The 72,089-nt window shown below is 35.9% G+C and overlaps 4 protein-coding genes and 2 non-coding genes across 15 annotated transcripts; 2 read left to right on the forward strand and 4 right to left on the reverse strand.

The window, feature by feature from the left end:
• Positions 1-1,669: 1,669 nt before the first annotated feature.
• Positions 1,670-1,773, forward strand: LOC112768412 (small nucleolar RNA R71). Its single transcript, XR_003185845.1, has one exon. It is a non-coding gene; the product is annotated as a small nucleolar RNA R71 (small nucleolar RNA).
• Positions 1,774-6,397: 4,624 nt separating this feature from the next.
• LOC112763849 (probable indole-3-pyruvate monooxygenase YUCCA11) lies at positions 6,398-8,105 on the reverse strand (the record flags this gene model as incomplete). The annotated part of the gene is made up of 4 exons (XM_072222027.1): positions 6,398-6,589; positions 6,872-6,997; positions 7,257-7,490; positions 7,830-8,105. Coding segments are annotated over 4 exons (828 nt in total), but the record flags the coding sequence as incomplete, so codon positions are not given.
• An 11,568-nt stretch (positions 8,106-19,673) lies between these two features.
• LOC112768712 (small nucleolar RNA R71) lies at positions 19,674-19,781 on the reverse strand. Its single transcript, XR_003186110.1, has one exon. It is a non-coding gene; the product is annotated as a small nucleolar RNA R71 (small nucleolar RNA).
• Positions 19,782-32,178: 12,397 nt separating this feature from the next.
• LOC112766034 (ABC transporter G family member 36-like) lies at positions 32,179-39,400 on the reverse strand. 10 transcript variants are annotated; one of them, XM_072223543.1, is made up of 15 exons: positions 38,598-39,304; positions 38,261-38,508; positions 37,511-37,558; positions 37,051-37,386; positions 36,431-36,522; positions 35,901-35,976; positions 35,681-35,708; positions 35,340-35,448; positions 34,295-34,434; positions 34,122-34,181; positions 33,936-33,992; positions 33,243-33,302; positions 33,078-33,140; positions 32,699-32,789; positions 32,179-32,604 (listed from the first exon to the last, which is right to left on the reverse strand). In XM_072223543.1, exons 11-15 carry the CDS (start codon positions 33,936-33,938, stop codon positions 32,486-32,488), a joined length of 336 nt encoding a protein of 111 aa, XP_072079644.1. In that variant the 5' UTR covers positions 33,939-33,992; positions 34,122-34,181; positions 34,295-34,434; positions 35,340-35,448; positions 35,681-35,708; positions 35,901-35,976; positions 36,431-36,522; positions 37,051-37,386; positions 37,511-37,558; positions 38,261-38,508; positions 38,598-39,304; the 3' UTR covers positions 32,179-32,485. The 10 variants fall into 10 exon arrangements, with proteins under 10 accessions (XP_072079644.1, XP_072079647.1, XP_072079646.1 ...); XM_072223546.1 differs by having other exon boundaries at positions 34,295-34,538; XM_072223545.1 differs by having other exon boundaries at positions 38,261-38,379; positions 38,598-39,289.
• A 9,578-nt stretch (positions 39,401-48,978) lies between these two features.
• LOC112763850 (probable indole-3-pyruvate monooxygenase YUCCA11) lies at positions 48,979-51,090 on the reverse strand. Its single transcript, XM_025809407.1, has 4 exons — positions 50,473-51,090; positions 49,839-50,072; positions 49,453-49,578; positions 48,979-49,170 (listed from the first exon to the last, which is right to left on the reverse strand). Exons 1-4 carry the CDS (start codon positions 51,088-51,090, stop codon positions 48,979-48,981), a joined length of 1,170 nt encoding a protein of 389 aa, XP_025665192.1.
• Positions 51,091-63,054: 11,964 nt separating this feature from the next.
• On the forward strand, positions 63,055-64,973 carry LOC140180862 (uncharacterized). The gene is made up of 2 exons (XM_072222285.1): positions 63,055-63,374; positions 64,221-64,973. Exon 2 carries the CDS (start codon positions 64,221-64,223, stop codon positions 64,758-64,760), a length of 540 nt encoding a protein of 179 aa, XP_072078386.1. The 5' UTR covers positions 63,055-63,374; the 3' UTR covers positions 64,761-64,973.
• The last annotated feature ends 7,116 nt before the right edge of the window (positions 64,974-72,089 follow it).

Consider the following 72,089-nt stretch of genomic DNA (forward strand, 5'->3'; position numbering starts at 1 on the left):
TTTGTCAGAGGGAGAGTTAGGGCTAGGCATCTTGAATAAGATGTGGTCCTCCCATAGCTGTAGAATCAGCTCTCCCTTTGCTACATCAATGATGGCATTGGCAGTGGCTAGGAAGGATCTTCCAAGAATGATTAAGTCATCCTCTTCCTCCTCAGTATCCAGGATTATAAAATCTGCAGGGATGTAAAGGTTCTCAACCTTACCTAAGACATCCTCTACACGGCCATAAGCCTTTTTCATTGACTTGTCTGCCATCTCTAGTGAGATTCTTGCAGCTTGTACCTCAAAGATTCCCAACCTTTCCATTACAGAGAGTGGCATAAGGTTTATGCTTGACCCTTGGTCACACAGATCCTTCTCAAAGGTAACGGTGCCCATTGTGCAAGGAATTAGGAAGTGTCTAGGATCCGACAGCTTCTGAGGAAGTTTCTACTGAACCAAGGCATTGAGTTCCTTGGTGAGCACTGGAGGTTCTTCCTCCAATGTCTCTGTGCCAAATAGCTTAGCATTCAGTTTCATCAGAATTTCTAGGTACCGAGCAACTTGCTCTTTCCTAGTTTCCTCTTCCTCATCAGAGGAGGAGTACTCTTCAGATTCTAAAATTTTCAACCAAGCATTCAAGGGAACTTCAATGGGTTCCTCATGAACCTTTGGTTCCATCAATTCTTCAATAGAAGAGTTCTCAGTGGGCTTGGGGTACCCAACTACTCCTATTGTGGCATTTAATGCTAGGACTTGTGTTTCTTTGGGCGTTGAATGCCCAGCTTGTATCCCTTTACTGGCGTTCAATGCTAGTGAGGGTACTGTATTGGGCATTGCATGCCCAATAAGGACCTCCTTACTGGCGTTCAACGCCAGAGAATCCCCCTCAGATTTGGCCTCAGTGTTCACTGTGATGGCCTTGCACTCTTCTCTTGGATTTACTTCAGTGTTACTAGGAAGAGTGTTAGGAGGGGTCTCAGAAATTCTCTTGCTCAGTTGACCAACTTGTACCTCCAGATTTCTGATAGAGGACCTAGTTTCTGTTATGAAACTGTGAGTGGTCTTAGAGAGTTCAGAGACTGTGGTTGCTAAGTTAGAAATGCTCTGCTTTTAGAAGTTTCCATCTGTTGCTGAGAAGATGGGAATGGTGGTCTGTTGATAAACCTATTTTGGGTTCTTCCACCTTGATTATTGTTGAAGCCTTGCTGAGGCTTCTGTTAATCCTTCCATGAAAGGTTAGGATGATTCTTCCAAGAGGAGTTGTAAGTGTTTTGCATAGGGTTCTACCATGTAATTCACCGCTTCCAGCATGGGTTGATCTGGATCATAGGCATCTCCATCATAGGAGGTGTCTTGAGTGCTGCTAGCTGCAGCTTGCATTCCAGTCAAGTGCTGAGAGATCATATTGACCTGTTGGGTCAAGATCTTGTTCTGAGCCAATATGACATTCAGAGTGTCAACTTTCAGGACTCTTTTCTTCTGAGCTACCCCATTGTTCACAGGGTTTCTCTCAGAAGTGTACATGAATTGGTTATTTGCAACCATTTCAATGAGTTCTTGTGCCTCTTTAGGTGTTTTCTTCAAGTGGAGTGATCCACCTGCAGAATGGTCCAATGACATCTTTGACATCTTGGACATCTCAGATAGACCATCATAGAAGATACCTAGGATAGTCCATTATGAGAGCATGTCAGGAGGACATCTCCTGATCAGTTACTTGTATCTTTCCTAAGCTTCATAGAGGGATTCACTCTCTTTTTGTCTGAAAGTTTGAACTTCCACCCTGAGCTTGGTCATCTTTTGAGGTGGAAAAAACTTGGCCAAGAAAGCATTGACCAACTTTTCCCAAGAGTCTAGGCTTTCTTTAGGTTGAGAATCCAACCACAGCCTAGCTCTGTCTCTGACAGCAAAGGGGAAAAGCATCAGTCTGTAGACCTCAGGATCCACTCCATTGGTCTTAATAGTGTCACAGATTTGCAAGAATTCAGATAAGAACTGATGTGGATCTTCCAGTGGAAGTCCATGGAATTTATAATTCTGTTGCATTAGAGAGACTAACTGAGGCTTTAGCTCAAAGTTATTTGCTCTAATTGCAGGTATGGAGATACTTCTTCCATAGAAGTTAGAAGTGGGTGTAGTAAAGTCACCAAGAACCTTCCTTGCATCTCCTCCATTGTTCTGTTTGGCTGCCATGCTTGTATTTTCAGTTTCTTGTTCGAAAAGTTCTATGAGGTCTCTTCCAGAATGTTGTGCTTTAACTTGTTGTAAACGCTTCCTTAAGGTCCTTTTAGGTTCAGGATCAGGATCAAAGAGAGGTTCTTTTTCTCTGTTCCTACTCATAAACAAGAAAAAGAAGACAAGAAAGAAAAAAAATGGGGGCTCTATGTCAAAGAATAGAGAACTCCCTATGAGATGTGAAGAAGAAAGAAGAATGAGGATAGAAGAATGAGATGAAGAGTTCGAATAAAAGGAGGTAAAGAATTCAAAAATTTAGAAGTGAAAAGAGAAACTAGAATTAAAATATTTTTTGTTTTTATTTTATTTATTAATTGAATAGGAAATTAAAAGCTAATTAACTAAAAATATTTGAAAAGTTAGAAGGTAGTTTTCGAAAAAGAAGAGAGAGAGCAGTGAGAAGTTTTTGAAAATAGAAGAGAGAGGAATTAGGAAGTTTTGAAAAAGAAGAAAGAGAAAACAAGTAACTAATTAAGAAAGATTTGAAATTAAGATAAGATAGAAGATTAGAAAAAGAATTGAAATTAAAATTTAAAATTAGAAAAGATAAGATAAGAATTTGAAAAGATTTGATTTTGAATTTTGAAATTGAAGCAAGATAAGATAAAGATTTGAAAATAAGTTTGAAAAGATAAGATATGGTGAAGATTTGAAAAAGATTTGAAAAAAGATAAGATTTGAAATTTGATTTTTGAAAAAGATTTAAATTTGAAATTTGAATTTTGAATTTGAGTTTTAAAATTTGAATTTGAAATAAGATAAGATAAGATTTTTTGAAATTTAAAGAAAGATAAAAAGATAACGTGAAGATTTGAAAAAGATATAAAAAGATAAGAATTAAAATTTAAAATTTGACTTTAAGATAGGATAAGATAAGATAGTGATTTGAAATTAAAATTTGAAAATCTTTTTGGAATTTTCGAAAATTTGATTAAAGATAGAAAAGATATTTTTTTGATTTTTTGAATTAATGAAGAGAGAGAAAAACAACCAAAAGACACCAAACTTAAAATTTTTAGATCAAGAGACACTAATTTTCGAAAATTGAAAGAACAAACACCGAAAGACACCAAACTTAAAACTTTTAACATCAAAACAAGAAAAGAAACAAGAACAACTTGAATACCAAGAAAGAACACTGAGACTAATTCAAAAATTTTGAGAAAACAAAGAACACACAAAGGACACCAAACTTAAGAATTAACATTAGACTCAAACAAAAGAAACTATTTTTTGAAAATTTTTGGAAAAAGAAACAAGAAAGTTCGAAACTTTAACAAGAACAAGAACAAAAGACTCAAACAAAAGATAAAGATTAATAAAGAAAAGAAAAGGTTTTGAAAAATTTTTGAAAAGAAAACAAAAGACTCAAATAAAATAGTAAAAATGACCTAATCTAAGCAACAAGATAAACCGATTGTTTGTCAAATTCGAACAATCCCCGACAACGGCGCCAAAAACTTGGTGCACAAAACTGGCTCCGCAGGTTTCGTACAGATAGACTGGCAAGTATACCGGGTCGTCCAAGTAATTACTCAGGTGAGTGAGGGTCGATCCCACGGAGATTTTTGGTTTTAGCAAGCAGTGGTTACCTTGCATATCTTAGTTAGGCGGATTGAAATTATAGTTTGTCACGAAAAACGCATAAAATAGAATAAATAAATAAAACGATACTAGATAGGTGTGAAATCAATGGTATAAGAACGGTTGAGGCTTCGACGATGCTTTGTCTTTCCGGATTAACTTTTCTTACTGTCTACTTCAATAACTTTCTGATTCATTCAATGGCAGCCGTAAGTGATTAACTCATGTCCTCTCATCAAGTTAACCTCCTCCACTGTAGCAATCTACTATGTTGAAGTGACTCATGTCCTCTCATCAAGCCACCTCTAGGTCTCTCACTATAGTAGAAGATGAAGCTCTAAGCAATCCACTCCCCTTCACGATCCTACTCAAGGTGCCACAGACAAGGAAGATCTTCCGGATCAGAAAGTCCTGCTTCTCTGACTCTAGCCTTAACGCCACAAAGACCTTACTTACCCACGATCAACGGAATTTCATGTCACATATCCAAAGTTGCCCATGTACTCTATTGGAATCCGCAATGCAATATCTAGCTTTGGTTCAATGCTATCCGGGTCAGGACTCGCACGGAACCCATGTAGAACAAGGGTGATTGTCATTGGTCACCCTCAATTCATGAGATGAAGAACGAGAATGCATAAGAGAATAGAATCAGACATATTGAACTAAAACAGTAATATTATTGATCCATGAAACTCAGAAGAGCTCCTAACCTTAACCTTAGGAAGTTAGTGACTCATACTGTACAAAAGTAGTGAAGTATTTGAATGGGGGGGAGTTAGGGTGATCTCCTCCTATATATACTAATATGCTAACTAAGAATTACAGAAATAAGATAAACAAAGTTGATCGTGTGAAAATCCACTTCTGGGGCCCACTTGGTGAGTGTTCGGGCTGAGCTTTAGTGAAATCCATGAGCTAGTACCCCTTAGGGGCGTTGAACGCTGGCTTGGGACTCCCTTTTGGGCATCGGACGCCAGCTGCTCCCTTGTGGGCGTTGAACACCAAGAATAGGGTAGTGGCTGGCGTTGAACGCTAGTTTTGGGCCTTCATTTCCAAAGTAAAGTATGGATTATTATATATTTCTAGAAATCCCTGGATGTTAGCTTTCCATAGCCATTGAGAGTGCGCTGTTTGGACTTCCGTAGCTCCAGAAAAGCTCCTCGAGTGCACGGAGGTCAGATCCTGACAGCATCTGCAGTCCTTTCTCTGTCTCTGAATCAGACTTTTGCTCAAGCTCCTCAATTTCAGCCAGAAAATACCTGAAATCACCATAAAACACACAAACTCAAAGTAGAATCCAAAAATATGAATTTTGCACTAAAACCTATAAAAATATAATAAAACTTAAACAAAACATAATGAAAACTATATAAAAATAACGCCAAAAAGTGTATAAAATATCCGCTCATCAATTATCCCTGCCCCTCCGAACGCTTGGTTGGAGGCTCCGTCAACATGAAGCTTCCACCATGTACTCGTATTCTCGGGTGCATCACCAACTACCTTGACTAGAAAGTCTGCACCCGGACCTGACTCGCTAGTGGGCCGGGCCGGAATAAAACTCTTAGAAGGATGACGATTTATCAAATAGGCAGCTGTTAAAAAAGCATCTTCCTAAAAGATTTTAGGAAGTTTGGCTATGGAAAAATGAGTAAAATCCATTTTAACAATAATGTGCCTGTATTTTCTCTCAATCACACTTTGTTGTTGGTATGTATGAAAGCAGAAATTAAAAGTCTATAATTAATACTATTTTACTGTAAAAATATACTTAAAAATGTGTGACAAGAATTTTATTGCTTTGTCAGTTTGTATTGAGAGATATAGCTATAAGGATAAAGGCTAAGTTGTATTAGTAGGGTAGCTTGCTTTGGCTGCATTAGAATCGAATTGGGGAAGTATTTTATTTTCTTGTATATGATCTTCAAGGTTCTGACCTTTGATAGCATATAAAGCATGTTGTTGCTAAGTTACAAAGTTTTTGTCATCGAGTTTATTTAAGATTGGAGCCAAATAATTTTTGAAACTGATAAAAGGAAGTGTGATAGCCATGGATGATTAAAAGGCTTTGATACCATGTGAACTTAATCGAAAAAGTAATGAAGAATCATGAACTGAGCTTAGTAATGCCCAGTTTCTTGTGTGCTAAGAAAGACAAAGAAAGAATGATACAAAGAGAAAAGAGAGTGAATTGTATTTGATATTAATATAGAAAATGTGATTATACATTGCTATTAATAAAAGGACGATGTGAGGTATTTATACACCACAATGAATGAGAGTAAACAAGCTACACTAATACAACTTTAACCTTTATCGTTATATAAACCTCTCCATATGACTCATGTTGGGTCAGCCATACAATTATTTTAAGGTGAAAATTCAAGTGCAGTCAACTTTACGTAAAATTGATAATTGAGAGCTGTTAGATAAAAATTTAGTTAAATCAATTAAGTTAACTAAAATTTAGTTAAATCAATTAAGTCATTTAATTGTTCTCAGCTATTAACTTTACGTAAAATCGACTGCAAAAGTTTTCATCTTATTTCAATAAATCGATCAGCTTAATTGCATGTATCACAGTAAAATAGCACTAAGATGTAATTTGATTGACCCTTGAAGTCAAAGTGAAGTTGATATCATTTGCTATTTTCTTCGCATCAAATGAGATGCCTTCTAATCCTCTTTTCGAAAATCCAGCACTGTAAATTCCATGTTCTCCTTTCCAATGATTTGGGTAACTTGGTTTTGGCATTCCATTCTCATTGAATAGATTCTTGTAATCCTGAACGGCCAAAAATGTAACACAATTAATTACACAAACATATTTATTAAGTACATTAATCTAAACGGTAACACTACAAAGACCAAAAAAAAGTCAAAATTTATTATTAATCTATATTAAATAAGACAAGTTCTAGTTGGTTTTGTTTATTCTTTTTTGTTATAAAATATTTTTATAATTTAAAATTGAATTTGAGACTACTATACCCACTATCCATTGAATAGATTTGTTTCTTTAGGAAATACGATATTATTTCCAAAATAAAAATATAAATATACGCACCTTAAGCCACTTCAGCACATTGGTTTTGTATCCAGTAGCAAAGATGATTGCATCGAAATGAGCATGTTGTCCATCAACAAATTTAACTACCTTTCCTTCCTTGATACTTGAAATACCAGGATAAACCTAAATTTAATTTAAGACAAGGATAACTAATTGATCGGATAGAACCCATTGTTAATTAAGAAATCAATTTACAAATTATAATTAATTAACTAAAAAAGTATAAAAAATTAACTTTTACTTAAACAACATTAACCGACTTTAATGTTTAGATTTATAATTTAAAATCTAAAATTTTAGATAAATAAAATAATTTTAAAAAATCGACTGATCTTAAAAAATTGATTATCTAGCATTAAACAAGTATATATGTATTTATTACCTTCACTTTTCCCTTCTTAATCTTTTCTATACAACCAACATCAATGGTAGGAGTAGTACCACCTTTTATTTTGAGTGCAAAAGGTCCCTCCTTTGGCCTCGTCAAACCATACTTAAACATATTCCCATACTTCAATTTGCTCATAAGAACCATCATCTTGTCCACTTTATCCACCATGAAGTGTTTCAGCATCAACATACCCGCATACACCATTTCCTTAGTAAAATAATGCACCTGAATGAACAGCATACACCCACTATTAAATTTTGTTGGTTATTTTGAACTCTATAGGGTTCATATATTAGAACAGATGCAATGCATGCAATTTGATTGCAAGCACAAGAATTTACATAAGAGAAATGTTAGGGCCAGCCAATTTTGTGATTTGTAGCAATTAATTAGTTATCATTATTGTTTTTAATAGTGTGAGATTATATCTAATTATATAAAATTATTCACTTTTTTTTACTAATTAAGTGCTGGCTAGATAAACTTTCTATTCACATAATTAAATAGCTCATATATATTTTAAGTTGATTTATTAACACTCTAATTTCAAATGTTGAAATGCGCGATGTAAGAGTCAATGTAGCGCAAGAAATCAACCCTAGGGACAAAATTGGGAAAGTCAGAAGGAAAAGGATAATGTGGAAGGCTACAAAAGTCTTTTCCTAAGTGTAGTTTCAAACGATCATAGGCTCTTTTCCTCCAAAGAGAAACAGGGCAATCATCTCTTTCAAGAACAATGTTAGAGATTCTGAGTTTGTTGAGGCACCCTGCGGTTGCTATTCCAGCTGGTCCTGCACCTACAATCACAACAGGTACTTCAATAATCTGCATGCTTGATTGTTATAGTTAATAATCAATTTTTTTTTCGGTGACTAGTGAATAATCAATTTAGTCTTGGTGTTTTTATAGTTTTATAAAGTTCTGTTATTATTGAAAACGTGCATGAATTGTGATGATCTTTTTATAGTTTTTTGTTTGTTTTGTTGTAATTATGGGGCAATGCATATGTTTTGAAGATAGTCTAATTGGTTAGTCAAGTAATTTTCAAGCCAAATTTATTCTTACCGTCTAAAATTAAAAATCAGTTATCAAATTAAAACTAAAATATAAAATATATATTTAAAATATATGAAACATTATATTTAAAAAATATATATATATATATAATATTTTTTAATTTTTATACATAACATATTATACAATAGGAGTAATATATCATTTAAGAAGATGATTTAATTAACATGTGTTTTAAGGTTATACATGTTATAGTTATTATTAATAAAAAATTAGTTTTTTTACTTTACCATGCAACATTTCTATCTAGGGATGTTAATGGGGCGGGGTGGGGGCGGGGGCGGGGATACCTCCCTGCTCCCTGTTTTTGCCCCCCCAAAATTGATCCCCATTTCCCGCGTTTTCTGTGTTATTCGCGGGTCCACATTCCCCATCTCTTTATGTTGAACATTTATATGAAAATTATAGTAAAAAATAAAAAAAAAACTACAAAACATTATTACAAACATATCTTATCCAAGATTATAAGTCAAGAAATACAACATAACAAATCATAGCCCATAAGGGGATAAGCACTGAACAAGAAGAGTGGCCGGTAGCGACTGGCGAAAGGGTATGCTGCTATGGCTGTGACTGTCGACACAACTATGGGGGATTGGGAGTTTTGAACTTTTCTGGAGAGTTGGGGCTTCGAAACGGCGCTAAGTGGAGTAGTAGGAGAGAATGGAAGACATTAAATAAGGTAGGGTTAGGGTTTTCAATAGGTGAAATCCCTAAAAATTCTTTATATTGGGAATAAATTCAGGGTATTTAAATAAACTCAAGAATTTGGGGAATTATCGGGGGCGAGGTGGGGATCCCCGCTCGGGTCCCCGTGCGTGTCTCGGGGGGATTTTAGTCCCCATCCCCATCTCCACGAAAAAAATCTCCACCTTCAGGTTCCCATTCAGAGCAGTCCCCAAAGGGATCCCTGCGTTTCGGAGAATTTTGACACCCCTATTTCTATCTGAAACACTTAGCTATTTGTTTATTCCCTCTCAAACACCTTTTTTCCCCTCCTTCATACTTGCTAAAGGATGGAAAAGCGTTGATTGTTCCTTGGACTGACTAAAGAGGAGTGATAATTAATATAAAATTTGAGAATGTCAATATCATTTTTTAATGTATGTATTTTAATTTACTCTATTTAATATTTATAAAAATATTTAAATTTATTTAAAAATAAATAAATAATAATTTCTTATTACAAAAGATTTAAACGCTAACAAAATTAACCATAAAAGAATAAAATTAAAGTTATACCCATAAAAAATGAATTATGTTCGACAAAAATAATTAATTATTAATTTTTTATTATTTCTATTAAAAATTTAATTACAATGCCCAAATTATCCCATTCTCTTCCATTATCTTCAACTTTTTAAATTTTTCAACTCAAGTCTCTGTTACCAACAAAATCACTACATTTTTTCTCAAATTTTGAATACCACCATCACCACCACCATCACTGTCAACATCACAGTCAATACAACTCATCAATAAACCGAGACAGAATGAGACAAAAGGAGATAAACTACTGAAGGAAGATAAACAAAGCCAGGAGTAATAACGGAGAGCAAAAATTATCAACGTTGTTGTCTTCAGCAATCGTTAAGCTCGGGAGAAGGAGCAGAAGCGTTGCTTCCGTCATTGAGGCGGTTCTGCCGGAGGCGGCGTTGGAAGAAAGATGCTCTAACCCTAACTCCAGTATATTCCCGGCGTATTCTTGTTGCAGCAGTGGATCCGTTGTCAGAGAAATTAAAAGGTTATTATAGTTGTTAGAGAAATTGAATAAGAGCTATCACTCATTTCATTTTCTATATAAATTCTCTAAATTGAACAAAAAAAATGTTATTATTTGAGTTTATAGATTTTTATTGAACTTTTGTTTTGTTTACCCCTTATTTGATTGTTTCTTCTTGCTTTATTTTCCGTGATTCCCATGTTTGTGTGCGAAGCAGTCTTTTGGTGGCAAACTATTGAAGAAGATTGCAAGAAAAAAATCAATAGTTGTTAGCATAGTTGTATTTAGTTTATCTCTTTTGTCTCACTCTCTTTGTGATTTTGCTGTTAAACAGAGAGTTGAGTTGAAGAATTTGAAAAGTTAAAGATAATAGAAGAAATATGGGTATTATGCATGGGTATTTTGATTAATTTTTTTAATAGAAATAATAAAAAATTAATAATTAGTTATTTTTGTCGAACATAATTCATTTTTTATGGATACAACTTTAATTTTATTTTTTTATAGTTAGTTTTGTCAATATTCGAATCTTTTGTGGTAAAAGATGGTTATTTACTCTTAAAAAAATTATTGCCGTTCATCTTAAAGGAAAATGTTTCTTTTTTTTTTCCTACTTTATAATTTTTTTTAATTATTAAACTGAGGACACTTAACACGTTCATTTCCAGATAAACTGGAAACTTTGAGAATACTATGATGAATTCTTGAAGGAGGAATAATAAGACGCTGATTTCCAGTTGAGAATACTATGATGAATTCTTGAAGGAGTAATAATAAGACGCTGATTCATTTTTGTATACATTGATTTGAGACTCGTCATATTTTATTTCATATGGTTTTGTTAATTTATGTAATATTCAATTGTTCTTTATTCATGAATGAAATAGAGTTTTGTTACAGAAATAACCTATAGTCTTATTCAAAATTAAAACTCAATTCAATGAATTGAGCAGAATATAAATTAATGTGTTCAAACTAACATCATCCTTTAATTATTTGGGAATTCAAAAAGAATATTTACTTTCTATATCTTTTTGTATAAAATATTATTTTAGATTAAAAATTTTCAATGGTTTCTAATTTTCATATATATGAATTTTAAAATGTATAAAATATTCAATAGATTTCTTATAAGTTAAGAGTCAATATTCGGTTCTTCTATCCCAAATAATTGTCCATTTTTAATACTACTCCTATGTTGTTACTTGTTACAAACAAACAAGTATTCATTTAGAAAAATTAGGTAACATTAATAACTAATTTATTTTTTACTAATTAAATGAAGATCGATGAGGCAGTAAGTTAAAAAGAAAACAGTAAAATGTTATAATTAAAACTACCCGTTGGTCAAAAATAAAATAAATTTTGAGATATCAAAGTCAAGGCCCGACAAGTACTTTTCGAAGGACATAGTACTCGTCGAAGGAGATGTATCGAGGAGAGAGATAAGGTTGATCGACAAATCTTATCGAAGAAGATTATTGAGTGAAGATAATTGATGACAGTTATTCACAGCATACAAAGCGTGAAAATAGTTACTTAAAGATTAATACACGTGTGAAATATATTTGAATTTGATTAGTCGAAAAGTCCTATAAATATATGAAGATTGAAAAGAATAAGGATTGAAATCTCATTTCAAAAAACATTCTCACACTCTTATATTCCCACCGAATTTCTGAGTTTGTTAAGAGCTTCCTTTTCTCTAGGGTTCCTTTCATGTCTTTTACATTTATTTTAATTTCTTGTAATCTTTATCTTCTTACAAATTTATCTTTTCAACAAAGTTGTTCTTTTTATTCCTTTTAGAGTTTTCGTACTTTGTATTTGATTTCAAAGTCCTTCGATTTTATTGAAGGCAGTTTATTGCTTTCTTTAAATTAAATGCTATTTCTTTCCTTTCCAGTTGTTTTATTTCCAAAGTTATCCTTTTTTTTCAGATTTTTCTTTGTTATTTTAGCTGATTTAAAAGAATCTTTTATGCAATTTCAAGAACTGGTACTCACAAGAGGAGTAGGTTTCGCTCTCAGATCCTAGATATCAAACCACCCAAATTTGCTAAAATCTGTAAAACAAATTGGCGCACTCAGTGGGATAGTTTTAAAAGTTAAGTGTGTCAAAAAAATTTTGTCATGATCTAGTGTATGCAACTTAGAAGTGGTAGAATTATACGTATGATAGACGAAATTTCTAATACTAAATAATCTGCAAATAATAATGTTGTTATAGTTGCACAAACGTCAGTGGAGATGACGTCACGTTCTAAAAGTGGTACATTAGTGGAGAATGCAACAGTTACTAATCCTCCAGTTGGGAATAACTGGTGAAATTCACGCCCACAAATTGCTTTGACGCAAGCACAACCTTCAGTAACCGTTGGTTGGCCTCCTTATGGCCTACCTCCAGGTTATAATTCACCAATGGGTGGTTATGTTCCTCCAATTAGATTTGGAATTATGTCAATTAGCAATTCATTTTTTTCATTACATATTGAGTTTTCTCGTGATTATCAAGTGGCTTCCACATCGAATGGTCCTGGTTCGATGGCTGCTTTTCGACAGCATATCGATGAAAGTTATCATGATTTGGTCAATTTATTGACCCAGCAAATGACAACTATATTGAACCCAATGATGGCTGATCATGAGTAAAAATTTGAGCGTCTTGCTAGACAAGTTGAGCGGATTGCTCGAATTATTGATTATGATGAAGGTGATCAATAAAATATGCAAATGAACCGAGAGGATCTGATGAAAATGCCTAGCAATAGGGATAGTGATATGCATTTTGAAGAAGATATTCTTCGAGTGGTTCGACGAGATCAAAACACGGATGACGTTTTGGCTCAAATGCGAGCTAATCAACGTGGTGAGAGATACCAAGTTACTAGAATTGTTGAGGATGTGCTTAATAGAGTCGGATTCAATGTGGGTTTCATGAATCGACCATACTTTGTTTCTATTTTTTCTGCTATTGTGCAAGCGGCAGAGGTACCAAGAGGTGTGAAAAACCCTGAAATAATAACAAAGTTTGTGGGTGAAGTTGGTGAATCGACTACTGAGCATATTGTTCGATCTATTATTGAATTGGGAAATTTAGCAAATGATGAGAACTTGAAGATGAAATTTTTTCCTTCTTCTTTAACAAAGAATGCATTTACTTAGTTTTCTAACCTCATGCCTAATTTGATTTTAACTTGGGCACAATTAGAGAATGCTTTTCATTCTCAATTTTTTAGAGGTGAATTGAATGTGACAGTTACTGATTTAGTGGCTTTGAAACGAGAAGATGGTGAATCAATAGATGACTTCGTGATTTGTTTTAAAAATGCTCGAAGTCGATGTTATGTGTCTTGTCCTGAAAGTGAAGTAGTGAAAATAGCGACCATGTATTTAAGATTTTACATACGTCAAAAGTTGCTTAATGTTGATATACTTGACTTAGCTCATTTAGTTGAAAGAGTTCGTCAAATAGAAATTCTTCGAAAGGATACAGAAAGATTTAAAAATGAGAAAAGGTTGAAAAATAAATCTTTTTCTCGAAAAGAAAAGGTTTCATATGTCGAAATAAAATCCTCAAGTGAAGAATTTGATTTTGAATTTTCTGAAGTTGATTTGGTTGAATTAAAGAATGGTCCACCTTATGTATACTCTCTGCTTAAGAAAATCACGAATGTTGATAGATCTAATGATACAAAACATAAGAGTGGAAAGAATTATAGCTTCGATATTTCAAAATCAGATCAAATATTTGATGTGTTTCTTAAAGATAAACAATTAATCTTGCCAGAAGGCAAGACATTGCTTTCAATAAAAGATTTAAAGGAGAAACCTATTGTAACTTTTATCAAGCAATTAGCCATTCAACTAATAAATATGTTCGTTTCAGAGACTTGATTCAAGAAGCAATTATGGAAGGGAGATTAAAGTTCGATGATGGTGAAAAAGATATGAAGGTTGACTCTGATCCTTTTGATGTTGGTGCAAATTTTGCAGAGCCTTTCTTAGGGATCAACATGTTTGGTTTTTCTTATGAATTTGATACTGTTCTAGGGAATTTTGAAGATAATGTTCGACCAGTGTATCCGGGTGTTGGTGAAGGATTGTTAGAATTTCAGATGCAGCAGAAATTGAAAGATCGATATGTGTCTTTGTGCTCTCGGTGTAATGTTGTGTTCGATGTTGATGCTGCATCTATCTTTGAGAAAGAAAAAATGAAAAAAGCGTTAGCCCATAAAGAAGAACAAATTCGTCAAAGGCAACCTCCTCGAAGACAAGAGGGACAAAGTTCTGATGTCTCTTAGAGGAATTTTTCTTCTTCAATGAGTCATTCACAAGCTGTGGGTGTGCAATAGATACGAAATTGTCAGGAGTTTTGTAATTGAGATGCACAATATAGGGTAACCCTCAGAGAGGTCATCGAGGTTTCAATCGAGGCCATTATCCATATCCTTGAGGAAGAGCTAGAGGAAATTGAGGTGGAAGGAATGGATGACAAATAGTGCAGAAGGAATCATCAAATTCTAAAGACAAGGGAGAAACACCTTTTTTTCATTCTTGAATAGTCTTCCCGTCTGATAGGAAACCCGTTCCTAAAGGGATTCCCTCACTAGCTAAATTCAAAAAGGGCAAAGCTGTTGTTGTAGCACCAATTGATGATAAAGAAAAAGATGTTGAATTGGGTAAAGAATATTTCGAGGAAGGTGATGAGGAAATAGTAAGCACTATTTTGATGATACAAACTGAATACTTAGGGGAATACGAAGGAAATTCGAATGAGGATTATGATGTGGAAGATGAAGAAGCTTTTGATTTTATTCATTCAGAAGGTGAATTAGGATATTTTTAAAGGCCGACAGAAAAGCAAAAGTCACATCTTCAACTATTGCATGTTACTGCTTATATGAGTGGTATTTGTGTTAACAAAATTTTGGTCGATGGAGGAGCAGCAATTAGTTTGTTGCCAGAACGAACGCTAACTAAGGTAGGGAAGTATTTTGATGATTTGATCCCTAATAATATTTCAGTGACCGATTATAGCGGTGTATCAACCCCTGCAAAAGGGTTAGTTACTCTTCAAGTGCAAGTGGGATCTTCATGTCGAAATACTGTTTTTGTGGTGGTGTCTTCGAAGGCTAGCTATAATGCATTGCTTGGACAAGATTGGATTCATGGTGTTGGAGCTGTACCTTTGACCGTGCATCAGAGTATTCTTCTTTGGATTGATGAAGGAATATATGAAGAGATAAAAGCAGATTCGAGCCTTTATGTGGAACAGTTACATGTCGATTTTAAGGTGTATAATGAAAAAATGAAACCTCTTAATGTCAATAGGATGCTTAATTCTTATAATTGTGAAAGCTATTTTTTGACTTCAGAAGGACTTAATGTGAAGCTTTGTGATGAGCGGATAATTTATACGCTTTTTGGCATTGTTTTTAGTATGTTTTTACTAGGATCTAGTTACTTTTAGGGATATTTTCATTAGTTTTTATGTTAAATTCACATTTTTAGACTTTACTATGAGTTTGTGTGTTTTTCTGTGATTTCAGGTATTTTCTGACTGAAATTGAGGGACTTGAGCAAAAATCAGATTCAGAGGTAGAAGAAGGACTGCTGATGTTGTTGGATTCTGACCTCCCTGCACTCAAAGTGAATTTTCGGGAGCTACAAAACTCAAAATGGCGCGCTTCTAATTGCGTTGGAAATTAGACATCCAGGGCTTTCCCGCAATATATAATACTCCATACTTTGGCCGAGTTTAGACGACGTAAAAGGGCGTTGAACGCTAGTTCTACGCTGCAGTCTGGAGTTAAACGCCAGAAACACGTCACGAACCAGAGTTGAACGCCAGAAACACGTTACAACCTGGCGTTCAACTCCAGAAAGAGCCTCTGCACGTGTAACATTCAAGCTCAGCCCAAGCACACACCAAGTGGGCCCCGGAAGTGGATTTATGCATCAATTACTTACTTCTGTAAACCCTAGTAACTAGTTTAGTATAAATAGGACTTTTTACTATTGTATTAGTATCTTTTTGATCATTTTTAGATCTCTAGACCTCCATGGGAGGCTGGCCACTTGGCCATGCTTACCCTATATTCACTTATGTATTTTTCAACGGTAGAGTTTCTACACCCCATAGATTAAGGTGTGGAGCTCTGCTGTTCCTCATGAATTAATGCAAAGTACTACTGTTTTTCTATTCAATTCAACTTATTCCGCTTCTAAGATATTCATTCGCACTTCAACATGAATGAGATGAACGTGACAATCATCATCATTCCCTATGAAGGCGTGCCTGACAACCACTTCCGTTCTACCTTAGATTGAATGAGTATCTCTTGGATCTCTTAATCAGAATCTTCGTGGTATAAGCTAGATTGATGGCGGCATTCATGAGAATCCGGAAAGTCTAAACCTTGTCTGTGGTATTCCGAGTAGGATTTAGGGATTGAATGACTGTGACGAACTTCAAACTCGCGAGTGCTGGGCATAGTGACAGACGCAAAAGGATAGTAAATCCTATTCCAGTATGATCGATAACCTCCAAATGATTAGCCATGCAGTGACAGCGCATTGGACCATTTTCACAAGAGAGGATGGGATGCAGCCATTGACAACGGTGATGCCTCCAGATGATTAGCCATGCAGTGACAGCGCATCGGACCATTTTCACAGAGAGGATGAAAAGTAGCCATTGACAACGGTGATCCCCTTACATAAAGCTAGCCATGGAAAGGAGTAGGATTGATTGGATGAAGACAGCAGGAAAGCAGACGTTCAGAGGAACGAACGCATCTCTATATGCTTATCTAAAATTCCCACCAATGAATTACATAAGTATTTCTATCTTTATTTTCTATTTATTTATTATTAATATTCAAAAACTTCATAACTATTTGATATCCGCCTAACTGAGATTTACAAGGTGACCATAGCTTGCTTCATACCAACAATCTCCATGGGATCGACCCTTACTCACGTAAGGTTTTATTACTTAGACGACCCAGTGCACTTGCTGGTTAGTTGTGCGAAGTTGTGAAGTTATGTTTGGACCATGGTATTGTGCACCAGTTGTTGGTGCCATTGCCAGGGAGAGAATGAACAAATTTTACAACCTCAGAGTAACAATTTTGCATTATCAAGTTTTTGGCGCCGTTGCCGGGGATTGTTTGAGTTTGGACAACTGGCGGTTCATCTTGCTGCTCAGATTAGGTAAATTTCTTTTTGTTTTATTTTTAAAAATTTTTCAAAAATCTTCAAAAATTTCTCTTTTATTTTCGAAAAAAAGAAAAAAAATAAAATAAAAATTCTTTTCAAAAAAATTTTTTATTATGTTCTTCAGAATTTTTAAGAATGAATTCTAGAGTTTCATGAAGCATGTGAAGCCTGGCTGGCTGTAAAGCCATGTCTAAATTTATTTGGACTGGGGCTTCCAACCCAACATTATCAAGAGCAAGCCAGTTGTTGCTAATCCACCTGCTGCTGTTCCTGATCCACCTGATTTACATGCTAAAGCTTGACTGGCCATTAAGCCATGTCTAACCCTCAGATTGGAGCTTTAGACTAAAGAGCACAAGATTCTTGGAATTCACATTAAAAAAATTTTGAAATCCTTATTTTTCTTTTCAAACAATTTTTGAAAAATACAAAAAAATTAGAAAATCATAAAAATCAAAAATATTTTGTGTTTCTTGTTTGAGTCTTGAGTCAGATTTTAAGTTTGGTGTCAATTGCATGTTCATCTTGCATTTCTCAAAAAAATCATGCATTCATGGTGTTCTTCATGATCTTCAAGTTGTTCTTGGTAAATCTTCTTGTTTGATCTTGATGTTTTCTTGTTTTGTGCCTTTTCTTGTTTTTCATGTGCATTTTTGCATTCATAGTGTCTGAACATGAAAAATTTCTAAGTTTGGTGTCTTGCATGTTTTCTTTGCATATAAAAATTTTCAAAAATATGTTCTTGATGTTCATCATGATCTTCAAAGTGTTCTTGGTGTTCATCTTGACATTCATAGTGTTCTTGCATGCATTCATTGTTTTGATCTAAAAATTCTCATACATTGAGTCTTTTTCATGTTTTTCTCTTTCTTCATTAAAAATTCAAAAATTAAAAAAAAATATCTTTTCCTTTTTCTTCTCATAAATTCGAAAATTTGAGTTGACTTTTTCAAAAAATTTTTAAAATTTAATTGTTTCTAATGAGTCAAATCAAATTTTCAATTTAAAAATCTTATCTTTTCCAAAAGCTTTTTCAAAAATCAAATCTTTTTCATTTTTCTTATTTATTTTTGAAAATTTTAAAATTATTTTTCAAAAATCTTTTCCTTAATTTTATATCATATTTTCGAAAATATCTTCAACAATTAATGTTTTGATTCAAAAATTTCAAGTTTGTTACTTGCTTGTTAAGAAAGATTCAAACTTTAAGTTCTAGAATCATATCTTGTGATTTCTTGTGAATCAAGTCATTAATTGTGATTTTAAAAATCAAATCTTTTTCAAAACTAATTTCAATCATATCTTTTCAAAAATATCTTTTTATCTTATCTTTTTCAAAATCATATCTTTTCTTAACATTCTTATCTTTTCAAAATTGAATTTCAAAATTTGTTTCAACTAACTAATTGACTTTTTGTTTGTTTCTTATCTTTTTCAAAACTACCTAACTAACTCTCTCTCTCTCTCTCTCTCTCTCTCTCTCTCTCTCTCTCTCTCTCTCTCTAATTTTCGAAAATCTCTTCCCTCTTTTTCAAAAATTCTTTTTAATTAACTAATTGTTTCAATTTTTAATTTTAATTTGATTTCATTCTTAATTTTCGAAAATTACTAACCCCTTTTCAAAATTTTATTTTTGAAAATCCTCTTTCTCTCTCATCTCCTTCTATTTATTTATTCATCTACTAACACTTTATCTCACCCAAATTCGAACCCCCTCTTCCATCTGTGTTCGAATTTTCTCTTCTTCCCTTCTTTACACTACATTCTTTTCTTCTTCTACTCACACAGGGGAACCTCTATACCTGGGCAAAGAGGATCCCTATTATTATTTTCTGTTCCCTTCTTTTTCATATGAGCAGGAGCAAGGACAAGAACATTCTTGTTGAAGCAGATCCTGAACCTGAAAGAACTCTGAAAAGGAAACTAAGAGAAGCTAAAATACAACAATCCAGAGACAACCTTACAGGAATTTTTGAACAAGAAGAGGATATGGCAGCCGAAAATAATAATAATAATGCAAGGAGGATGCTTGGTGACTTTACTGCACCTAATTCTAATTTACATGGAAGAAGCATCTCCATCCCTACCATTGGAGCAAACAATTTTGAGCTGAAACCTCAATTAGTTTCTCTGATGCAACAAAACTGCAAGTTTCATGGACTTCCATCTGAAGATCCTTTTCAGTTCTTAACTGAATTCTTGCAAATCTGTGATACTGTTAAGACTAATGGAGTAGATCCTGAAGTCTACAGGCTCATGCTTTTCCCGTTTGCTGTAAGAGATAGAGCTAGAATATGGTTGGATTCTCAATCTAAGGATAGCCTGAACTCTTGGGATAAGCTGGTCAAGGCTTTCTTAGCCAAGTTCTTTCTTCCTCAAAAGCTAAGTAATCTTAGAGTGGATGTTCAAACCTTCAGACAGAAAGAAGGTGAATCCCTCTATGAAGCTTGGGAGAGATACAAGGAACTAACCAAAAAGTGTCCTTCTAACATGCTTTCAGAATGGACCATCCTGGATATATTCTATGATGGTATGTCTAAATTAGCTAAGATGTCATTGGATACTTCTGCAGGTGGATCCATTCACCTAAAGAAAACGCCTGCAGAAGCTCAAGAACTCATTGACATGGTTGCTAACAACCAGTTTATGTACACTTCTGAGAGGAATCCTGTGAGTAATGGGACGCCTCAGAAGAAGGGAGTTCTTGAAATTGATACTCTGAATGCCATATTGGCTCAGAATAAAATATTGACTCAGCAAGTCAATATGATTTCTCAGAGTCTGAATGGAATGCAAGCTGCATCCAACAGTACTCAAGAGGCATCTTCTGAAGAAGAAGCTTATGATCCTGAAAACCCTGCAATAGCAGAGGTGAATTACATGGGTGAACCATATGGAAACACCTATAATCCCTCATAGAGAAATCACCCAAATCTCTCATAGAAGGATCAACAAAAGCCTAAATAAGGCTTTAATAATGGTGGAAGAAACAGGTTTAGCAATAGCAAGCCTTTTCCATCATCCACTCAGCAACAGACAGAGAATTCTGAGCAGAATCCATCTAGCTTAGCAAATTTAGTCTCTGATCTATCTAAGGCCACTGCGAGTTTCATGAATGAAACAAGGTCCTCCATTAGAAATTTGGAAGCACAAGTGGGTCAGCTGAGTAAAAGGATCACTGAAATCCCCCCTAGTCCTCTCCCAAGTAATACAGAAGAAAATCCAAAAGGAGAGTGCAAGGCCATTGATATAACCATCATGGCCGAATCCAAGGAAGAAGGGGAGGACGTGAATCCCAAGGAGGAAGACCTCCTGGGACATCCAACGATCAATAAGGAGTTTCCTCTGAGGAACTAAAGGAATCTGAGACTCATCTAGAGACCATAGAGATTCTATTGAACCTCCTTATTCCCTTCATGAGCTCTGATGAGTATTCTTCTTCTGAAGATAATGAAGATGTTACTGAAGAGCAAGTTGCCAAGTTCCTTGGTGCAATCATGAAGCTGAATGCCAATTTATTTGGTAATGAAACTTGGGGAGATGAACCTCCCCTGTTCACCAATGAACTAAATGCATTGGATCAGCTAAGATTGCCTCAGAAGAAACAGGATCCTAGAAAGTTCCTAATACCTTGTACCATAGGCACCATAACCTTTGAGAAGGCTCTATGTGACCTAGGTTCAGGAATAAACCTCATGCCACTCTCTGTAATGGAAAAATTGGGAATCTTTGAGGTACAAGCTGCTAAAATCTCATTAGAGATGGCAGACAATTCCAGAAAACAGGCTTATGGACAAGTAGAGGACATATTAGTAAAGGTTGAAGGCCTTTACATCCCTGCTGATTTCATAATCCTAGATACTGGGAAGGATGAGGATGAATCCATCATCCTTGGAAGACCCTTCCTAGCCACAGCAAGAGCTATGATTGATGTTAACAGAGGTGAACTAGTCCTTCAATTGAATGAGGACTCCCTTGAGTTTAAAACTCAAGGACATCCTTCTGTAAACATGGAAAAGAAGCACAGTAAGCTTCTCTCAAAACAGAGTCAACCAGAGCCCCCACAGTCAAACTCTAAGTTTGGTGTTGGGAGGCCACAACCAAACTCTAAGTTTGGTGTTGAACTCCCATATCCAAACTCCAAGTTTGGTGTTAGGGAGTCTCAACAATGCTCTGAACATCTGTGAGGCTCCATGAGAGCCTACTGTCAAGCTATTGACATTAAAGATGCGCTTGTTGGGAGGCAATCCATTTTTTATTTATCTAATTTTATTTTTATTTTATTGTTATTTCATGTTTTATTAGGTTCATGATCATGTGGATTCACAAAATAAATATAAAAATTGAAAACGGAATCAAAAATAGCAGAAGAAAAATCACACCCTGGAGGAGGATCTTACTGGCGTTCAAACGCCAGTAAGAAGCATCTGTCTGGCGTTCAACGCCAGAACAGAGCATGGATCTGGCGTTGAACGCCCAAAACAAGCAGCATCCTGGCGTTCAGACGCCAGAAATGCACACTGAGGAAGAGCTAGCGCTGAACGCCAGAAACAAGCATCTAGGCGCTGAACGCCCAGAACAAGCATCAATTCGGCGTTTAAATGCCAAAATTGCATGCAAAGGCATTTTACATGCCTAATTGGTGCAGGGATGTAAATCCTTGACACCTCAAGATCTATGAACCTCACAGGATCATTTCAGGATCTGTGGATCCCACAGGATCCCCACCTTCCTTCCTCATAATCCTAATTTCTTCCACATCTTCTTCTTCATCTATTCTTTCTTCTCCTGCTCGAGGGTGAGCAACATTCTAAGTTTGGTGTGGTAAAAGCATTGTTTATTTTGCTTTTCCATAACCATTGATGGCACCCAAGGCCAGAGAAACCTCAAAAAAAAAAAGAGAGAGAAGAGAAAAGGGAAAACAAAAGCTTCCACCTCCAAGTCATGGAAGATGGAGAGATTCATGTAAAGGATCTATAGCTCAGTGGTAGAACATTTGACTGTAAATCAAGAGATCCCTGAGATACCTCAGGGGATGCACTTTCCTCCACAAAATTTTTTGGGAGCAAATCAACACCTCCCTAGGAGAATTAAGTTCCAACATGGGACAATTAAGGGTGGAACATCAAGAGCACTCCATCATCCTTCATGAAATTAGAGAAGATCAAAAAGCAATGATGGAGGAGCAACAAAGACAAGGAAGAGACATAGAAGAGCTCAAGGACATCATTGGTTCCTCAAGGAGAAAATGCCACCATCACTAAGGTGGACTCATTCCTTGTTCTTACATTCTCTGTTTTTCGTTTTCTTTATGTTGAGTGCTTATCCATGTTTGTGTCTTATTACATGATCATTAGTATTTAGTAACTTTGTCTTAAAGTTATGAATGTCCTATGAATCCATCACCTCTCTTAAATGAAAACTGTTTTAATTCAAAAGAACAAGAAGTACATGAGTTTCGAATTTATCCTTGAACTTAGTTTAATTATATTGATGTGGTGACAATGCTTCTTGTTTTCTGAATGAATGCCTGAACAGTGCATATGTCTTTTGAAGCTGTTGTTTATGAATGTTAAATATGTTGGCTCTTGAAAGAATGATGACAAGGAGACATGTTATTTGATAATCTGAAAAATCATAAAAATGATTCTTGAAGCAAGAAAAAGCAGTTAATACAAAGCTTGCAGAAAAAAAAGAGAAAAAAAATGGCGAAAAAAATAGAAAGAAAAAGAAAAAGCAAGCAGAAAAAGCCAAAAGCTCTTAAAACCAAAAGGCAAGAGCAAAAAGCCAATAGCCCTTAAAACCAAAAGGCAAGGGTAAATAAAAAGGATCCCAAGGCTTTGAGCATCAGTGGATAGGAGGGCCTAAAGGAATAAAATCCTAGCCTAAGCGGCTAAACCAAGCTGTCCCTAACCATGTGCTTGTGGCGTGAAGGTGTCAAGTGAAAACTTGAGACTGAACGGTTAAAGTCAAGGTCCAAAGCAAAAGAAGAGTGTGCTTAAGAACCCTGGACACCTCTAATTGGGGACTTTAGCAAAGCTGAGTCACAATCTGAAAAGGTTCACCCAATTATGTGTCTGTGGCATTTATGTATCCGGTGGTAATACTGGAAAACAAAGTGCTTAGGGCCACGGCCAAGACTCATAAAGTAGCTGTGTTCAAGAATCAACATACTGAACTAGGAGAATCAATAACACTATCTGAACTCTGAGTTCCTATAGATGCCAATCATTCTGAACCTCAATGGATAAAGTGAGATGCCAAAACTATTCAAGAGGCAAAAAGCTACAAGTCCCGCTCATCTGATTGGAGCTATGTTTCACTGATATTTTGGAATTTATAGTATATTCTCTTCTTTTTATCCTATTTGATTTTCAGTTGCTTGGAGACAAGCAACAATTTAAGTTTGGTGTTGTGATGAGCGGATAATTTATACGCTTTTTGGCATTGTTTTTAGTATGTTTTTAGTAGGATCTAGTTACTTTTAGGGATGTTTTCATTAGTTTTTATGTTAAATTCACATTTCTGGACTTTACTATGAGTTTGTGCATTTTTCTATGATTTTAGGTATTTTCTGACTGAAATTGAGGGACTTGAGCAAAAATCAGATTCAGAGGTAGAAGAAGGACTACTGATGCTGTTGGATTCTGACCTCCCTACACTCAAAGTGGATTTCTGGAGCTACAGAACTCAAAATGGCGCGCTTAATTGTGTTAAAAATTAGACATCCAGGGCTTTCCAGCAATATATAATAGTCCATACTTTGGCCGAGTTTAGATGACGCAAAAGGGCATTGAACGCCAGTTCTACGCTGCAGTCTGGAGTTAAACGCCAGAAACACGTCACGAACCAAAGTTGAACGCCAGAAACACGTTACAACCTGGCGTTCCACTCCAGAAAGAGCCTCTGCACGTGTAACATTCAAGCTAAGCCCAAGCACACACCAAGTGGGCCCCGGAAGTGGATTTATGCATCAATTACTTACTTCTGTAAACCCTAGTAACTAGTTTAGTATAAATAGGACTTTTTACTATTGTATTAGTATCTTTTGATCATTTTTAGATCTCTAGACCTCCATGGGAGGCTGGCCACTCGTCCATGCTTACCCTATATTCACTTATGTATTTTTCAACGGTAGAGTTTCTACACCCCATAGATTAAGGTGTGGAGCTCTGCTGTTCCTCATGAATTAATGCAAAGTACTACTGTTTTTCTATTCAATTCAACTTATTCCGCTTCTAAGATATTCATTCGCACTTCAACATGAATGAGATGAACGTGACAATCATCATCATTCCCTATGAACGCGTGCCTGACAACCACTTCCGTTCTACCTTAGATTGAATGAGTATCTCTTGGATCTCTTAATCAGAATCTTCGTGGTATAAGCTAGATTGATGGCGGCATTCATGAGAATCCAGAAAGTCTAAACCTTGTCTGTGGTATTCCGAGTAGGATTCAGGGATTGAATGACTGTGACGAACTTCAAACTCGCGAGTGCTGGGCATAGTGACAGATGCAAAAGGATAGTAAATCCTATTCCAGTATGATCGAGAACCTACAGATGATTAGCCATGCAGTGACAGCGCATTGGACCATTTTCACAAGAGAGGATGGGATGCAGCCATTGACAACGGTGATGCCTCCAGATGATTAGCCATGCAGTGACAGCGCATCGGACCATTTTCACAGAGAGGATGAAAGGTAGCCATTGACAACGGTGATGCCCTTACATAAAGCTAGCCATGGAAAGGAGTAGGATTGATTGGATGAAGACAGCAGAAAAGTAGAGGTTCAGAGGAACGAACGCATCTCTATATGCTTATCTGAAATTCCCACCAATGAATTACATAAGTATTTCTATCTTTATTTTCTGTTTATTTATTATTAATATTCGAAAACTCCAAAACTATTTGATATCCGCCTGACTGAGATTTACAAGGTGACCATAGCTTGCTTCATACCAATAATCTCCGTGGGATCGACCCTTACTCACGTAAGGTTTTATTACTTGGACGACCCAGTGCACTTGCTAGTTAGTTGTGCGAAGTTGTGAAGTTATGTTTGGACCATGGTATTGTGCACCAGTTGTTGGCGCCATTGCCAGGGAGAGAATGAACAAATTTTACAACCTCAGAGTAACAATTTCGCATTATCACTTTGTCAGCCAAAGCTTGATTTCCCTCCTACTGGGTGGGAGTAGTGGTTTAAAAAAAAAGAGTCAATAATTCAAGGATATTTTGTCATGGCCAAAAAGCAAGATGTCTCAAATTATTTGGCTACCTTAGAAAGCTATTTAAGTAATTTCAATTCTGCATAAACTCTTTCTTTTGATAGAAGTGATTCTTTTGATGAAGTTGAATTACATAGGGATTTCAATTCAGTTTTTTCAATTCCTAGTACAAATTTGATTCCTCAAATCGAATTTAGGCCTAAATTAGGTTTTACTTCTTTTCCTATTCCTAGGAGTAATATTGTTAACCAATCTTGCGCCGATGTATCTCACCGTCCTTGTATTGAAAATGATTCGATTGCTAATTTGGTTGATAATAAAGTTTGTTTTTCCTCAAATGAGCTAATAGATTTATCTTTTGATTGTATTTACGATTTGGAACCTTTGAATTTTAAAAAGTATTCAATTAATGATGATAATATCGAAAGAGGTTTTGAGTCTCAAGATCTTCTTGAGGAAATTAATTTGGGATCTGGTGATGATGTTAGACCCACTTATATTTGTAAAAATATTGACAAGCAATTTCGAGCAGAATTAATCAATCTTTTAGTTAAGTAGAAAAATTGTTTTGCTTGGGATTATCAGGAGATGTCTAGACTTGATCGTTCTTTAGTAGAACACTGATTGGCTTTAAAGCCATTTTCTCAGCCAGTAAAACGGGCACCTCGATGCTTTGCACCTAAGGTCAATCTTAAGGTTAAAGAAGAAACTCAAAGATTGATTAAAGTAAAGTTTATTCGAATAGCTCGTTATGTTGATTGAGTGTCAAATATTGTACCAGTAATGAAGAAGAATGAGAAATTACGAGTATGCATTGCTTTTATAGATCTAAACAATGCTAATCCTAAAGATGAATATTTTATGCCTATAGCAGACATGTTAGTCGATTCTGCAGCAGGCAATGAAATTTTGATCATGGATGGTTATTCTGGATATAAACAAATCTTTATAGCCAAGGATGATGTGTTGAAAACTACTTTTCGATGTCCTGGGGCTTTAGGAACTTATGAATGAGTGGTGATGCCTTTTGGTTTGAAGAATGCTGGCACAATGTATCAACGTGTCATGAATACTATTTTTCATGAGTTTATCAAAAAATTTATGGAAGTATATATCGATGATATTATGGTTAAGTCAAACTCGATAGACCAGCATCTCAATCATTTGAGCCAAGCATTTGACACAATCTGCAAAAAAAGTTTAAAAATGAATCTTTTAAAATGTGCATTTGGGGTATCTACAGGAAACTTTTTGGATTTTGTAGTTCAAAAGAAAGGTATTGCTATTTATCAAAATAAAGCCAAGGCAATCTTGGAGTTGCCACTATCAATATCAAAGAAGGAGGTACAATCTTTCTTGAGAAAGGTTAATTTCTTTTGACGTTTTGTATCTAATCTTTCTAGTCAAACACGTGCTTTTTCATCTTTATTCAAACTTAAAGATGAGTCTCAGTATGAATGGATAGAGGAACATCAAAAGGCATTTGATTCGATTAAAGATTATTTGTCCAAAGCACCAATAATGGCAACCATTCGTTCCCATGAGTCATTGAAATTATATATTGCAGTATCGATGAATACTATTGGGTGTATGCTGGCTCAAGATGATGAGGAAGGTCATGAAAGGGCCATTTATTATTTAAGTCGAGTTATGTTTGATATTGAGACAAGATATTCTCCGATTGAGAAATTATGTCTTTCTCTTTATTATGCTTGCATGAAATTGAAATGTTATATGGTTGCAAAAAAGACTATAAAAGTGATTGCTCAAACGGATCTGATAAAGTATATGTTATCTTATCCCATGTTAAAAGGTCGATTAGGAAAGTGGATGATTGACTTAACGGAGTTCGATTTGTAATATGTGCCAGCTAAAGTTGTTAAAGTCAGGTCACTTTGTGGATCTTCTAATTGATAGATCGAATAATCCCAATTACCCAGGGACAAATATTATCGAGGTGAATTCTGATTGTTGGGAGATGTATTTTGATGGTTTGAAAGATAAAGATAGTGCTAGAGTCAGTATTTTGATTATTTTCCCAGAAGGTGTCCCATCAAAATTCTTGTTTGAGTTAAAATACCCATGTTCAAATAATATTGCTGAGTATGAAGCGTTGATTTTGGTTTAGAGTTTTTTATTCATAAAGGGGCACTGGATGTTCAATTTTTAGAGATTCTCAGTTGGTTTTAAAACAATTATCGAAAGAATTTAAATTTAATAACGAAAAGTTACAAAAGTATTTGTTGACAGCATGGAAATTATTAGTATCTTTTCGAAAAGTATCCTTGGTTCATATTCCAAGAATTCAAAATGAAGTTGGCAACGAGTTGGCTCAAATTATATCGAGATATAAAATACTTCTCGAAACTTTAGAAAAATTGACAAAGGTACGACAAATTTTGGTGCCTATTGAGGAAAGGGAAGTTTTAGTCATAGATGAGTGGGATGATGATGATTGGAGAAAACTAATTGTGGAATATCTAAGAAATCCTAAAGTCCGTATCGATCGGAAAGTTAAGATAAAAGCAATGAACTTTGTGGTGAGGGTGATGAGTTATATAAGAAAGGTAATGAAGGAAATCTTATGAGGTGTTTAAGTCAATCTGAAAAAGATATTCCCCTTGGAGAAGTTCATAAGGGTATATGTGGTGCCCATCAAGCTGAAGAGAAAATAAAATGGGTACTTCGACGTGATCGAGTATATTGGCCATCTATGGTGAAAGATAGTATTGATTATGCTAAAGCATGCTAAGAATGTCAGAAGCATGGAGTAATACAACAAATCCCTGCTTTTGAGATACATTCGATTATAAAGCCTTGGCCATTTAGGGGATGGGCATTGGATTTGATTAGAATGATCCATCCTCCTTCGTCAAAGAATCACAAGTTTATTTTAGTGGCTATCGATTATTATATGAAATGGGTCGAAGCTATTCCTTTGGTAGAAGTAGGTCAAAATGAGATCATTGATTTTATAGAACATATAATTCATCGATTCAGAATCCCTCAAACATTGAGTACTGATCAAGGTACTATGTTTATTGGCCAACGTGTTAAAACTTTTGTAGGCTTGCAGCATCAAGAAATATAACTATGGTGACTTTAACTCTATATTATGCGCAGGAAAATGGTCAAGTTGAAGCTGTAAATAAGATTCTGGTTAATTTGATTAAAAAGCAAAATGGTCAAAGACCTCGAACTTGGCATGAAACTATAAGCCAAGTATTATGGGCTTATCGAAATTAACCGAAAGGATCGACAAACATGTCTCCTTAAAAATTGGTTTATGATCACGATGCAGTTTTACCTTTAGAAATTAATCTCAATACCATAAGAATAATGAGACAAGATGAATTACCAATTGAGGATTATTAGAATGCAATGTTTGATGAATTAAACGATTTGGATAATGAATGTAACACCCTAACACACAGAGTTTTACACTTAAATCGTAAAACAAAGGTGGTGTGGTAGTACGACCTCTAAAATAAAATGTACATATGTATAATAGTCGAAAGAAGGTAGTATACTAAGAGCCTTGAAGAATAGGTAAAACAAAATCGTAAAATCAAAAGCACAACACTCAAGATTAAGGATTGCTTGCGTACGAAGAAAGCTAAAGATCATAAACATATATATATATATATATATATATATATATATATATATATATATATATATATATATATATATATATATATATATATATATATATATATATATATATATATATATAGAAAGTAATAACAGAGGGTCAAGAGTACAAAATAACAAGCTCCTAACTCAGCCTGCGAAGCTAAGGCTGGCCGGAGAATATTTACATACATATATACATAACCCACAATCCAAAATACATACATAAAGTCCTAGTTCTCCATACACCTCTAAGAGGTACAAAAGTAAAACAAGTATATACATGAGGAGAGTCTATACATATATAACAAAAGATCAAAAGTAAAGTCCCAAAATGACCACTTCGTTGTAGAACTCCAGACGCCTAGCGAGGTGCCTCTCGACCTGCATCTGAAAAATAACAATAACGTATGGGATGAGAACCGGGGGTTCTCAGCATAGTAAAGGTGCCACCTACATAAGATATAAGGTCTTGGAAATGCCAGAGGCAATCCTAGAACACCGACACTCATATTATAAAGCATAAAGGGTTAAACCAGAAACCGTAGATGGGTGGTCTTCTAAGGATTCCTAAACCTAACTAAAACTTAGCTAGAACACTAAATCTCTCCACCCTTCATCCGTTCCTCCATCTCCGGTGAATTTGCACAGACAGACAAGCATACAATGGCAAACACAGGTAGAATACAAGTAATACAGATAACAAGTATAACAGTTAGCATATTATAATCAATTAGGCATTCCCAATTAATGCATAAACAAGAAATTTAAACAATATGCACATGATGTATGCCTGTCCTATAGTTGATGAGTCTCATCTATCGGTTATCAAGCCAACCCGACAAGTCCGGCTGCTAAACCCTAGACTGTCCCCCGACGCGCATCCCCAAGAGTCTATGTTTGGTGTTTCTTATTTATATATAATTGCTCAATGGGAGAACCTTCCTAGGAATTTATAAGTGTCCGGTCACCTCTTACATCGTAGGGTCAACAGAGTATCGAGTATCAACTTGGAACACGTGGTGGCAAGCCACGGTACTTTACCTAGGAAAACTCGTATCTCAGATAAGATTGGCATACTCTTGGCATCTTCTATACTTCCTCACAAACTCTTGTGCATCCGACATGATGGAAGGCCAATAGTATCCAGATCTAACAAGCTTCCTGGCCAACGCCTTTCCCCCAATATGGTGGCCACAGCATCCTTCGTGAACTTCGCTCAAGACGTAGTCCATTTGGTCGGGCCGCAAGCACTTCAGCAGGGGTTGATTAAGCCCTTGTTTGTACAGCTGGCCCAGTATCACTACATACTTGGCCACCTCCTATTTTAGCGTTCTAGCACCCTTCTCGTCCTCAGGGAGCTCGCTGTCCTCCAAGAAATAGATGATCAGATCTATCCATGAGGAAGGGCTTAACGCTTATGTTACGTAGAGAGTTACCGACGGCTCCTTTACCAGCCCTTGAATCAAAGATTGGTTTTCCGTGCCTGGCTTTGTGCTTGCCATCTTCGATAGGAGGTCAGCTCTCGCATTTATTTCTCTCGGTACATGTTGAATCGTGACCTCTTCGAAATCTTCACACAACTTTTTCACCTTTTCCAAGTACTTATGAAGTAAGGAGTCCCTAGCGTGATATGTCCCGTTGCCCTGGGAGGTAACAATTTGGGAGTCACTGTTGACCTCGACTCGCGATGCTCTGACTTCTTTGGCTAGGAGTAAACCCCCTATCAAGGCTTTATATTCCACTTAGTTTTTGGAGACCGGGAAGTCGAACTTGAATGATTGATCATAAGTCATCCCAGCCGAGCTTTCGAGGATTATTTATTGGTGCACGAAACTGGCTCCGCACATTTTGCACAGATAGACTAGCAAGTATATCGGGTCGTCCAAATAATACCTCAGGTGAGTGAGAGTCGATCCCACGGAAATTGTTGGTTTGAGCAAGCAGTGGTTACCTTGCAAATCTTAGTTAGGCGGATAGAAATCATAGTTTGTCACGGAAAATGCATAAAACTGAATAAATAAATAAAATGTTACTAGATAGGTGTGAAATTAATAGTATGAGAACGGTTGAGGCTTCGGAGATGCTTTGTCTTCCGGATTAATTTTTCTTACTGTCTACTTCAATAACTTTCTGATTCATTCAATGGTAGCCGTAAGTGATTAACTCGTCCTCTCATCAAGTTAACCTCCTCCACTGCAGCAATCCACCATGTTGAAGTGACTCGTGTCCTCTCATCAAGCCACCTCTAGGTCTCTTACTACAGCAGAAGATGAAGCTCTAAGCAATCCACTCCCCTTCACGATCCTACTCAAGGTCACTACAAAAAATTTTAGTTAAAACGGCGGTTTTTTTGGGTATTTACGGCGGTTTGAACCGCCATTATAACCAAGAACGGCGGTTTTAGAAAACGACGTAATTCTGGGCGCCATTCTGGTTATTACGGCGGTTTTCAGAAAACCGCCATAATTCCCTGGGTTAAAACGGCGGTTTTTGAATAGGTTAAAACGGCGGTTCAAACCGCCGTTATTTTCAGGGTTAAAATGGCGGTTTTTGGATAGGTGAAAATGGCGGTTTGAACCTCCACTATTACCCTGACAGAGTGGTATTTTGGTTGGTTAAAACGGTAGTTCAAACCGCCGTTATTTCCAGTGTTAAAATGGCGGTTTTTGAATAGGTTAAAACGGCGGTTTGAACCGCCATTATTACCCTGACAGAGTGGCGTTTAGTTGGTTAAAACGGCAGTTCAAACCGCCATTATTTCCAGGGTTAAAATGACAGTTTTTGAATAGGTTAAAACGGCGGTTTGAACTGCCATTATTACCCTGATATAGTGGCATTTTGGTTGGTTAAAACGGCACTTTTGAACTGCCATTTTTACCCTAACAATGACATTTTTATCGTTTAAAAAAATAATTTTTACCGTCATTTTTATCGCGTTAAATAGATAATTTTGTGATTAAAATTTCACAATAGCAAAAAATTATAATCCATAAATGAAATATTATATAACTCATAAACAAAATATTAATATAATATATAATTTTTTATTATTGAAAATCAAAAGTAATAACATCACAATAAATTTGTGTAGATCAAATTAAATAATGCAGATTATGGATCCAGAAACACATTATTCAAATTTATTACTTCTTGCGAAAAGTCTGCAACTCCTTTCCTCTCGGGACATTTAAAGCCCATGAAGGCGAAAAATTCGAGAACATGTTTATGGGGACCTTGATATACAATGTGGCCATCAGAGAGTAGAATAACGTCATCAAAAAGATTGTAAGTCTCTGATGCTGGTTGAAGGAGTGAGACAACGGCAGTTCCTTTAAGAGAGTGGATGAGATGCTTTAGTGAGTTCACAATTCGAAAAAGTTGTTGAGCTATCTAAACCAGTAGATATTTCATCCATGAAAAGAGCTCTAGCTGATCCAACCAGCACTTCTCCTATATTTGTATATATACAATTTTTCTAAAATTAGATTCTTGTTTGTGATAAATTAGACATTAATGATTGAAATCTAGCTTGTTCTTGTTTTACCTGTTGTAAGAAGTTTTCTTTGCCCACCAGAAATACCTCTTAGCATTGCATTTCCTACAATAGTATCAGCACATACTTCTAGTCCCAAAACCTGAAAACATGAATTAAAACAATCAAAAAATAAACACAAAATGACTTCATGATTACCAGAGAAAACCTTACAGTGAAATCTTCATGCCAAGAACACTTTGGGTTCTTTCAACCATCTTTATCAGAAAATGAACTTCAAGAAAACAAGTTTTTTTTTTATTTTTCTTTACATGGTAAAATAATTCTCAATTCATGTGATCTTATTATTTCATGTTTCAAAACCAATTAACAGAATCAGTAACTGGGTCCATACTCAGAATTGCACTTCAACACAAAAAGATGTACAAACCTTCTTCCCCTTCTTTTTCTCTGAAATGCCACCTAAAACCATGCATGGCTGCACAGCATCAATCTGGGAACAAAGAAAACTTAGAAGGCATTCAATGAAAGTGGCTTTATATTCTGAACGATGTTTCTAACTTTTCAGTGAAATTTATTAACCATATTCACTTACAACATCAAGGTCCCAAATTTTTATTGACAGTTCCATTGAACTAACAGCTAAAGAAGTTTCCTGCAATGACAATGAAATAATAATGAGATAGAAAGTAGAGGAAGCATAAGGGGATCAAGTCAAATTTGAGCATGCAAATGAAGGCTAGAATTTAGAACTTTTATTAGCAAAGGAATGTAAAATAAGGCCTAAAGTCATCATGAACGTGTTATAATAATTATCTTTGATATATATATATATATAAATATGTGGATTTTATCGGCTAATGTCTATCCACTAACAAAGATTTTCCTTGTAATTACAAATAAACAATAATATTGCTAGATTAGGGTTTAATTAATTTAGAAGCTCGATGAAATTGGTGTTTCTGTGGATAAGAGACAAGATTGATATGCATTCCATTGAGACAACAGTAGTACGATAAATGTTGCTAATAAAAACTTCTTCGGTCAAAGGCAATCTATTAGTAAAGGATTGAAATCTTGGATAACAAAGACTAGGCAATTTAAAAATAATATTAACAACTGCCATAGACCACTGAAGGATAATATTCGAACAAAATAGATAACACACTTTAAGCCCAATATGAATACTCTGATAAACTTTGTGTTGGTTTTGATACCTCAACTCCTAAGGTAAATAAAAAGATGCAAATTAACACAGAACACAATGAGATAGAGCTAGCTAGCTAACCATAATTCTTCATCTTCGTCATCGTGGTACTTGTCTTATCTGAAAATTCTTCAAATACTGCATAAAACACATTCAAAACTATTGGATTGTGATATTATCATGCTTGTTTTGACAGAAAATTATATGCCTTAAGAAAGATAGACACAAGAGAATACTAATCCATTATTGCCTACTTTTGAAGTGTACCTGAGATAAGGCTATAAACAGTATTAGCATGGGAATTCCAATTTCAACGCAGCTCCCAACCTAACACAAATAGTTCAGATTCAGAATAATATACTAAACCATATTAGTGATGAGAAAATAATTGTGAATTTCACTATTAATAATGCAGTAAGTGGGGCTGGTGTTATATGTACCACAAGGAATCCTCTGTCAAATAGTCCAAAACCAACTAATGCATTGAGAAACCTGAAGATCATGGAGCTTGACTCTAGCAGCAACGGAAACCAATAGCTTGTTCTTTTGTGAGAAGCGGGTTCAATTTCAAGACCACATCCTTGATTGCAGCAACACAAGGAGAAAATGGAGTGAAAATGCAGTAATACTTTCATTTATCATTTCAACACAAGCTGCTAATTGAATTCATGCCTCTTCCACCAGCTAAGTAATAATGAAAAAAAAAGTGAGAAGCCCCAATCTCTTTTATAATACTTTCATTTATCATTTCTTTTATAATAATAAAAAAAATCTGAAACAAGTCATCATATGAGATACATATAGTATTTATTAAGTACTAGTATTGAACAAATTCATATCGTGAACTTGAAATCTCTTTCAAGTATAGCAAATGCGCTGAACATCAAGATGGTAAACTGTAAATGCAAGCTAAGGCTTAATTATTAGCTTGGTTAATTAGATTATTAATAACTTCTAATATATAATCCATTAGTAAATAATCTAGAGATATTATTTAACTTAGTATTTTTATATTGTACGAACTAGGGTGCTTGACTATTTTAGTGGGGCTAATCAAATGTACTACTAATAATAATGTAGCATTTAGCTTTAGTATCTTCTTAAATCTTAAGTAGTCATGTACCTTTCTTTGATCTAAATTTTATATAATATGTTTCATCTACGAACAACTTAAACAATTAACAAAGACGCCATAAAACAAGTGCCACCAATCACATAGCCCTTCTTTTTTAATAGCAAAATTTAATCAGTGCACTTTAATTTAATACTGAGACATGTAGCGTTTATTTTTATATTTTTCCATATATAATAGAATAAGATTTTATACATGCGATATTTTGGCACTTTCTTAGAAGCACCAACTACTACTACTCTGTATCATGATGCATATGAATCTAGTTTTAATCACTCAGAATCATCATAATATAAATCAGATGAGCATAGAATATAACTGATTCCATGGAAAACAGAATAGAATAAACATACCTTGGGTGATACTGCTTCAAGTTATTTTCTCCCATACAAGTAATTTTGCTAGATACTGCTTCTCGGCAGTCATGGTGTTCACACTTCCGGTGGTTGGACTATCGTCCATCTACAAAAAAGAAATCCGCCAATTGCCAAAAGCAAAAAAGTAAAACACCACACCATGGTAGACTATCAAATACAATGAATTGATTAGTAAATTACGTTGTGCAGAAAAGGAGTGTCAACAAACAAGAATGTTGAAAAGGAGCATTAAGCAAGACAGAATAAATGCTGTGATAAAAGGTATGAAGAGGAAACTATAATTTCATTACGATATGAAAAGTGTAAAACACACTTACCATGAATTAAAGGAAACCTGTAAGTATGCTGCATTCATATTCCATAAATTGGAAATATCAGTACAGAGCTACAAAGTAATAATCTACATAAACTAATTCTCTCATGTGCCAATTGCTTAACGAAGACGTATAAATAATTGTAAAAGTAAAAGATAAATATAAAAAAACCAAACCAAAGCACAGAGGAATTTCATCATGCTATTCATGTTTCATAGTTTACATGGATAATTCAACAACGCTAATAACTGATATGCTAACATAGAGTTGCTTTCACTCTGGAGTCAGACCAACAACCCCTGAAAACAAGGAAGCAAAAGACACAAACATCAAGTTTATGATACAGATATATTGAAGCATAAGTACTGTGAACATTGTGAAATTAAAAGAGCACTGATTAAGGATTAAAAAAAAAAGGAAGCTTCATGCTGGAGATGTGAAATAGATAAGTTTTCAATGCATTGGAAAAAGGCAAAAAAAGAAAAAACTTCTGAAAATATACTCTTTTTAGTATCTTTAACTAGTACTCTTAGAACATTGGAAACACTGGTCAGCAAAACCAGAACAGATGTTTTTTAAATATGCAAGTGAACAGCACTGGTTAATTTGCTACTCAGATATAGTGAACAGCACTGGTTAATTTGCTACTCAGATATCTTCCTTCCTACATTTCATTGCTCAACCAACAAAAAGCATATGAATATTTACGAAAAATAGAAAATTATTAGTATTTTCCCATGCTATCATACATACCATTTACAGATGCCTCAGAAAGAAACTCAGAATTCAAGCTTGATAATGCTGTAAGAACTAATGGATGGGTACTGAGAACAGATCCGGGAATCCTGAAACGAACAAAAATTTAAAGAGAAATAGTAAAGCCAATGGAAAAAGAAACACATAAACCAAGATAATAAAGTTGTAATATTCAAATTAAATACATATCTCCCCCATATTCTTCATTAACTTTATAAACCCTTCCTGAAATTATATAGCATTTGTGGAATGCATCTATGCTTTCCATCAGTTTCACTTGACAAGTCTGTTTCCTATAAGTTGAGATACTCATTCCATTCAACATTCTTTTGTTTAAAAGCCAACTGTCAATTATATATTTGTGATTTTAAAAAACCCAAATATATACATATAGTTGAGAACACTATAGATCGCCCAAAAAAAATTAACTAAATGCTTGACAGTAAAGCACACTCATCTGACAAGCTTCCTCCAATATGCTACACAATTCAGATGATTCATTTATACAAAACAGTTCTTGAATAATTAATCTTGATCAGAATAATATATTAATACATTCAATAAAAACAACTTAGCCAAACACTCCAATATGCAAAGAGGTAGAAAAAAATTAGTACCCATGCTTTAGGCGAAGCCACGAAGCAAACGCTTCAAGAACCTGAATGATAACCAAGAAAAAATACTATCCGACAAGGCAGCAACTTTGAAAATTATAACAACTTGTCACTTAGTAACTCAAACTTTAGGCATTTGTCTCATTAATAAAATGAAGAGATGACACATAATCACACATATCATACTATGACCTCTGGCAAAACTGTTAGTAACTCCAAGAATCCTGGTATATATTCCGGATGAGAATCCATCTCGTCCCTAAGCCATTTCACTATACCACCATCTCCCCAATCTTCAGCAGGCACATGCACAGCCAATGCAGCCACAGCAATGCTAATCTACACATTAAAAAGATTTGAAGAATACATTTGGTTACCCTAAACTTCCATTTAAATATATTCAAATGATAATAAAAATAACTGTAAGAAAAGATAGAACGGTGCAAAGGACTTCTAGATGAACCTGAGTTCTGACTTTTGGATGACCCTTGTGGAACTTTTTTAGCAAGTTCTGTGTTCAAAACAACAATGAAAATAAAGCCTTAGCAAATTCATTATTTATTGTACATACTAACGCATCTGAATTGTCATAGCTGACAGACATCAAAAGATCAAATTATAATAGTGTCCTTATGTACCGATTTTGTATAATGTATTATATTATCTTTTATGTACTTTATTAGCTATGTAGAATTGATTTTCCATAAGATCCAATTACATTCTTGCAATTATATTAGTACATGCATATAGAAAGCAAATCAGGCAAGTGTTTCAACTTTCAATTACTAAATCAAAGATCAAAACATAACATAAGATCTCCTACTTCAGCAAACAAAAATGCTCAGAAGCAATTATCCGCCTAATTTTATATTGAACAGATTTTCTATAATCACAAATTTTAATATTTTCAAAATATTTTTAAGCTAATAAGGCATTCTGGTTAGATTTTTGAGTGAAAAAATCTAAGAGCAATTATAGAAGATCTAACTGGAATTGTGATGATCCTATGCCTTCAGTAATACTGATATTATATATCTAAGAGCAATTATACAGAGAGGTTAATCTAACATTAGAAAATTTTATCAAAAGCCTAGAAATCAAGGAAATTAGATTCTTAATTTGACAGTAAGCAAAAGCAAACAACAATTGATATTAAATTAGGAATTTAAAAACCCTAACTTTCAGAAAAAAAGTGAACAGAAGAAAGGAAGACCTAATGTGGCGCTGGCGGATCAGAACCTGGCGTGGTGGATTGACTTGGCCATGCTAGGATCAGAAAAAAGCATACCTCCCTCAATCCCTTCTTTCTCCCAACAAACAGAACCTAGCTTTCTACCAAAAGGAATTCAACTTTCACCTTCTCAACCAAAAGGAATTAAACTTTTACCTCTCAACCAAAAGGCAATTTATTTCATCGATTGCAGATACTTCGTTTACTTCAGAACAATCATGGCCTAATAACTAACGTGTTGCAGAAACAAAATTTTTTATTAGAACTTATGTATAATAGGTTAAAAAAGGGCGAAGGAGGAGGATGCTTCGAAACGAACCTTTTCCAGAGATCACGTTGAGATTTGGCGGCGATGGAGCGCCAGAATCGATCCATCTGGACGCATAGGGATTGGATCTGAGAGATGTCGTTGGAGAGGGAGAAAGAGAGATCGGAGGAGGCGGAGTAGTCGAGGCGCTCAAGGCGTTCCATGCCGTCGCGTGTATTCAGGAGGAGCTTCTTCGCGCCTTGGTAAACATCCGATAGCGTTGCTCCACCGCCTTCCATGGTGGCGCTCAGTGGTGGTGGTGACTGTGATGGTTTTTTCGGAGCTCCGAGGAGAAGAAGCTAAACGTCAGAGAAAGAGAGAGAGAGACTCTGTGAATTGATGAAACGTAGAAATCGGAGCTCCGACGAATGCTGACAAATCTTCAGATCGAAGCCAAATCGTAGAAGCTCAATGAAGGCAGTGACAACGGTGTTGCTTGCAGCAACGAGGAGATGAGCTGCAACAAGGGGATGAGCGACAGCGAGGATTTGAATGACAAATCAGTGGAAGATGAACAAAGGCAAGAAATTAGGGTTCGCCAGTGTCATTGTCTTCACTTTCTCATATGCAACAATACTAATTACACTCTCATATGCAACATCACTCAAATTAAAAGAAAAATTATGGCGGTTCCAAACGCCACAATCAACAAAAAAGCCATGAGCATTACGGCATAAATTAGAACCACTGAAAATAACAAACATAATGGCAGTTTTATTAACCCGCCATAAAACTAGTGCCATTTTTACTAACTTTTTTTGTAGTGGGTGCCACAGACAAGGCAGATCTTCCAGATCGAAAAGTGTTACTTCTCTGACTCTAGCCTTAACGCCACAGAGACCTCACTTACCCACGGTCAACGGGATTTCATGTCACGTATCCAAAGTTGCCCAGGTACTCTATTGGAATCCGGAATGCAATCTCTAGCTTTGGTTCAACGCTATCCGGGTCAGGACTCGCACGGAACCCATGTAGAACAAGGGTGATTGTCACTGGTCACCCTCAATTCATGAGATGAAGAACAAGAATGCATAAAGGAATAGAATCAGACATATTGAACTAAAACAATAATATTATTTATCCATGAAACTCAGCAGAGCTCCTAACCTTAACCTTAGGAGGTTAGTAACTCATACTGTACAATAGTAGTGAAGTATTCGATTGGGGGGGGAGAAGATCCAAAGTTAGGGTGATCTCCTCCTATATATACTAATATCCTAACTAAGAATTACAGAAATAAGATAAACTAAGTTGATAATGCGAAAATCCACTTCTGGGACCAACTTGGTGAGTGTTTGGGATGAGCTTGAGTGAAATCCACGAGATAGTACACCTTAGGGGCATTAAACGCTGGCTTGGGACTCTCTTTTGGGTGTTGGACGCCAGCTGCTCCCTTGTGGGCGTTGAACTCCAGGAATAGGGTAGGTGGCTGGCGCTGAACGCCAGTTTTGGGCCTTCATTTCCAAAGCAAAGTATGAACTATTATATATTTCTGGAAATTCCTGGATGTTAGCTTTTCATAGCCGTTGAGAGCACGCCGTTTAGACTTCTGTAACTCCAGAAAAGCTCCTTCGAGTGCACGGAGGTCAGATCCTGACAGCATCTGCAGTCCTTTCTCCGTCTCTAAATCAGACTTTTGCTCAAGCTCCTCAATTTCAGCCAGAAAATACCTGAAATCACCATAAAACACACAAACTCAAAGTAGAATAAAAAAATATGAATTTTTCACTAAAACCTATGAAAATATAATAAAAATTAAACAAAACATAATGAAAACTACATAAAAATGACGCCAAAAAGCGTATAAAATATCCGCTCATCAAAACACCAAACATAAACTGTTGCTTGTCCCCAAGCAACCAAAAACAAAGTAGGATAAAAAGAAGAGAAGGATACAATAAATCTCAGAGTTCTTAATGAAGCTCAATTTCGATTAGATGAGCGGGACTAGCAGCTTTTTGCTTCTGAATAATTTTGGCATCTCACTTTCCATTGAAGCTCAGAATGATTAGCATCTTTAGGAATTCAGAATCCAAATGATATTATTGACTCTCCTAGTTCAGTTCTTTTTTATTCTTGAACACCGCTTCCTTAGAGTCTTGGCCGTGACCCTAAGCACTTTGTCTTTCAGTATTACCACTGGATACATAAATGCCACAGACACTTAACTTGGTGAACCCCTTAGGATTGTGATTCAGCTTTGCTAGAATCCCCAGCTAATGGTGTCCAGAGTTCTTAAGCACACTCTTTTTGCTTTGGATCACGACTTTAACTGCTCAGTCTCAAGCTTTTCACTTGACACCTTCACACCACAAGCATATAGTTAGGGAAGCAGCTCATTTGAACTGTTTAGGCTAAGATATTATCTTTTTGGCCCTCCTAACCATTGATGCTCAAAGCCTTGGATCCTTGCTCTTGTCTTTTGGTTTCAAGAGCTATTGGCTTTTTCTGCTTGCTTTTTTTTTCCGCAACTTTTTTTTGCTTTTTGCTGCTTTTTCTTGCTTCAAGAATCAATTTTTGCATTTTTCAGATTAACAATAATACTTCACTTTTATCATCATTCTTTCAAGAGCAAACATTCTAAACTCCAACATCAAATATGCACTGTTCATTCACGCATTCAGAAAATAAAAGCAATGCCACCACATCAAATAATTGAACTATTCTTATTATATAACTCGAGTTCATGAATCTTACTTCTCTTTTTCAATTAAAATTTTATTTTCAGCAAGGTGAGAGATGCATGGAATAATTCATAGCTTTAAGACATAAGGATGATCATGCACTAGAAATAGATAATAAAACAAAATACATGAAAAACAGAAAAATAACATAAGCAAAGGGAATTAAGGGAACGAATCCACCTTAGTGATGGCGGCTACTACTCCTTCTAGAGGATCCAATGGAGTGCTTAATTTCTTCTATGTCACGCCCCTGCCTCTGTTGTTCTTCCTTCATAACTCTTTAATCTTCTCTCATGGCCCTTTGGTATTCTCTTATTTCATGGAAGATGGTGGAATGCTCTTGATGTCCCATCCTCAACTGATCAATGTTGGAGCTTAGTTCTCTTAGAGAAGTGTACAATTGCTCCCAGTAGCCTTGGGGAGGAAAATGCATCACTTGAGGCATCTCAGAGATTTCTTGTTGAGGCAGCTCCACATGCTCTTGTTGAGGTGTATGTGTAGGCTCTCTAGTTTTCTCCATCCTTCTTTTAGTGATGGGCTTGTCCTCTTCAATGGAGATGTCTCCTTCTATGACAATTCTAGCTGAATTGCATAGATGACAGATAAAGTGGGAAAACACTAACCTTGATAAGATGGAAGGCCTTTCAGCTTTCTTGTACAACTCTTGAGGTATTACCTCATGTACCTCCACCTCACTTCTAGTCATGATGCAATGAATCATAATGGCTCTGTCAATAGTCACTACTGACCGACTGCTAGTAGGAATGATAGAGCATTGGATGAATTCCAGTTATCCTCTAGCTACAGGCTTGAGGTCAAGCCTTCTCAGTTGGATAGGCTTGCCTTGAGTATCCCTCTTCCATTGAGCTCCTTCCATATAAATGTCTGAAAGGACTTGGTCCAGCCTTTGATCAAAATTGACTCTCCTAGTGTAAGGATGTAGGTCTCCTTACATCATTGGCAAGTGGAGCGCCAACCTTACACTCTCTGGGCTGAAATCCAAGGGTCACCATCGGACCATGGTGCTCCAATTTTTGGGATGTGGGTTCACGCTAGTGTCATGGTTATAGTGACCCATGTATTAGCATAGAAATCTTGCACCATCAAGATTCTAACTTCCGGAATCATATTGGTTAGGAATTTCTAACCTCTCCTCCGGATTTCTCTTCGGATCTCTGGGTACTCATTCTTTTTTAGCTTAAATAGGACTTCAGGAATCACCTTCTTCTTTGCCACTACTTCATAGAAGTGGTCTTGATGAGCTTTGGTGATGAATCTCTCCATCTCCTAAAATTCGAAGGTGGAAGCAACTGCTTTTCCTTTCCTCTTTCTAGAGGATTCTCCGACTTTGGGTGCCATAAGTGTGAATGGAAAACCAAAAGTAAGGCTTTTCCAACACCAAACTTAAAAGTTTTGCTCATCCTCGAGCAAAATATGAAGAAAAGAGTAGAAGATGAAGATAATAGGTGAAGAAAGAGGGGGATAGTGGTTCGGCCAAGTGAGGCTTAAGTGTATGAATGGTGTGTGTATAAAAGGTAGGAAGAAGGGGGTATTTATAGGGGTGGGATAGGGTAGAGTTCGAATGAATGGGTGGGAATTGGGTGGGAAATTTTGAATTTGAAGTGGGTGGGGGTTGGTGGGAGTTATGATGGTTTTGGGAAGAGATATGAATGTGATTGGGTTAGGGTTTATAGAAAAGAGTATGTGGGGAAGAGTGAAATTAAGAGAGAGAAGAAGGTGGAGTAGGTGGAGATTCTGTGGGACCCACTGATCCTGAGAGGCTAGGGAATTCGACTTCCCTGCCCCATTGTGGGCGTTGAATACCCAGCTCCTGCTTCTGGCTGGCGTTCAACGCCAGCTTCAGGTTGCTCCTCATGGGCGTTGAACGCCCACTCTGGCCTCCTTGTCTGGCATTCAACACCAGCAAGGTGCTTGCTCCAGGGTGTTCTGTTCCCAGCTCTAACTGTTTCTATTTTTGTTCTAGCTACTGCACATGATCACAAACTTAAACAAATATGAAAATTAAAGTTAAATAACTTAAATAAACTTAATGAAAAATAGAAATAACTTTAATTATGGTTGGTTTGCCTCCCAACAAGCGCTTCTTTAACGTTACTAGCTTGACGGTTAGCTCCTTACGGAGGTGAATAGGGGCTCAGAATTTCGCCCCTTATAGTGAATTTCTTGCCTGTGCTCTCATGGATGAGCTCCACATGCTCTTGAGACAGGATCTTGTTCACTGTGTGTGGAATGACTGGGTTGTCAGTGAAGGCAACTCTCATACTAGGTGAGAGGTCCTCAATGGGGATTTTCTTATCCCTCCACCCTTTAGGTACTTTCTTCTTAGTACATTTATTCTCAGTGCTTGATGATGGCTTCCCAACACCAAACTTAGAATTGGTGCTGGGGGCTCTGTATAACTTTGCACTGAAAGAGGGGGTTGGAACACTAAGTGTTGCACAACTGTCTCTCTTTTGTCAGAGGGAGAGTTAGGGCTAGGCATCTTGAATAAGATGTGGTCCTCCCATAGCTGTAGAATCAGCTCTCCCTTTGCTACATCAATTATGGCATTGGCAGTGGCTAGAAAGGATCTTCCAAGAATGATTAATTCATCCTCTTCCTCCTCAGTATCTAGGATTATGAAATCTGTATGGATGTAAAGGTTCTCAACCTTTACTAAGACATCCTCTACACGACCATAAGCCTTTTTTATTGACTTGTCTGCCATCTCTAGTGAGATTCTTGCAACTTGCACCTCAGATTCCCAGCCTTTCCATTACAGAGAGTGGCATAAGGTTTATGCTTGACCCTTGGTTACACAGATCCTTCTCAAAGGTAACGGTGCCTATTGTGCAAGGAATTAGGAAGCGTCCAGGATCCGACAGCTTCTGAGGTAGTTTCTACTGAACCAAGGCATTGAGTTCCTTGGTGAGCACTGGAGGTTCTTCCTCCAATGTCTCTGTGCCAAATAGCTTGGCATTCAACTTCATCAAAATTCCCAGGTACCGAGCAACTTGCTCTTTCCTAGTTTCCTCTTCCTCATCAGAAGAGGAGTACTCTTCAAATTCTAAAATTTTCAACCAAGCATTCAAGGGAACTTCAATGGGTTCCTCATGAACCTTTGGTTCCATCAATTCTTCAATAGAAGAGTTCTCAGTGGGCTTGGGGTACCCAACTACTCCTATTGTGGCATTCAATGCTAGGACTTGTGTTTCTTTGGGCGTTCAACGCCAGTGAGGGTACTGCTTTGGGCATTGCACGCCCAGAAAGGACCTCCTTACTGGTGTTTAACGCCAGTGATGGTATCTCCATGGGCGTTGAAGGCCCAGTAAGGACTTCCTTACTGGCGTTCAACGCCAGAGAATCCCCATCAGATTCGGCCTCAGTGTTCACTGTTATGGCCTTGCACTCTTCTCTTGGATTTACTTCAGTGTTACTAGGAAGAGTATTAGGAGGGGTCTCAGAAGTGGGTGTAGTAAAGTCACCAAGAACCTTCCTTGCATCTCCTCCATTGTTCTGTTTGGCTGCCATGCTTGTATTTTCAGTTTCTTGTTCGAAAAGTTCTATGAGGTCTCTTCCAGAATGTTGTGCTTTAACTTGTTGTAAACGCTTCCTTAAGGTCCTTTTAGGTTCAGGATCAGGATCAAAGAGAGGTTCTTTATCTCTGTTCCTGCTCATAAACAAGAAAAAGAAGACAAGAAAGAAAAAGAATGGGGGCTCAATGTCAAAGAATAGGGAACTCCCTATGAGATGTGAAGAAGAAAGAAGAATGAGGATAGAAGAATGAAATGAAGAGTTCGAATAAAAAGAGGTAAAGAATTCAAAAATTTAGAAGTGAAAAGAGAAACTAGAATTAAAATATTTTTTGTTTTTATTTTATTTATTAATTGAATAGGAAATTAAAAGCTAATTAACTAAAAAGATTTGAAAAGTTAGAAGGTAGTTTTCAAAAAAGAAGAGAGAGAGAGCAGTGAGAAGTTTTCGAAAATAGAAGAGAGAGGAATTAGGAAGTTTTGAAAAAGAAGAAAGAGAAAACAAGTAACTAATTAAGAAAGATTTGAAATTAAGATAAGATAGAAGATTAGAAAAAGAATTGAAATTAAAATTTAAAATTAGAAAAGATAAGATAAGAATTTGAAAAGATTTGATTTTGAATTTTGAAATTGAAGCAAGATAAGATAAAGATTTGAAAATAAGTTTGAAAAGATAAGATATGGTGAAGATTTGAAAAAGATTTGAAAAAAGATAAGATTTGAAATTTGAATTTGAAATAAGATAAGATAATATTTTTTAAAATTTAAATAAAGATAAAAAGATAAGGTGAAGATTTGAAAAAGATATAAAAAGATAAGAATTAAAATTTAAAATTTGACTTTAAGATAAGATAAGATAAGATAGTGATTTGAAATTAAAATTTGAAAATCTTTTTGGAATTTTCGAAAATTTGATTAAAGATGGAAAAGATATTTTTTTGATTTTTAGAATTAATGAAGAGAGAGAAAAACAACCAAAAGACACCAACCTTAAAATTTTTAGATCAAGAGACACTAATTTTTGAAAATTGAAAGAACAAACACCGAAAGATACCAAACTTAAAACTTTTAAAATCAAAACTAGAAAAGAAACAAGAACAACTTGAATACCAAGAAAGAACACTGAGACTAATTCAAAAATTTAGAGAAAACAAAGAACACACAAAGGACCCCAAACTTAAGAATTAACATTAGACTCAAACAAAAGATACTATTTTTTGAAAATTTTTGGAAAAAGAAACAAGAAAGTTTGAAACTTTAACAAGAACAAGAACAAAAGACTCAAACAAAAGATAAAGATTAATAAAGAAAAGAAAAGGTTTTGAAAAATTTTTGAAAAGAAAACAAAAGACTCAAATAAAATAGTAAAAATGATCTAATCTAAGCAACAAGATAATCCGATTGTTTGTTAAATTCGAACAATCCCCGACAACGGCGCCAAAAACTTGGTACACGAAACTGGCTCCGCAGGTTTCGTATAGATAGACTGGCAAGTATACCGGGTCATCCAAGTAATTCCTCAGGTGAGTGAGGGTCGATCCCACGGAGATTTTTGGTTTGAGCAAGCAGTGGTTACCTTGCAGATCTTAGTTAGGCGGATAAAAAATTATAGTTTGTCACGGAAAATGCATAAAATAGAATAAATAAATAAAACGATACTAGATAGGTGTGAAATCAATGGTATGAGAATGGTTGAGGCTTCGAAGATGCTTTGTCTTTCTGGATTAACTTTTCTTACTGTCTACTTCAATAACTTTCTGATTCATTCAATGGCAGTCGTAAGTGATTAACTCATGTCCTCTCATCAAGTTAACCTCCTCCACTGCAGCAATCCACTATGTTGAAGTGACTCATGTCCTCTTGTCAAGCCACCTCTAGGTCTCTCACTATAGTAGAAGATGAAGCTCTAAGCAATCCACTCCACTTCACGATCCTAATCAAGGTGCCACAGACAAGGCAGATCTTCCGGATTAGAAAGTGCTGCTTCTCTGACTCTAGCCTTAACGCCACAAAGACCTTACTTACCCACGATCAACGGAATTTCATGTCACATATCCAAAGTTGCCCAGGTACTCTATTGGAATCCGCAATGCAATCTCTAGCTTTGGTTCAACGCTATCCGGGCCAGGACTCGCACGGAACCCATGTAGAACAAGGATGATTGTCATTGGTCACCCTAAATTCATGAGATAAAGAACGAGAATGCATAAGAGAATAGAATCAGACATATTGAACTAAAACAGTAATATTATTGATCCATGAAACTCAGAAGAGCTCCTAACCTTAACCTTAGGAAGTTAGTGACTCATACTTTACAAAAGTAGTGAAGTATTCGAATGGGGGGGGGATTTAGGGTGATCTCCTCCTATATATACTAATATGCTAACTAAGAATTACAGAAATAAGATAAACTAAGTTGATCATGTGAAAATCCACTTCTGGGGCCCACTTGGTGAGTGTTTGGGCTGAGCTTGAGTGAAATCCACGAGCTAATACCCCTTAGGGGCGTTGAACGCTGGCTTGGGACTCCCTTTTGGGCATCGGACGCCAGCTGCTCCCTTGTGGGCGTTGAACGCCAAGAATAGGGTAGGTGGCTGGCATTGAATGCTAGTTTTGGGTCTTCATTTCCAAAGCAAAGTATGGATTATTATATATTTCTAGAAATCCCTGGATGTTAGCTTTCCATAGCCATTGAGAGTGCGCCATTTGGACTTCTGTAGCTCTAGAAAAGCTCCTCGAGTGCACGGAGGTCAGATCCTGACAGCATCTGCAGACTGCAGTCCTTTCTCTGTCTCTGAATCAGACTTTTGCTCAAACTCCTCAATTTCAGTCAGAAAATACCTGAAATCACCATAAAACACACAAACTCAAAGTAGAATCCAAAAATATGAATTTTGCACAAAAACCTATAAAAATATAATAAAACTTAAACAAAACATAATGAAAACTATATAAAAATAACGCCAAAAAGCGTATAAAATATCCGCTCATCCATTATCCCTGCCCCTCCGAACGCTTGGTTGGAAGCTCTGTCAACATGAAGCTTCCACCGTGTGCTCGTATTCTCGGGTGCGTCACCAACTACCTCGACTAGGAAGTCTGCACCCGGACCCGACTCGCTAGTGGGCCGGGCCGGAACAAAACTCTTAGAAGGATGATGATTTATCAAATAGGCAGCTGTTAAAAAAGCATCTTCCTAAAAGATTTTAGGAAGTTTGGCTATGGCAAAAAGAGTAAAATCCATTTTAACAATAATGTGCCTGTATTTTCTCTCAATCACACTTTGTTGTTGGTATGTATGAAGGCAGAAATTAAAAGTCTATAATTAATACTATTTTACTGTAAAAATATACTTAAAAATGTGTGACAAGAATTTTATTGCATTGTCAGTTTGTATTGAGAGATATAACTATAAGGATAAAGGCTAAGTTGTATTAGTAGGGTAGCTTGCTTTGGCTGCATTAGAATCGAATTGGGGAAGTATTTTATTTTCTTGTATATGATCTTCAAGGTTCTGACCTTTGATAGCAAATAAAGCATGTTGTTGCTAAGTTACAAAGTTTTTGTAATCAAGTTTATTTAAGATTGGAGCCAAATAATTTTTGAAACTGATAGAAGGAAGTGTGATAGCCATGGATGATTAAAAGGCTTTGATACCATGTGAACTTAATCGAAAAAGTAATGAAGAATCATGAACTGAGCTTAGTAATGCCCAGTTTCTTGTGTGCTAAGAAAGACAAAGAAAGAATGATACAAAGAGAAAAGAGAGTGAATTGTATTTGATATTAATATAGAAAATGTGATTATACATTGCTATTAATAAAAGGACGATGTGAGGTATTTATACACCACAATGAATGAGAGTAAACAAGATACACTAATACAACTTTAACCTTTATCGTTATATAGACCTCTCCATATGACTCATGTTGGGTCAGCCATACAATTATTTTAAGGTGAAAATTCAAGTGCAGTCAACTTTACGTAAAATTGATAATTGAGAGCTGTTAGATAAAAATTTAGTTAAATCAATTAAGTTAACTAAAAATTTAGTTAAATCAATTAAGTCATTTAATTGTTCTCAGCTATTAACTTTACGTAAAATCGACTGCAAAAGTTTTCATCTTATTTCAATAAATCGATCAGCTTAATTGCATGTATCACGGTAAAATAGCACTAAGATGTAATTTGATTGACCCTTGAAGTCAAAGTGAAGTTGATATCATTTGCTATTTTCTTCGCATCAAATGAGATGCCTTCTAATCCTCTTTTCGAAAATCCAGCACTGTAAATTCCATGTTCTCCTTTCCAATGATTTGGGTAACTTGGTTTTGGCATTCCATTCTCATTGAATAGATTCTTGTAATCCTGAACGGCCAAAAATGTAACACAATTAATTACACAAACATATTTATTAAGTACATTAATCTAAACGGTAACACTACAAAGACCAAAAAAAAGTCAAAATTTATTATTAATCTATATTAAATAAGACAAGTTCTAGTTGGTTTTGTTTATTCTTTTTTGTTATAAAATATTTTTATAATTTAAAATTGAATTTGAGACTACTATACCCACTATCCATTGAATAGATTTGTTTCTTTAGGAAATACGATATTATTTCCAAAATAAAAATATAAATATACGCACCTTAAGCCACTTCAGCACATTGGTTTTGTATCCAGTAGCAAAGATGATTGCATCGAAATGAGCATGTTGTCCATCAACAAATTTAACTACTTTTCCTTCCTTGATACTTGAAATACCAGGATAAACCTAAATTTAATTTAAGACAAGGATAACTAATTGATCGGATAGAACCCATTGTTAATTAAGAAATCAATTTACAAATTATAATTAATTAACTAAAAAAGTATAAAAAAATTAACTTTTACTTAAACAACATTAACCGACTTTAATGTTTAGATTTATAATTTAAAATCTAAAATTTTAGATAAATAAAATAATTTTAAAAAATCGACTGATCTTAAAAAATTGATTATCTAGCATTAAACAAGTATATATGTATTTATTACCTTCACTTTTCCCTTCTTAATCTTTTCTATACAACCAACATCAATGGTAGGAGTAGTACCACCTTTTATTTTGAGTGCAAAAGGTCCCTCCTTTGGCCTCGTCAAACCATACTTAAACATATTCCCATACTTCAATTTGCTCATAAGAACCATCATCTTGTCCACTTTATCCACCATGAAGTGTTTCAGCATCAACATACCCGCATACACCATTTCCTTAGTAAAATAATGCACCTGAATGAATAGCATACACCCACTATTAAATTTTGTTGGTTATTTTGAACTCTATAGGGTTCATATATTAGAACAGATGCAATGCATGCAATTTGATTGCAAGCACAAGAATTTACATAAGAGAAATGTTAGGGCCAGCTAATTTTGTGATTTGTAGCAATTAATTAGTTATCATTAGTGTTTTTAATAGTGTGAGATTATATCTAATTATATAAAATTATTCACTTTTTTTTTTACTAATTAAGTGCTGGCTAGATAAACTTTCTCTTCACATAATTAAATAGCTCATATATATTTTAAGTTGATTTATTAACACTCTAATTTCAAAAATTATAAAACCATCTTTTTCAAAGATACAGACATATAAATAGTTACATATCTAGATAGAAAAATAATTTACCTGACTTCTGACGACAATAGAGGTATATGCACCCCAAGTTGAAAGATCATAAGCAATTTCCATGCCAGAATTGCCACATCCAACAACCAAAACATTCTTCTTGTACATTTCTCTCCCATTCAAATACTTGCTACAATGCATGGACTCTCCTTGATAGTTCTCAAGTCCTTTAATGTTTGGGATGTACTCTTCACTATTCTCTCCACTCGCAACCACCAGAAACTCCGCTTCATAGATCTTGTCGGCACCGGAAGAGTTGTTGGTAACAAGGAGCCTCCACTTTCCATTGCTTTGGTCAATGAAAGCAGAGTCAACAGAGCAGTTGTAGTTGATGGAAATGTTGAAATGCGCGATGTAAGAGTCAATGTAGCGCAAGAAATCAACCCTAGGGACAAAATTGGGAAAGTCAGAAGGAAAAGGATAATGTGGAAGGCTACAAAAGTCTTTTCCTAAGTGTAGTTTCAAACGATCATAGGCTCTTTTCCTCCAAAGAGAAACAGGGCAATCATCTCTTTCAAGAACAATGTTAGAGATTCTGAGTTTGTTGAGGCACCCTGCGGTTGCTATTCCAGCTGGTCCTGCACCTACAATCACAACAGGTACTTCAATAATCTGCATGCTTGATTGTTATAGTTAATAATCAATTTTTTTTCCAGTGACTAGTGAATAATCAATTTAGTCTTGGTGTTTTTATAGTTTTATAAAGTTCTGTTATTATTGAAAACGTGCATAAATTGTGATGATCTTTTTATAGTTTTTTGTTTGTTTTGTTGTAATTATGGGGCAATGCATATGTTTTGAAGATAGTCTAATTGGTTAGTCAAGTAATTTTCAAGCCAAATTTATTCTTACTGTCTAAAATTAAAAATCAGTTATCAAATTAAAACTAAAATATAAAATATATATTTAAAATATATGAAACATTATATTTAATATACATATATATATATATATATATATATATATATATAATATTTTTTAATTTTTATACATAACATATTATACAATAGGAGTAATATATCATTTAAGAAGATGATTTAATTAATATGTGTTTTAAGGTTATACATGTTATAGTTATTATTAATAAAAAATTAATTTTTTTTACTTTACCATGCAACATTTCTATCTAGGGATGTTAATGGGGCGGGGCGGGGGCGGGGGCAGGGGATACCTCCCTGCTCCCTGTTTTCGCCCCCCCAAAATTGATCCCCATTTCCCGCGTTTTCTGTGTTCTTCGCGGGTCCCCATTCCCCATCTCTTTATGTTGAACATTTATATGAAAATTATAGTAAAAAATTAAAAAAAAACTACAAAACATTATTACAAACATATCTTATCCAACATTATAAGTCAAGAAATACAACATAACAAATCATAGCCCATAAGGGGATAAGCACTGAACAAGAAGAGTGGCCGGTAGCGACTGGCGAAAGGGTATGCTGCTATGGCTATGACTGTCGACACAACTATGGGGATTGGGAGTTTTGAACTTTTCTGGAGAGTTGGGGCTTCGAAACGGCGCTAAGTGGAGTAGTAGGAGAGAATGGAAGACATTAAATAAGGTAGGGTTAGGGTTTTCAATAGGTGAAATCCCTAAAAAGTCTTTATATTGGGAATAAATTCAGGGTATTTAAATAAACTCAAGAATTTGGGAAATTATTGGGGGCGAGGTGGGGATCCCCGCTCGGGTCCCCGTGCGTGTCTCGGGGGGATTTTAGTCCCATCCCCATCTCCACGAAAAAAATCCCCACCTTCAGGTTCCCATTCAGAGCAGTCCCCATAGGGATCCCCGCGTTTTGAGGAATTTTGACACCCCTATTTCTATCTGAAACACTTAGCTATTTGTTTATTCCCTCTCAAACACCTTTTTTCCCCTCCTTCGTACTTGCTAAAGGATGGAAAAGCATTGATTGTTCCTTGGACTGACTAAAGAGGAGTGATAATTAATATAAAATTTAAGAATGTCAATATCATTTTTTAATGTATGTATTTTAATTTACTCTATTTAATATTTATAAAATATTTAAATTTATTTAAAAAATAAATAAATAATAATTTCTTATTACAAAAGATTTAAACGCTAACAAAATTAACCATAAAAGAATAAAATTAAATTTATACCCATAAAAAATGAATTATGTTCGACAAAAATAATTAATTATTAATTTTTTATTATTTCTATTAAAAATTTAATTACAATGCCCAAATTATCCCATTCTCTTCCATTATCTTCAACTTTTTAAATTTTTCAACTCAAGTCTCTGTTACCAACAAAATCACTACCTTTTTTCTCAAATTTTGAATACCACCATCACCACCACCATCACTGTCAACATCACAGTCAATACAACTCATCAATAAACTGAGACAGAATGAGACAAAAGGAGATAAATTACTGAAGGAAGATAAACAAAGCCAGAAGTAGTAACGGAGAGCAAAAATTATCAACGTTGTTGTCTTCAGCAATCATTAAGCTCGGGAGAAGGAGGAGAAGCGTTGCTTCCGTCATTGAGGCGGTTCTGCCAGAGGCGGCGACGGAAGAAAGATGCTCTAACCCTAACTCCAGTATATTCCCGGCGTATTCTTGTTGCAGCAATGGATCCGTTGTCAGAGAAATTAAAAGGCTATTATAGTTGTTAGAGAAATTGAATAAGAGCTATCACTCATTTCATTTTCTATATAAATTCTCTAAATTGAACCAAAAAAAATGTTATTATTTGAGTTTATAGATTTTTATTGAACTTTTGTTTTGTTTGCCCCTTATTTAATTGTTTCTTCTTGCTTTATTTTCTGTGATTCTCATGTTTGTGTGCGAAGCAGTCTTTTGGTGGCAAACTATAACATCTCGGTTTTTTTTTGAAAATTAAATAATTAGTTATTTATAAGTTATCATATTATATTGAGATTTTGTTTTTAAGAAATATATTTTTTTAACAAAGATAATTAAATAAAATTTATGATTATCGAAATTTAATTTAAATATAACTTATTCTATTAGTTTGAACTATTTATTAAAAACTATTTTGATAGGCAAAAATTAAGTTAATCTTTTATAGTTATTATTATTATTATTAGTTACTTCTTTCTTTTGGCCGAAGCCATTAAGAAAATATGTATAAAGAAAAGCCAAATGTGGCTCATTTACAAGTATGTGTATATATATATAACTAATGTCATTAAGGGACTAAGAAAGAAAAGAACGTGGCTTGCATGCTATTATACTTATATATGCTCATGACACCTAATAATACTTTTACACTACAAACTATCATTCATTAGCATCATTTTCTTTTATTACTTTTATTCATTATAGCCGAACCCTTTAGAAAGAAAAAGAGAAATAAAGGTCGTGGCTTATGTGTATACATATATCTATGCAACCATGACACCTGTTACATTCATTTAATAACCAATGACACCTAATAAACCTTATTACCGCAAATCCTTTTTAATCACCCTCATCACTAATCATACTTCCTTTTCCTTCATGCATCACCGAACCAACTTTGAAAGAAAAAGAGAGAGTAAGCCGTGAGTGAAAGGAATCAGAAACCATGGAACCTTACCTCTTCTGAGTTCGATTTCTTACGATTTGTAACTCCAATAAAAAAATCTAATCCGGTAAAAGTGTTCGTATCTTCCTCCTCTACGTGTTGGTGTTACTTTTGTCCGGTGGAAATCGACGGTGACGTAGCTCCCCTACCCTTTGAGCTTGGCCACCTGGAGTTCTAGGAGGCACGGAGGATTCCGGACGTTTTTCCCTTCAGCAGCACGGTCAGAAAGTTTCTCTAGAGTTTCGAGTATTTCGATTACGTACAAAGGTAGGGTTTTGATAAATTTTCACCGACTAAATGATATTTGAAAGTAAATTGATGTTTGCATTGAGTGTTATTGAAATTTGATTGCATTTCCTGTTGAATTTTGTTGGTATATTGATATTTTGATGAAGTTGTGTTTAGTCAGCTTGGGAATGGATCAATTTTTAAGATAATATTTTGATAAAAATAAAACAGGTTTTCAGTCTCGTTGAAGGACAAGATATCCGTTTGGAAATTTTATTTTAAGGGATGTCATTATATTTTTATAAAAGACTGAGGTTATGCTTACCGTTATAAACTAAGTTTTGAAAGGAAAATGCTACTTTGAGCTTTTATTCAAAATTACTGCCACAGGAGAGCAGATGTGACATTGTTTGGGCCTTAGTGCCAAATGTAAAGTGGGGACGCCCACACACTGAGAACTGTTTTCCAGATGTACGCTTATTGATTTGGAAAGTCACACTGATGCGGCCTAGCCGTACGACTTAAAGTCACACTGATGCGGCCTGGCCGTACGACTTATAAGCACACTGATGCATCTGGAAAACCATATCTGGGACTTGTGCCCGGGTAATGTCGGGAGCGGGTAGGCAACCGACACATGAGCTCATGGCCTGCGTTAGGAATAGACATACATCATTCTTGTTGCGCATTAGCATTTTACTTAACATTGTGAAATTATTTGTGATTGTCTTCTTGTGTTTATACATTCCTTAATGTTATTCTGAATTGTGGTGACTAGATATTTCGTTGTGAATTACTTGAACTGTGGTAATCCTGACTAAACTAACCACCCTCGACCCTACTAAGAACCCCCCAGTTCTTACCCCTTCTCTTCCTCCCCTTCAGATGGAGACCGGAGTTATATTCTACGAGATGGACCCTCCCTATATATACGAGGATATTGTACAGCATAGGTTTTATGTAGTAGCTGCGGAGATTAGGACTCGTATGTACATTCTGCGTGATCATCCTTTCCATCACCCGATTGACACTCCACAGTTTAACCCCGACATGCCCTACGAGTTCCCACTGCAGTGGCTCCACCCGGATGCTCCATTTCACCCGTTTCATGATGGGCCGGTGCCTCACCAGCATCCTGATCAGCCTGCGGATCAGGCGGACCCTGAGCCTGAGCCCATGGAGGAGCATTTTCCAGAGCCTGTACCGGAGGAGGACATCCCCATGGAGCAGATTTCAGTATCTTCATCCGAGCCATCTTCTGAGGAGCCGCTCACCGCCTCTATTAGTGGACCGGCGAGTGCTGGTCAGACCAGTAGCACGAGTGCCAGTGCCCCTCCCGAGATTATAGAGATTTCCGATGACGAGGACGAGGATCCTGAGGAGTGTTCTGATGTGGTTGTGATCTCTTCTGACGATGACAGCTGAGTCCTGGGAGCTGCGGTTGGGCCTTTTGATAGTTTTTTTTTGTGTTAGTCTAGCCTTTGTGTTAATCTCTCACTTTTGGTCAGACTCACTGAGAGAGTAGGGTGTATATAGTGGACTAGGCTAGTTCGGGTGCCAGTTTAGGGGTTTTCTATATGGACCAGGGCCCGGAGTGTTGGATTGTACATAGTAGTATTTTCTGAAGGGTTGTATGCTAACTCAGGATATATATATATATATATATATATATATATATATATATATATATATATATATATATATATATATATATATATATATATATGTACGACAGTACCTGTATGCTTATGCTTGTGTATGTTTAATTAGTTGTTCTTGCAAGTTTTCTTATAAAAGTTTATCCAAAACTCGATAGTACGCTAACCCGATTACAGGCTTAATAATACATAGTAAAGGTTTCATGTGAACAAGTTGGTGACACTTGATTTCTAGTATGATCATGACTTACTAGGGATTGGGTCGTTACAACTTGGTATCAGAGCAGTTCGTTCCTATTAAAGCCTGGGGATATGGACTGAATCATGCTTCATTGCATTCTCTGAGTTGTGTCTCATGCACATAGGATATCGTTGTGATATGAATTGCATGATTATCACTGTGTTTCCATTTTAGAGACTATTCACACTTTGCCTGAAATGTTAAGACTGATCACCTTAATATTACATGTTGGGTGTGCACAGAATCTTGATGGCTGCACGGGGACGAGGACGTGGTAGGCGTGGTGCGAACCATGCAGAGGAATCGACGAGGGGTGCAGATGCTTTTATAGCTGCAATGAACACCATGGCTGAGGCTGTGCGTGAAACGGCAACTGCTACTACGCGAGCAATTGACCGTTTAGGGGAGAGGAACAGAGATCGTAACGGAGGACGCAATGGTGAGCGTGGTGGAGACGGTAATGATAATGAAGGTGTCGGAAACCACGATAACCCTATGACACTAGCAACCTTTCTGAAGGTAAATCCGCCCAAGTTTAAGGGGACGCTTGTTGCAACTGAAGCTGACAATTGGTTCCGTGGTATTGAGAGGTCATTGCGAGTGCAACATGTACCAGAAAGACAGTACGTGGAATTTGCGACCTATATGCTGGAGGGAGAAGCTGAACACTGGTGGCATGGAGTGCAACGCTTGTTAAGGCAGGTGGTGGAAGAGATTGACTGGGATACTTTTAAGGAGGAATTTTACAAAAAGTACTTCCCTAGAACTGTTCGTGATGCCAAAGAAATGGAACTAATGCAGTTGACGCAGGGGAATATGTCAGTAGCAGAGTATACTCGGAAATTTGAGGATTTGTGCCGATTCTCTAAGATCTGTCAGGGAAACCCAGATGATTTTGAGGAATGGAAGTGTTTGAAGTACGAAGGAGGACTCTGCGAAGAACTAATGCACTCCTTGGTACCACTGCAAATACGAAACTTTGCAGAGCTTGTCAATAGGAGTCAGTTGGTGGAAGACTGCACCAAGAAGGTGGCGGCAGTAAAGATGAGTCGTCAAGAATTACCTCCGAAAAATTTTAATCGGTATATAGCCCCTCAGGGAAGGAACTTTAAGATGAATAGGACACTTCCTTATGGGAATCAGCAAGTTAGTAATCTTCCTGCTCGTGACAATATTGATAGGCAAGGACGAGATACTGGAAAGCGACCACAGCCAGCATTAACAAACCTTGTTTGTAATCAGTGTGGGAAAAACCATGGTGGGAATCCATGTCGATTGGGTTCGAGCGTTTGTTATTTTTGTGGTATGCCTGGACACATAGCGAGGAATTGTGAGAAGAAGATTGCTCAAGATTTAGCTAAATCTCAGCAGCCGGGAAGAGTATTTACAATGATGACTGAAGATGCTCGTACTCGGACTCCCTGACCCAAGGTCAGTATTGTGCTAAGACTCGCTCCTTAACTGCACTTTATGTTTCTGGTGCGTCACATTCTTGTATTTCTTTAACTGCTATACGTAAGTTGAGACGAGATGAGGACACACGACATACCTGAGGACTAGAAAATAAGATAAGAACTGTTTACTCGCACCTGCTTACAGGTAAAGGAAATGTTGAGGGCGAAATTTTCTTTTAGGACGAAAATTTTCGTTTATAGCAATTTTCGAGGACGAAAATTTTTGTAAGGTGGGTAGGATATAACATCTCGGTTTTTTTTGAAAATTAAATAATTAGTTATTTATAAGTTATCATATTATATTGAGATTTTGTTTTTAAGAAATCTATTTTTTTAACAAAGATAATTAAATAAAATTTATGATTATCGAAATTTAATTTAAATATAACTTATTCTATTAGTTTGAATTATTTATTAAAAACTATTTTGATAGGCAAAAATTAAGTTAATCTTTTATAGTTATTATTATTATTATTAGTTACTTCTTTCTTTTGGCCGAAGCCATTAAGAAAATATGTATAAAGAAAAGCCAAATGTGGCTCATTTACAAGTATGTGTATATATATATATAACTAATGTCATTAAGGGACTAAGAAAGAAAAGAACGTGGCTTGCATGCTATTATACTTATATATGCTCATGACACCTAATAATACTTTTACACTACAAACTATCATTCATTAGCATCATTTTCTTTTATTACTTTTATTCATTATAGCCGAACCCTTTAGAAAGAAAAAGAGAAATAAAGGTCGTGGCTTATGTGTATACATATATCTATGCAACCATGACACCTGTTACATTCATTTAATAACCAATGACACCTAATAAACCTTATTACCGCAAATCCTTTTTAATCACCCTCATCACTAATCATACTTCCTTTTCCTTCATGCATCACCGAACCAACTTTGAAAGAAAAAGAGAGAGTAAGCCGTGAGTGAAAGGAATCAGAAACCATGGAACCTTACCTCTTCTGAGTTCGATTTCTTACGATTTGTAACTCCAATAAAAAAATCTAATCCGGTAAAAGTGTTCGTATCTTCCTCCTCTACGTGTTGGTGTTACTTTTGTCCGGTGGAAATCGACGGTGACGTAGCTCCCCTACCCTTTGAGCTTGGCCACCTGGAGTTCTAGGAGGCACGGAGGATTCCGGACGTTTTTCCCTTCAGCAGCACGGTCAGAAAGTTTCTCTAGAGTTTCGAGTATTTCGATTACGTACAAAGGTAGGGTTTTGATAAATTTTCACCGACTAAATGATATTTGAAAGTAAATTGATGTTTGCATTGAGTGTTATTGAAATTTGATTGCATTTCCTGTTGAATTTTGTTGGTATATTGATATTTTGATGAAGTTGTGTTTAGTCAGCTTGGGAATGGATCAATTTTTAAGATAATATTTTGATAAAAATAAAACAGGTTTTCAGTCTCGTTGAAGGACAAGATATCCGTTTGGAAATTTTATTTTAAGGGATGTCATTATATTTTTATAAAAGACTGAGGTTATGCTTACCGTTATAAACTAAGTTTTGAAAGGAAAATGCTACTTTGAGCTTTTATTCAAAATTACTGCCACAGGAGAGCAGATGTGACATTGTTTGGGCCTTAGTGCCAAATGTAAAGTGGGGACGCCCACACACTGAGAACTGTTTTCCAGATGTACGCTTATTGATTTGGAAAGTCACACTGATGCGGCCTAGCCGTACGACTTAAAGTCACACTGATGCGGCCTGGCCGTACGACTTATAAGCACACTGATGCATCTGGAAAACCATATCTGGGACTTGTGCCCGGGTAATGTCGGGAGCGGGTAGGCAACCGACACATGAGCTCATGGCCTGCGTTAGGAATAGACATACATCATTCTTGTTGCGCATTAGCATTTTACTTAACATTGTGAAATTATTTGTGATTGTCTTCTTGTGTTTATACATTCCTTAATGTTATTCTGAATTGTGGTGACTAGATATTTCGTTGTGAATTACTTGAACTGTGGTAATCCTGACTAAACTAACCACCCTCGACCCTACTAAGAACCCCCCAGTTCTTACCCCTTCTCTTCCTCCCCTTCAGATGGAGACCGGAGTTATATTCTACGAGATGGACCCTCCCTATATATACGAGGATATTGTACAGCATAGGTTTTATGTAGTAGCTGCGGAGATTAGGACTCGTATGTACATTCTGCGTGATCATCCTTTCCATCACCCGATTGACACTCCACAGTTTAACCCCGACATGCCCTACGAGTTCCCACTGCAGTGGCTCCACCCGGATGCTCCATTTCACCCGTTTCATGATGGGCCGGTGCCTCACCAGCATCCTGATCAGCCTGCGGATCAGGCGGACCCTGAGCCTGAGCCCATGGAGGAGCATTTTCCAGAGCCTGTACCGGAGGAGGACATCCCCATGGAGCAGATTTCAGTATCTTCATCCGAGCCATCTTCTGAGGAGCCGCTCACCGCCTCTATTAGTGGACCGGCGAGTGCTGGTCAGACCAGTAGCACGAGTGCCAGTGCCCCTCCCGAGATTATAGAGATTTCCGATGACGAGGACGAGGATCCTGAGGAGTGTTCTGATGTGGTTGTGATCTCTTCTGACGATGACAGCTGAGTCCTGGGAGCTGCGGTTGGGCCTTTTGATAGTTTTTTTTTGTGTTAGTCTAGCCTTTGTGTTAATCTCTCACTTTTGGTCAGACTCACTGAGAGAGTAGGGTGTATATAGTGGACTAGGCTAGTTCGGGTGCCAGTTTAGGGGTTTTCTATATGGACCAGGGCCCGGAGTGTTGGATTGTACATAGTAGTATTTTCTGAAGGGTTGTATGCTAACTCAGGATATATATATATATATATATATATATATATATATATATATATATATATATATATATATATATATATATATATATATATATATGTACGACAGTACCTGTATGCTTATGCTTGTGTATGTTTAATTAGTTGTTCTTGCAAGTTTTCTTATAAAAGTTTATCCAAAACTCGATAGTACGCTAACCCGATTACAGGCTTAATAATACATAGTAAAGGTTTCATGTGAACAAGTTGGTGACACTTGATTTCTAGTATGATCATGACTTACTAGGGATTGGGTCGTTACAACTTGGTATCAGAGCAGTTCGTTCCTATTAAAGCCTGGGGATATGGACTGAATCATGCTTCATTGCATTCTCTGAGTTGTGTCTCATGCACATAGGATATCGTTGTGATATGAATTGCATGATTATCACTGTGTTTCCATTTTAGAGACTATTCACACTTTGCCTGAAATGTTAAGACTGATCACCTTAATATTACATGTTGGGTGTGCACAGAATCTTGATGGCTGCACGGGGACGAGGACGTGGTAGGCGTGGTGCGAACCATGCAGAGGAATCGACGAGGGGTGCAGATGCTTTTATAGCTGCAATGAACACCATGGCTGAGGCTGTGCGTGAAACGGCAACTGCTACTACGCGAGCAATTGACCGTTTAGGGGAGAGGAACAGAGATCGTAACGGAGGACGCAATGGTGAGCGTGGTGGAGACGGTAATGATAATGAAGGTGTCGGAAACCACGATAACCCTATGACACTAGCAACCTTTCTGAAGGTAAATCCGCCCAAGTTTAAGGGGACGCTTGTTGCAACTGAAGCTGACAATTGGTTCCGTGGTATTGAGAGGTCATTGCGAGTGCAACATGTACCAGAAAGACAGTACGTGGAATTTGCGACCTATATGCTGGAGGGAGAAGCTGAACACTGGTGGCATGGAGTGCAACGCTTGTTAAGGCAGGTGGTGGAAGAGATTGACTGGGATACTTTTAAGGAGGAATTTTACAAAAAGTACTTCCCTAGAACTGTTCGTGATGCCAAAGAAATGGAACTAATGCAGTTGACGCAGGGGAATATGTCAGTAGCAGAGTATACTCGGAAATTTGAGGATTTGTGCCGATTCTCTAAGATCTGTCAGGGAAACCCAGATGATTTTGAGGAATGGAAGTGTTTGAAGTACGAAGGAGGACTCTGCGAAGAACTAATGCACTCCTTGGTACCACTGCAAATACGAAACTTTGCAGAGCTTGTCAATAGGAGTCAGTTGGTGGAAGACTGCACCAAGAAGGTGGCGGCAGTAAAGATGAGTCGTCAAGAATTACCTCCGAAAAATTTTAATCGGTATATAGCCCCTCAGGGAAGGAACTTTAAGATGAATAGGACACTTCCTTATGGGAATCAGCAAGTTAGTAATCTTCCTGCTCGTGACAATATTGATAGGCAAGGACGAGATACTGGAAAGCGACCACAGCCAGCATTAACAAACCTTGTTTGTAATCAGTGTGGGAAAAACCATGGTGGGAATCCATGTCGATTGGGTTCGAGCGTTTGTTATTTTTGTGGTATGCCTGGACACATAGCGAGGAATTGTGAGAAGAAGATTGCTCAAGATTTAGCTAAATCTCAGCAGCCGGGAAGAGTATTTACAATGATGACTGAAGATGCTCGTACTCGGACTCCCTGACCCAAGGTCAGTATTGTGCTAAGACTCGCTCCTTAACTGCACTTTATGTTTCTGGTGCGTCACATTCTTGTATTTCTTTAACTGCTATACGTAAGTTGAGACGAGATGAGGACACACGACATACCTGAGGACTAGAAAATAAGATAAGAACTGTTTACTCGCACCTGCTTACAGGTAAAGGAAATGTTGAGGGCGAAATTTTCTTTTAGGACGAAAATTTTCGTTTATAGCAATTTTCGAGGACGAAAATTTTTGTAAGGTGGGTAGGATATAACATCTCGGTTTTTTTTGAAAATTAAATAATTAGTTATTTATAAGTTATCATATTATATTGAGATTTTGTTTTTAAGAAATCTATTTTTTTAACAAAGATAATTAAATAAAATTTATGATTATCGAAATTTAATTTAAATATAACTTATTCTATTAGTTTGAATTATTTATTAAAAACTATTTTGATAGGCAAAAATTAAGTTAATCTTTTATAGTTATTATTATTATTATTAGTTACTTCTTTCTTTTGGCCGAAGCCATTAAGAAAATATGTATAAAGAAAAGCCAAATGTGGCTCATTTACAAGTATGTGTATATATATATATAACTAATGTCATTAAGGGACTAAGAAAGAAAAGAACGTGGCTTGCATGCTATTATACTTATATATGCTCATGACACCTAATAATACTTTTACACTACAAACTATCATTCATTAGCATCATTTTCTTTTATTACTTTTATTCATTATAGCCGAACCCTTTAGAAAGAAAAAGAGAAATAAAGGTCGTGGCTTATGTGTATACATATATCTATGCAACCATGACACCTGTTACATTCATTTAATAACCAATGACACCTAATAAACCTTATTACCGCAAATCCTTTTTAATCACCCTCATCACTAATCATACTTCCTTTTCCTTCATGCATCACCGAACCAACTTTGAAAGAAAAAGAGAGAGTAAGCCGTGAGTGAAAGGAATCAGAAACCATGGAACCTTACCTCTTCTGAGTTCGATTTCTTACGATTTGTAACTCCAATAAAAAATCTAATCCGGTAAAAGTGTTCGTATCTTCCTCCTCTACGTGTTGGTGTTACTTTTGTCCGGTGGAAATCGACGGTGATGTAGCTCCCCTACCCCTTGAGCTTGGCCACCTGGAGTTCTAGGAGGCACGGAGGATTCCGGACGTTTTTCCCTTCAGCAGCACGGTCAGAAAGTTTCTCTAGAGTTTCGAGTATTTCGATTACGTACGAAGGTAGGGTTTTGATAAATTTTCACCGACTAAATGATATTTGAAAGTAAATTGATGTTTGGATTGAGTGTTATTGAAATTTGATTGCATTTCCTGTTGAATTTTGTTGGTATATTGATATTTTGATGAAGTTGTGTTTAGTCAGCTTGGGAATGGATCAATTTTTAAGATAATATTTTGATAAAAATAAAACAGGTTTTCAGTCTCGTTGAAGGACAAGATATCCGTTTGGAAATTTTATTTTAAGGGATGTCATTATATTTTTATAAAAGACTGAGGTTATGCTTACCGTTATAAACTAAGTTTTGAAAGGAAAATGCTACTTTGAGCTTTTATTCAAAATTACTGCCACAGGAGAGCAGATGTGACATTGTTTGGGCCTTAGTGCCAAATGTAAAGTGGGGACGCCCACACACTGAGAACTGTTTTCCAGATGTACGCTTATTGATTTGGAAAGTCACACTGATGCGGCCTAGCCGTACGACTTAAAGTCACACTGATGCGGCCTGGCCGTACGACTTATAAGCACACTGATGCATCTGGAAAACCATATCTGGGACTTGTGCCCGGGTAATGTCGGGAGCGGGTAGGCAACCGACACATGAGCTCATGGCCTGCGTTAGGAATAGACATACATCATTCTTGTTGCGCATTTGCATTTTACTTAACATTGTGAAATTGTTTGTGATTGTCTTCTTGTGTTTATACATTCCTTAATGTTATTCTGAATTGTGGTGACTAGATATTTCGTTGTGAATTACTTGAACTGTGGTAATCCTGACTAAACTAACCACCCTCGACCCTACTAAGAACCCCCCAGTTCTTACCCCTTCTCTTCCTCCCCTTCAGATGGAGACCGGAGTTATATTCTACGAGATGGACCCTCCCTATATATACGAGGATATTGTACAGCATAGGTTTTATGTAGTAGCTGCGGAGATTAGGACTCGTATGTACATTCTGCGTGATCATCCTTTCCATCACCCGATTGACACTCCACAGTTTAACCCCGACATGCCCTACGAGTTCCCACTGCAGTGGCTCCACCCGGATGCTCCATTTCACCCGTTTCATGATGGGCCGGTGCCTCACCAGCATCCTGATCAGCCTGCGGATCAGGCGGACCCTGAGCCTGAGCCCATGGAGGAGCATTTTCCAGAGCCTGTACCGGAGGAGGACATCCCCATGGAGCGGATTTCAGTATCTTCATCCGAGCCATCTTCTGAGGAGCCGCTCACCGCCTCTATTAGTGGACCGGCGAGTGCTGGTCAGACCAGTAGCACGAGTGCCAGTGCCCCTCCCGAGATTATAGAGATTTCCAATGACGAGGACGAGGATCCTGAGGAGTGTTCTGATGTGGTTGTGATCTCTTCTGACGATGACAGCTGAGTCCTGGGAGCTGCGGTTGGGCCTTTTGATAGTTTTTTTTTGTGTTAGTCTAGCCTTTGTGTTAATCTCTCACTTTTGGTCAGACTCACTGAGAGAGTAGGGTGTATATAGTGGACTAGGCTAGTTCGGGTGCCAGTTTAGGGGTTTTCTATATGGACCAGGGCCCGGAGTGTTGGATTGTACATAGTAGTATTTTCTGAAGGGTTGTATGCTAACTCAGGATATATATATATATATATATATATATACATATACTTATATGTACGACAGTACCTGTATGCTTATGCTTGTGTATGTTTAATTAGTTGTTCTTGCAAGTTTTCTTATAAAAGTTTATCCAAAACTCGATAGTACGCTAACCCGATTACAGGCTTAATAATACATAGTAAAGGTTTCATGTGAACAAGTTGGTGACACTTGATTTCTAGTATGATCATGACTTACTAGGGATTGGGTCGTTACACAAACTATTGAAGAAGATTGCAAGAAGAAAATCAATAGTTGTTAGCATAGTTGTATTTAGTTTATCTCTTTTGTCTCACTCTCTTTGTGATTTTGCTGTTAAATTAAACAGAGAGTTGAGTTGAAGAATTTCAAAAGTTAAAGATAATAGAAGAGATATGGATATTATGCATGGGTATTTTGATTAATTTTTTAATAGAAATAATAAAAAATTAATAATTAGTTATTTTTATCGAACATAATTCATTTTTTATGGATACAACTTTAATTTTATTTTTTAATAGTTAATTTTGTCAATATTCGAATCTTTTGTGGTAAAAAATGGTTATTTACTCTTAAAAAAAATTATTGCCGTTCATCTTAAAGAAAAATGTTTCTTTTTTTTTCCTACTTTATAATTTTTTTTTTAGTTATTAAACTGAGGACACTTAACACGTTCATTTCCAGGTAAACTGGAAACTTTGAGAATACTATGATGAATTCTTGAAGGAGGAATAATAAGACGCTGATTTCCAGTTGAGAATACTATGATGAATTCTTGAAGGAGTAATAATAAAACGCTGATTCATTTTTGTATACATTGATTTGAGACTCGTCATATTTTATTTCATATGGTTTTGTTAATTTATGTAATATTCAATTGTTCTTTATTCATGAATGAAATAGAGTTTTGTTACAGAAATAACCTATAGTCTTATTCAAAATTAAAACTCAATTCAATGAATTGAGCAGAATATAAATTAATGTGTTCAAAAATCATCCTTTAATTATTTGGGAATTCAAAAAGAATATTTACTTTCTATATCTTTTTGTATAAAATATTATTTTAGATTAAAAATTTTCAATGGTTTCTAATTTCCATATATATGAATTTTAAAATGTATAAAATATTCAGTAGATTTCTTATAAGTTAAGAGTCAATATTCGGTTCTTCTATCCCAAATAATTGTCCATTTTTAATATTACTCCTATGTTGTTACTTGTTACAAACAAACAAGTATTCATTTAGAAAACTTAGGTAACATTAATAACTAATTCATTTTTTCCTAATTAAATGAAGATCGACGAGGCAGTAAGTTAAAAAGAAAACAGTAAAATGTTATAATTAAAACTACCCGTTGGTCAAAAATAAAATAAATTTTGAGATATCAAAGTCAAGGCTCAACAAGTACTTTTCGAAGGACATAGTACTCGTCGAAGGAGATGTATCGAGGAGAGAGATAAGGTTGATCGATAAATCTTATCGAAAAAGATTATTGAGTGAAGATAATTGATGGCAGTTATTCACAGCATACAAAGCGTGAAAACAGTTACTTAAAGATTAATACACGTGTGAAATATATTTGAATTTGATTAGTCGAAAAGTCCTATAAATAGATGAAGATTGAAAAGAACAAGGATTGAAATCTCATTTCAAAAAACACTCTCGCACTCTTATATTCCCACCGAATTTCTGAGTTTGTTAAGAGCTTTCTTTTCTCTAGGGTTCCTTTCATGTCTTTTACATTTATTTTAATTTCTTGTAATCTTTATCTTCTTACAAATTTATCTTTTCAACAAAGTTGTTCTTTTTATTCCTTTTAGAGTTTTCGTACTTTGTATTTGATTTCAAAGTCCTTCAATTTTATCGAAGGTAGTTTATCGCTTTCTTTAAATTAAATGCTATTTCTTTCCTTTCCAGTTGTTTTATTTCCAAAGTTATCCTTTTTTTTTCAGATTTTTCTTTGTTATTTTAGCTGATTTAAAAGAATCTTTTATGCACTTTCGAGAACTGGTACTCATAAGAGGAGTAGGTTTCGCTCTCAGATCCTAGATATCAAACCACCCAAATTTGCTAAAATCTGTAAAACAAATTGGCGCACTCAGTGGGATAGTTTTAAAAGTTAAGTGTGTCAAAAAAATTTTGTCATGATCTAGTGTATGCAACTTAGAAGTGGTAGAATTATACGTATGACAGACAAAATTTCTAATACTAAATCATCTGCAAATAATAATGTTGTTATAGTTGCACAAACGTCAGTGGAGATGACGTCACGTTCTAAAAGTGGTACATTAGTGGAGAATGCAACAGTTACTAATCCTCCAGTTGGGAATAACTGGTGAAATTCACGCCCACAAATTGCTTTGACGCAAGCACAACCACTAGTAATCGCTGGTTGGCCTCCTTATGGCCTACCTCCAGGTTATAATTCACCAATGGGTGGTTATGTTCCTCCAATTAGATTTAGAATTATGTCAATTAGCAATTCATTTTTTTCATTACATCTTGAGTTTTCTCGTGATTATCAAGTGGCTTCCACATCGAATGGTCCTGGTTCGATGGCTGCTTTTCGACAGCATATCGATGAAAGTCATCATGATTTGGTCAATTTATTGACCCAGCAAATAACAACTATATTGAACCCAATGATGGCTGATCATGAGTAAAAATTTTAGCGTCTTGCTAGACAAGTTGAGCAGATTGCTCGAATCATTGATTATGATAAAGGTGATCAATAAAATATGCAAATGAACCGAGAGGATCTTATGAAAATGCCTAGCAATAGGGGTGGTGATATGCATTTTGAAGAAGATATTCTTCGAGTGGTTCGACGAGATCAAAACACGGATGATGTTTTGGCTCAAATGCGAGCTAATCAACGTGGTGAGAGATACCAAGTTACTAGAATTGTTGAGGATGTGCTTAATAGAGTCGGATTCAATGTGGGTTTCATGAATCGACCATACTTTGTTTCTGCTTTTCCTGCTGTTGTGCAAGCGGCAGAGGTACCAAGAGGTGTGAAAAACCCTAAAATAATAACAAAGTTTGTGGGTGAAGTTGGTGAATCGACTACTGAGCATATTTTTCGATCTATTATTGAATTGGGAAATTTAGCAAATGATGAGAACTTGAAGATGAAATTTTTTCCTTCTTCTTTAACGAAGAATGCATTTACTTAGTTTTCTAACCTCATGCCTAATTTGATTTTAACTTGGGCACAATTAGAGAATGCTTTTCATTCTCAATTTTTTAGAGGTGAATTGAATTTGACAGTTACTGATTTAGTGGCTTTAAAACGAGAAGATGGTAAATCAATAGATGACTTCGTGATTTGTTTTAAAAATGCTCGAAGTCGATGTTATGTGTCTTGTCCTGAAAGTGAAGTAGTGAAAATAGCGACCATGTATTTAAGATTTTACATACGTCAAAAGTTGCTTAATGTTGATATACTTGACTTAGCTCATTTAGTTGAAAGAGTTCGTCAAATAGAAATTCTTCGAAAGGATACAGAATGATTTAAAAATGAGAAAAGGTTGAAAAATAAATCTTTTTCTCGAAAAGAAAAGGTTTCATATGTCGAAATAAAATCCTCAAGTGAAGAATTTGATTTTGAATTTTCTGAAGTTGATTTGGTTGAATTAAAGAATGGTCCACCTTATGTATACTCTCTGCTTAAGAAAATCACGAATGTTGATAGATCTAATGATACAAAACATAAGAGTGGAAAGAATTATAGCTTCGATATTTCAAAATCAGATCAAATATTTGATGTGTTTCTTAAAGATAAACAATTAATCTTGCCAGAAGGCAAGACATTGCTTTCAATAAAAGATTTAAAGGAGAAACCCTATTGTAACTTTTATCAAGCAATTAGCCATTCGACTAATAAATGTGTTCGTTTCAGAGACTTGATTCAAGAAGCAATTATGGAAGGGAGATTAAAGTTCGATGATGGTGAAAAAGATATGAAGGTTGACTCTGATCCTTTTGATGTTGGTGCAAATTTTGCAGAGCCTTTCTTAGGGATCAACATGTTTGGTTTTTCTTATGAATTTGATACTGTTCTAGGGAATTTTGAAGATAATGTTCGACCAGTGTATCCGGGTGTTGGTGAAGGATTGTTAGAATTTCTGATGCAGCAGAAATTGAAAGATCGATATGTGTCTTTGTGCTCTCGGTGTAATGTTGTGTTCGATGTTGATGCTGCAGCTATCTTTGAGAAAGAAAAAATGAAAAAAGCGTTAGCCCATAAAGAAGAATAAATTCGTCAAAGGCAACCTCCTCGAAGACAAGAGGGACAAAGTTCTGGTGTCTCTTAGAGGAATTTTTCTTCTTCAATGAGTCATTCACAAGCTGTGGGTGTGCAATAGATACGAAATTGTCAGGAGTTTTGTAATTGAGATGCACAATATAGGGTAACCCTCAGAGAGGTCATCGAGGTTTCAATCGAGGCCATTATCCATATCCTTGAGGAAGAGCTAGAGGAAATTGAGGTGGAAGGAATGGATGACAAATAGTGCAGAAGGAATCATCGAATTCTAAAGACAATGGAGAAACATCTTTTTTTCATTCTTGAATAGTCTTCCCGTCTGATAGGAAACCCGTTCCTAAAGGGATTCCCTCACCAGCTAAATTCAAAAAGGGCAAAGCTGTTGTTGTAACGCCAATTGATGATAAAGAAAAAGATGTTGAATTGGGTAAAGAATATTTCGAGGAAGGTGATGAGGAAATAGTAAGCACTATTTTGATAATACAAACTGAATACTTAGGGGAATACGAAGGAAATTCGAATGAGGATTATGATGTGGAAGATGAAGAAGCTTTTAATTTTATTCATTCAGAAGGTGAATTAGGATATTTTTCAAAGGCCGACAGAAAAGCAAAAGTCACATCTTCAACTATTGCATGTTACTGCTTATATGAGTGGTATTTGTGTTAACAAAATTTTGGTCGATGGAGGAGCAGCAATTAGTTTGTTGCCAGAACGAACGCTAACTAAGGTAGGGAAGTATTCTGATGATTTGATCCCTAATAATATTTCAGTGACCGATTATAGCGGTGTATCAACCCCTGCAAAAGGGTTAGTTACTCTTCAAGTGCAAGTGGGATCTTCATGTCGAAACACTGTTTTTGTGGTGGTGTCTTCGAAGGCTAGCTATAATGCATTGCTTGGACAAGATTGGATTCATGGTGTTGGAGCTGTACCTTTGACCGTGCATCAGAGTATTCTTCTTTGGATTGATGAAGGAATATATGAAGAGATAAAAGCAGATTCGAGCCTTTATGTGGAACAGTTACATGTCGATTTTAAGGTGTATAATGAAAAACTGAAACCTCTTAATGTCGATAAAATGCTTAATTCTTATAATTGTGAAAGCTATTTTTTGACTTCAGAAGGACTTAATGTGAAGCTTTGTCAGCCAAAGCTTGATTTCCCTCCTACTGGGTGGGAGTAGTGGTTTTAAAAAAAAAGAGTCAATAATTCAAGGATATTTTGTCATGGCCAAAAAGCAAGATGTCTCAAATTATTTGGCTACCTTAGAAAGCTATTTAAGTAATTTCAATTCTGCAGAAACTCTTTCTTTTGATAGAAGTGATTCTTTTGATGAAGTTGAATTACATAGGGATTTCAATTCAGTTTTTTCAATTCCTAGTACAAATTTGATTCCTCAAATTGAATTTAGGCCTAAATTAGGTTTTACTTCTTTTCCTATTCCTAGGAGTAATATTGTTAACCAATCTTGCGTCGATGTATCTCACCGTCCTTGTATTGAAAATTATTCGATTGCTAATTTGGTTGATAATAAAGTTTGTTTTTCCTCAAATGAGCTAATAGATCTATCTTTTGATTGTATTTACGATTTGGAACCTTTGAATTTTAAAAAGTATTCAATTAATGATGATAATATCGAAAGAGGTTTTGAGTCTCAAGATCTTCTTGAGGAAATTAGTTTGGGATCTGGTGATGATGTTAGACCCACTTATATTTGTAAAAATATTGACAAGCAATTTCGAGCAAAATTAATCAATCTTTTAGTTAAGTAGAAAAATTGTTTTGCTTAGGATTATTAGGAGATGTCTAGACTTGATCGTTCTTTAGTAAAACACTAATTGGCTTTAAAGCCATTTTCTCAGCCAGTAAAACGGGCATCTCGATGCTTTGCACCTGAGGTCAATCTTAAGGTTAAAGAAGAAATTCAAAGATTGGTTAAAGTAAAGTTTATTCGAATAGCTCGTTATGTTGATTGAGTGTCAAATATTGTACCAGTAATGAAGAAGAATGAGAAATTACGAGTATGCATTGATTTTATAGATCTAAACAATGCTAATCCTAAAGATGAATATTTTATGCCTATAGCAGACATGTTAGTCGATTCTGCAGCAGGAAATGAAATTTTGATCATGGATGGTTATTCTGGATATAAACAAATCTTTATAGCCAAGGATGATGTGTTGAAAACTACTTTTCGATGTCCTAGGGCTTTAGGAACTTATGAATGAGTGGTGATGCCTTTTGGTTTGAAGAATGCTTGCACAATGTATCAACGTGTCATGAATACTATTTTTCATGAGTTTATCAAAAAATTTATGGAAGTATATATCGATGATATTATGGTTAAGTCAAACTCGATAGACCAGCATCTCAATCATTTGAGCCAAGCATTTGACACAATCTGCAAAAAAAGTTTAAAAATGAATCTTTTAAAATGTGCATTTGGGGTATCTACAGGAAACTTTTTGGATTTTGTAGTTCAAAAGAAAGGTATTGCTATTTATCAAAATAAAGCCAAGGCAATCTTGGAGTTGCCACTATCAATATCAAAGAAGGAGGTACAATCTTTCTTGAGAAAGGTTAATTTCTTTTGACGTTTTGTATCTAATCTTTCTAGTCAAACATGTGTTTTTTCATCTTTATTCAAACTTAAAGATGAGTCTCAGTATGAGTGGATAGAGGAACATCAAAAGGCGTTTGATTCGATTAAAGATTATTTGTCCAAAGCACCAATAATGGCAACCATTCGTTCCCATGAGTCATTGAAATTATATATTGCAGCATCGATGAATACTATTGGGTGTATGCTGGCTCAAGATGATGAGGAAGGTCA

Source organism: Arachis hypogaea, chromosome 17, assembly GCF_003086295.3.
Source record: "Arachis hypogaea cultivar Tifrunner chromosome 17, arahy.Tifrunner.gnm2.J5K5, whole genome shotgun sequence".
Lineage (NCBI taxonomy): Eukaryota > Viridiplantae > Streptophyta > Magnoliopsida > Fabales > Fabaceae > Arachis > Arachis hypogaea.

Excerpts from the sequence above, each read along its gene's own strand:
- LOC112766034 (XM_072223544.1), bottom strand. Across the intron at positions 32,790-33,077 it reads AGAAAAAGAAGGGGAAGAAG|GTTTTGGGACTAGAAGTATG; the intron begins GTTTGTACATCT and ends TCATGTTTTCAG. Across the intron at positions 32,605-32,698 it reads AAGAAAACTTCTTACAACAG|GAGAAGTGCTGGTTGGATCA; the intron begins GTAAAACAAGAA and ends ATACAAATATAG.
- LOC112763850 (XM_025809407.1), bottom strand. The coding sequence starts at position 51,090 with ATGCAGATTATTGAAGTACCTGTTGTGATTGTAGGTGCAGGACCAGCT. Across the intron at positions 49,579-49,838 it reads TTAAGAAGGGAAAAGTGAAG|GTTTATCCTGGTATTTCAAG; the intron begins GTAATAAATACA and ends AATTAAATTTAG. Across the intron at positions 49,171-49,452 it reads ATGTGCTGAAGTGGCTTAAG|GATTACAAGAATCTATTCAA; the intron begins GTGCGTATATTT and ends TTGGCCGTTCAG.
- LOC140180862 (XM_072222285.1), top strand. The coding sequence starts at position 64,221 with ATGGAGACCGGAGTTATATTCTACGAGATGGACCCTCCCTATATATAC.